This window comes from Chiloscyllium plagiosum, chromosome 33 (assembly GCF_004010195.1).
Source record: "Chiloscyllium plagiosum isolate BGI_BamShark_2017 chromosome 33, ASM401019v2, whole genome shotgun sequence".
Lineage (NCBI taxonomy): Eukaryota > Metazoa > Chordata > Chondrichthyes > Orectolobiformes > Hemiscylliidae > Chiloscyllium > Chiloscyllium plagiosum.
The window spans coordinates 30,112,108-30,184,196 of record NC_057742.1 but is presented as its reverse complement, the minus strand read 5'-3'; the positions used below and the strand labels follow the sequence as shown (position 1 = coordinate 30,184,196).

Sequence of the window (72,089 nt, the reverse complement as noted above, 5' to 3'; positions counted from 1 at the left end):
AAAGATGAAAACCAAGTTTGATCAGCAGTGTGCTGCTTGACAGCTTCTGGGCAAAAGTGATGAAGGGCTTTTGCCCGAAACGTCGATTTTCCTGCTCCTCGGATGCTGCCTGACCTGCTGTGCTTTTCCCGCACCAATCTGACCTAAACACTGCTTGACAGCTTATTACAAGGATATTATTCTGAATGTAGTCAAGGCCAACACACTTTAGATTCCTGATGCTCCTGATTGCTACAGGAAGGCGTTAGTCTTCAAATTCTAACCCTCTCCAAAAAAAAGGCTGAAACTCATCAATCAATGGTGGAAAACTAGCCTGAGGCATAACCACAATGCAGAAAAAACACAAATCATTTTTCATGACCACTGGATATACCCAAAGTACTTTACAGCCAGTGAAGTCCTTTTGAATAGTGGCCCTTTTTGTTTTGTAGGAAACACAGTATCCAATTTGCAGACAGCAAGATTCCCCCAGACAGCAATGGGACAATGAGCAAGTTTGTGGCATTAATCAAGGAATAACTATTTAGGCAGGACACTCCCTGTTCTTCTTCAAGATTATGCCATGTGATCTTTCACATACATCCAAACTGCCGATGGGGTCTAGGTTTATTGTCCCTGAAAAAAATATGTTCTTTCAGGAGTGGGTCCGAAGACCCAGATTCAAACCTGCTCCAGAAGTGTGTCATAACATGACTCAGCAGACTGATTAAAAATCATCTCGCATCTTCGTGTGTCAAAGCATGTCAGTATACCACAAGACATGCTTTGGAAGAACCAAGACTTGCACAAGTGATCTAAATTAACAATCCTATGGGTCAGAGATGAGGAGCTTAAAAAGAAGTCACAGATGGTATGATCTGAAGGAGATCACTAGTTAACAGGCGAAAACCTGTTCCCCTAAAAGTCAATACTATGCTGGACCAGTCTGATCAATGTTTACCACTATGTTACAATTGACATTTTTAAAGTTGCTTTTCCTAAACTTCCCTATTTCACTCCCTAATGGTCAAATGCTTTGGACTATTTTTCTATGTTAAAGATGAGATTAGATTAGATTAGATTAATTACAGTGTGGAAACAGGCCCTTCGGCCCAACAAGTCCACACCGACCCGCTGAAGCGTAACCCACCCAGATCCATTCGCCTATATTTACCCCTTCACCTAACACTACGGGTAATTTAGCATGGCCAATTCACCTAACCTGCACATCTTTGGATTGTGGGAGGAAACCGGAGCACCCGGAGGAAACCCACGCAGACACAGGGAGAATGTGCAAACTCCACACAGAGAGTCGCCTGAGGCAGGAATTGAACCCAGGTCTCAGGCGCTGTGAAACAGCAGTGCTAACCACTGCGCCACCGTGCCGCCCACAAAGGTGCATTGCAAGTTCAGTGGATAGGTTTCTAACAGACGATCTAAAGAATGGAGTCTGCATTATCACCAGGGATAGTCAACATAGCTTTGTGCACGGGAAATCCTGTCTCACTAACTCACTTAAAAAGTATCTCACTACAAAAACTCACTTGATTGAGTTTTTTGAAGAAGTGACAAAGAAAATTGATGAAGGCAGAATGGTAGACATTGTCTATATGGATGTCAGCAAAGTGTTTGACAAGGATCCGTATGGTAGACTGGTTAGTAAGGTCAGATCACATGGGATCTGGGGGAGCTAGCCAATCGGATATAAAACTGGCTTAAAGGTAGGAGACATGGGGGTGGTGGGAGACAGTTGTGTTTTTGGACTGGAGGCTGTGACCAGTGGTGTGCCACACGGATCAGTCCTGGTCCACTGCTTTCCGTCATTTATATAAATGATTTGGATGTGGATAAATGATGTATGATCCTGGCAACATCTTTGTAAACTTCTTCTGCACTGTCTCAAGTATAACAACATCCTTCCTAGAGAGGGGTGATCAGAATTAGTGGGCGGCACGGTGGCACAGTGGTTAGCACTGTTGCTTCACAGCGCCAGAGACCCGGGTTAATTGTACATAGTATTTTAAAAGTGGCCTCACCAATGTCCTGTACAGTCACAACACACATTAAATCACCTATACTCAATGTTCTGATAAATGAAGGCAAGCATGTCAAACACTTTCTTCACCATCTTGTCTACATGAGACTTTCGAGGAACTATGCACCTGCACCCCTAGGTGTCTTTGTTTGGCCAGACTCCTCAGGGCTCTGCCATTAAGTATATAAGTCCTGGTCTGGTTTGCCTTACTAAAATGCAATGCCTCACATTTATCTAAATTAAACTCCATCTGCCACTCCTTGGCCCTTTGGCCCAATTGATCAAAGTCCCATTGCATTCCGAGATAATTATTTTCCACTACATTACCTAGTTTGGTGTCACCTGCAAATATCTTCCTTCTCTGCCAGGATGTCATTTCCCTTCAAATCCATCCATGATCACCTGAGGAAAAAGTACATTGCAATTTAACAGAAAATTAGGGCAAGATTAGGAAATCATACCATCAACAAGGGATCCAAATCCACTTAAATTTGTTCACAACACTCTATTTCTAGTAACATATGGAAGGATTTATTTTCTCCTTCAGTTTTCACCTCCAGGCAGACAGCTGACATCTTCCCAGGCTATTATCATTTGCTGTTGTTTAAGGAACAACATGGTTTAAAAGTACTGCGAGCATAGAAACATATCCCTTTGTCTAACTAATCAAAACCGAAGTTTATGGACATCCATCTTCCGTTATGTCATTGCATCAACATGTCCTTTCATTCCTTTCTCTCCTTAATCACTAACTGAATTTCATCCTAACTGGAGCTATTGTTTATTTCTGAACTATTCCTTATGACAGCACATTTCAACCTCTTGTCGCTCTCTGGGCAAATGGCTGAGGAAATAATTCTTTGAAAGATAGTGTGGCTTTGTCACAATCTTACTTCACAGCAACGTAAGTCCCAGCCAGTGTGAACACTCATCAGTGCCTCATTGTGTGTGTATTTCATAAATATCTAAAAGCCTATAGCCACTATTAAAAATCAAAGGCAGAAAGGACATCACTTTGTAACCACTTGCTGCCATTTGTCAAGTAATAAACTGAAAACAGAGTGAAAGATCCTTGATGTAACTGCAATGATTCACATGCTGAGTAACTTCCAGCATTGAACATTACAATTTGAAGTACGCTACCTGCTGACAGGAATGGAGTAACATGAAAGGATCTTTTGCATATCTCATACACCCCCCAGCATACAACTCAGGGGTTAGAAATTAGATCTCATTGTGCTTGATTTCTTGGTGAATGGGATGGCCATGGATTATAACGTCTGAACTCTATAGAAACATTGGACATTTAGTTATCACTTGTTTTATTAAGACAGGGCATGTAGCTAGAGAAACCATAACAGATGTAAACTCAGAGCCTGTCTGGAGAGGGAAAGAGAGAGAGAGAAAGAGATTCGGGAATGTCACACCAGATGAAGTATCAAATAAATTTCAAAGCGACGGATTAAAAAGGGGGAAATGCACTGCAAACTGTACTGTCATCTCCTGGGTGATATCTCAGACAGTGAACATGATGGGAGAATAGTAGGCAGTCAAAAGGAGAAACATGCTTTATGCCTTGCCATTTCAAAAATACATTTGAAAATCCATCCATTAATCACGTCTGTGATGCTGGTAAAGCAAAACCCTGCTCTGTGTGCTGCATTAAAAGGAAATCAGACAAAAAGATTTCAACTAACCTGCAAAGCTAAGAATCCCAAAATTGACTGTCAATAATCAATATTCTGCAACTGATACTTCACAAACTGCCCAGAGAGACTGAACCATATATCTTTAAACATGTAGCAATTTTTGGACTCACCTCTCATGTCTAATCTGTGATTATGTGTGTTGTATATTTATTTTTTCTGATCTTTAGATGCGGGACCACACCAGGGTGAGTCTCCAAACCGCACCAGGCCAAGTCTCAGGACCACACCGGGCCTAGACTTCAGTCCACACTGCGCTGAGACTCCAGACCATACCAGACCACGTTTCTAGACCACACTGGATAGAGTCTCCAGACTACACCAAGCCGAAAGTCCAGACCACACAGGGCTTCAAAACTCAAGGCCACACCTTCAGTCTGCAGAGAGCCTCATCTCTCTGCTCCAGCCTCCAGCCTGGGACTCACCCCCTACCGCTACAGCCTCCAGTCTGGGACTCACCCTCTCCCGCTACAACCTCCAGTCTGGGACTCACCACCTCCCATGACAGCCTCCAGTCTGGGACTCAGCCTCTCCCACTACAGCCTCCAGTCTGGGACTCACTCCCTCACGCTACAGCCTACCCTCTGGGACTCACCCCCTCCCGCTACAGCCTTCAGTCGGGAACTCACCCTCTCCCGCTACAACCTCCAGCCTGGAACGCACCCACTCCCTGCCCCTGCTACAGTCTATAGTGCAGGACGCCCCACCCCATGAAGGAAGGGTATCCCATCTAAATGTATCCTGGCACAGCCATCCAGAGGGTGGGTGAATGAAGAAAGGGGAGCCAGGTCATCCCTCCTCAGCGGAGAGTTTGAAAAGTTGCAGGATCCTGTTTGGAACTGTCATAATTCAGGGTACCTTGCCCAGAATCTGGTCGCAGCTTTCAAAATAGAAGGTTGTGCAATGATAGCAGATTGCAAAATGTCCTGCACAATCTGCTGCTGCTGTATAGACCTGATTTTGTGGATTTCCCAGGTGCCTGCCTTAAATGGGCATGATGCCTGGATGCCTATCTGAAAAATGGCAAGTCTCTGTTTTGTTGTTGCCTGATGCACCTTAGTCAGTGGTCATTAACGGGATCATTGGAGGCTGCCATCAAAACAGTATTTTTTTTAAAGTGTAAACGTATGTGGAGTCTTGATACTAATTCTCCTGTTTATCTTTACCCTCCCTCCTTGACCTGCAGGCTACTGCCAGTGAGACCATGCATCCAAATTGGCCCCTGTCAAACTGCCCAGCTGACTGCATGCAAATATCTCACTGGCAATGTGAATTGGAAGGTCGGTCCTAGGTCTAGATCTGGCATGGGCAGTACGGTGGCTCAGTGGTTAGCACTGCTGCCTCACAGCACTAGGGACCTGGGTTTGATTCCAGCCTCGGATTACTGTCTGTGTGGAGTTTGTAAGTTCGCCCAGTGTCTGTGCGGGTTTGCTCTGGTTTCCTCCCACAGTCCAAAGACGGGCAGGGTAGGTGAAATGGCCATGCTAAATTGCCCATAGTGTTAAGGGATGTGTAGTTTAGGTGTACTAATCAGGGGTAAATGTACACTAATAGGTTCGGGGTTTGGGTCTAGGTGGGATACTCTCCGGAGGGTCGGTGTAGATTTGTTGGGCTAAATGGCCTATTTCCACACTGTAGGGATTCTATAAATCCGTTGAACTTTATGTCAGAGAGTCTGGCATCTTTGTGGCTGCTTTTGTGTTTGAGAATTGCAGTACAACAGAAAGTAAAAGTGGAAAACAAAATGAAGTGATCTAATTTGTACAGAAAAAGGTTCATTTCTCTAACTTTTAAAAAAACTCTTTCACTTTATAGGGGATTGTCTTGAGATTACTGTTGAAAGTGAATTAAATTAAGGATTACCTTTTCCATCAGTCCTCTAGAGCACTTGTTTTGGTTTCAAATCGATTTTCAAAAATAGGAAATGTGAGACACACAAACTAGCAGCTTGACTATTGTTGCATTGGCTACACATAAGGAGTGCCAGATGGATCTGAAGTGACAGTTATGAATTATACGTTCTAATTAGCTTTGAGTCAATCCAGCCAAATCAGTAGGCAGACATTTTTGGGCCAGCTAAGCCTGCTGTGTGACTATAGACACAAGTCTTTGTCTCTTGAAGCCTTGCAAAACTAGCTCCAGGTTATGCTTTGCTTTACTTTCAGGTTAAGTGGATTATAAAGAAAATCGTTTGATACCCAGCTGTGGGTTCAGACGCATGCACTCTGATATCTGAACTGAGCTTGTAATGAGGGGGAAGCCTTAAGGAAAATGTCCTTTATTCATACTTGAACAGATTTGTTACTTCAATATCTTTTCCCGCCTCTCTCTGTGCCAGCTGTGAGGTTGGGCAGCTGACCAAGATCTACATGAAGCTGCTCCATAGCCATCTGTACCCATGAAGGTACCCAGGAGAACCCTGTGGCATCATGCTTGCCTGTGGATGAGCCCTTTGACCTCCCATTCTATTGGGCTCTCACAAGCTACATTCTGGGCAGCACACATTGCCACACTGATCAAAATGTGTAGCGAGATAAATTAAAGTCTGAAATTGTTGAACATAACATTGAGGGCTTTCAAGTGCCTGACTGAAAGATAAAGTGCTCTCCCTTGAACTTATATTGAACTTTATCGGGACAGTGAAGAAACTGAACAGAGAGGCCACTATGAGAGTAAAGTGGAGAATCATACTGAGAGGTGGTCGGAAGCTTGCAGCTATGTATTTTGTATTGAATGTTCCACAAAGTGACTCATGTAGCATTTTCCAGACGGGTGTAAGATGTAGGAGCTTTCAGCCCAAAGGGCACGCTGCACCATTTGCAGGATGTCTCAAAGCACCTTACAGTCCATGAAGGTTTGTGAAATATAGGGACTAAATTGGCCACAGCAAAATCCCACCCACAACATGATGAAGAACAGATAGCCAGAATGTGGCTTGTGATGCATCATAATTGCTGGAGGATTAAATATTGGCCAGAACTTTGAAAATACCTCCCCAGCCCTTATTCGATATAGTGGTGTGGAACTTCTTGCATCCAAGTGTGAGAGAAGATAGGGCCTCAACGTCTGAAAAGTGGCATCTTAGTGCAGCACTATCTGCAGTCCCCAAGTCTTAAGTTTTTTTATGCTGTAGTCCTGGTGGGAGACTCGAGCCAAAAACAATCTGCTTTAGAGGTGAGATTTCTAACAACCAAGCTATTGTCAATCCTTCAGAGATGCTGTTGATCCACATTGAGTATATATATATTTTTTGATCCACTTCTTGTGTCTTCCTAGCTGCCTTACAAAGACATGGTAGTAACTGTTCCATGCGTTATCTTGACCTTGAATAGGCCCCAAACTGAGCTAACTTAAGTCAATTTGTCAATGGCAATGATTTTGTCCAGACCAGTAATCTTTTAATGCAAGTTTGCCGGAACAATTTATTTTCCTGTGGACTTCTGTTTACTCTAAACCAACAACAAATAAAAAAGTGAGACAAGTAATGATGAGTGGAATGCAACAGAGCATCTCAGACTTAGGTGAATAACAGAATGTGCAATTTTTCTGCTAAACAAATGAGAATTACAGGCTGAGATGGAAATGACAGGGTTATAAGAAGAAACAGAGAATTAGATTCAAATCTGGTACAGAGATAGAAATAAAGAGAAAGAAAATTTGGATTAATAAAGTCAGAAAGAAGAGACTTCAGAGAAAAGTAAGAAAGAAAAGCTGTATTTAAGAAAAATCTCCAACAGCAATTTGTTACCTGCAGGAATGAACAGGGTCAATTGCTTTTGGAAAAACACCACAGAGGCCAGTGACCATTGATGTAACATCCCAGTTGTTCACTAATGTCCTTTAGGGAAGGAAATTGGCCAACATGTGACTCCAGATTAACCATGAAATAACTCCACAAAGGCCAGTATCCTGTGACCAAATCACCCTTTATTTACACAGAGTCCTTGACAGCTCCCTCAGAGCCAGCTCTGAGTGAGCAAAACCTCTGACACTCTTCTTTATATCTGTCAGCCAGGGTTCCCCGATTGGACCAGATGAATGGCCCCAATCAGGGAACTCATATTCTATGAAGTCCACCTGGTTAACCTCATTACATTCACTATAGTTTCTATACTGCGCTTGAAAGAATGAGTGGCATTGTAGAAACACACATCTTTTCAGTGAAATATTTTTGCACTGTGAGTGTACCTCCCTACTGTTCAGCAGTGAGTGAAATCAGTAATTGATGAGCAAATTGGGCAATTTCATGAAATATAGAAGAGAGTTGAGCATGAATTGTTGTCTTGTTTTGTAAGATCAATGATGGCACTACACAAAGAAGGAAACAATTTCCTGCTGATTCACAATTTCCAGTGTACTGCTACCTCACTACCAGTTACTGGAAAGCTTACACATTGACATTAAATGAGTTGTTAGTCAAGAACAAATTGTGAATCAGCATCCATTTCTTTTTTCTGAAAATGCCATCCACTCCTTAAAATCAAATTTTTGTTTTGCCTCCCAAAGATGTGAATTATCCAAAAATCAAAATTATTCAAAAATCCAAAACCCAAATCTAATCTTTTACTTCACAGGTCTAGACTGTACTGTCATTTCTCAACTGCAGTGATACAGGGTGTATTACACCAGGAACACAATGATCTAGACTGTGCATCCATCCTTTGCTCTACTCAGTCGTTTGGGTGTCTCCACTGAGATCCTTGGCACATAGCTTAAACATGGCACCGTGCCCCTATCAATGGTAGGGAGAAAAAACAATCAGCAGGCCTTCATTTCAGCATTGCGTGCTGTGCAGTCAGTCTTTAATCGAATTATAACACAATAAAATCTGCACAGAACAGGAAGAGGTCACTTCATCCATCAGGCCAGCACTGCCTCTTTGAAAGATCTACTTAATTAGCCCCACATAAATGCACTTTCCCCATTGTCCGATTAATTCTTTCATTCCAAGTAAATATTCAATTCCATTTAAAAATTGGGATTGAATCTACTTCAACCATCCTTTCTCAAGCCACGCTTTTAGGCAGGTCATAATAATGTGCTCGGAAAAAAACAAATTCCTTTCATCTCCCTGAAGCCCTTTCACCAATTGCCTTCTTTATTGCTCTGCCCAGGACTAAAAGAAACTATAGAGAGTTGTGAACACAGCCCAGTCCATCATGCAAGCCAACCTTGCATCTACAATTCTCCCTATCTCGGGAAGTCAGCTAACATAATAATCAAAGACCCCTCCCAACCTGGTTATAATCTCTTCCAACCTCTTCTGTCAGGCAGAAGTTATGAAAGCTTAAACACGTGTCAACAGATTCAAGAACAGCTTCTTCCCCGCTGTTATGAGATTGCTGAATGGACATTTCAAATTTTAAATTTAATGTTGATCTCACTCTTTGTGATCTTCTTTGCATCTTTAACCCTCTTATCCTCGCTCTCTCCTATTACCCTAATGCACTTTGTATGGTATCATCTGCCTGTTCTGCACGCAAAACAAAATTTTTCACTGTACTTAGGTACATGTGACAATAATAAATCAAATCAAATAGTTTTGAAACTATAATTTTGCCAGTAAAGTTATTTTTGAAGCACACTTTAACTTAGAAAACATTAAAAAAAACTGCAAACCAATTTTTGGCTTTGGATTCTTGTGATAAAAGCCAAGGTTTCAATAGCCCATTAAGAATAATTTCACATCTCAGTTAAGATGGAAATAATAGTGGTTGCAACTATAAAACTTTTCCTCATTCCAAAAACAATATTTGTGGTGCATCTATACCACTTGAAGTGGATTATTTAGAACTTTTCTCCCATGGTGACAATTAATCATTACCATAAAGTGCAGCAAATTGGTTAAACTTTATCACCATGATTAAAACTCAGCTCTTACATTTTTCTTTATTTAATCTATTCGAACGCTTTTCTCATGTTAGCACAATTGAACTGTAAATGAGATTTTAAACAGCCATATGGAGCCATAGATAAGAGAATAAAGGATGCCAACTTCTATCCCTACACTTTACTGTCGACCATGGAACAACTATTATTAATAGACAAAAATATAAAAAAAAGAAACGAAAGAACTGGGGATGTTGGAAATCAGAAACAAAAACTGAAATTGCTGGAAAAGCTCGGCAGGTCTGGCAGCATCTGTAGAGAGAAACTAGTTACCATTTTGTGTCCAGTACCCTTTCTGTAGAACATTGGAAACACATGTTCTAAGGGAGGTTCACTGGACACAAAACATTAACTTTGATTTCTCTCCACAGATGCTGCTAGACCTGCTGAGCTTTTCCAACAATTTCTGTTTTTGTTGCTATTAATAGACTTTGTGCCGAACCTTACCAGAAATCAACAAGTTTTATGGCAGATTTCTGACCATGAGGCCTAGCAGGTTTTTGTGCACTATTTTCCCAAACTCACCTCATTAGCCATGAACTATATCCTTAGGTGCCATCATCATAGGGGAACCTCCCAATCATCATAGGGGACCGTCTCACCACTGCTGAGTGATACTAAGTTCCCTGCAGCCAATGCCTTCTATGTATCCCACTCGTGTACCCAGTTGAGCGTTGGCAATCTGGAGTTGCTTATGCCCGAAACATCGACTCTCTTGCTCCTCAGATGCTGCATGACCTGCTGTCCTTTTCTAGAGCTACACTTTTTGACTTAGTCATGTCCCATCTTATATCCCTGTCTGAGTCACTCTATTCTATCACCAAAGTCTGTTGTAGCACAGCACCTCATCACTCTTCAATGTAGGACTATCACATACAGGTAATCCTTCACATGGCTTTAACCATTCACTTTTATTCACAACAGTGAAAGCTAACTGAGAACAAACAGATAGAGGCTGCACTTAATTCTCAGAATAGTAATGGACTGCATGCCTTTTAAGCAATAATAATTATACATTCAATGAGTGATCGCTGAGTGCAGCTCTCATCTACTACAACTGGGCATCAATCAGCTCCTGTCTGACCTGTTGAACTTAATGTTGCTATACCCTATCATACAGAAAGTGATTATTTCCTGCTCGATATCTTGTCTTCCTCTTTCGAAAACTCCGGCTGCTCCCCCAGCAGTTCCGAGTCTACTGAAGGTGCTTTTGCCTGATCCGGTTGTGCACAGTGTGCTCGGATTATGCAGCACACCCTGTACTGCATGGCCCCACAGACCTGTCTGACCTCTTCCCCATCAGGTCTATCATTTGCTTCACGAAGACTCTGAACGAAGAATGGGCTACATTGTATTTACATATGGCCTCAGTCAGGGAGGTGTGTAGTGGAATTATGTTTGCCCAGAGTGTCATGGACCAGGCCAGACCCCTCAAAACATTTCAAAGAAGGTAGCCCAGACCCTAACGTTTTTAGTTGTTTTTTGCAGGTGCAAGGTGGATATTGAGGGAGTGAGGCAGCTTGTCAAATCACTCAGTTATAAACTAAACAGAATTTATTTACAGACAACAGAATGAAACACAAACCATAGAGGACAGGACATAGAATAACTTAACCTATCTGAAAACTCAACTACTTAATTACGATTTAATGATGCTGTTCCAATTTCCTGCAACATCCCCATAAATATATCACTTGACAAAAAAGGTAAATTTAAACCCAGGTTCTCACAGTAGAGACATTTGAGAGAGAGAGAAGATCAGCCAGGGATCATTTGCTGAAGCATAGGACCTCTTTTCACTGTAGCTGCTTCTCTCACCCCAGCAGTCTCTAACTGCTAAAACTAAACCAGGCTAGAATAATCACTGAGCTGGGAGAACTGGCCACTCCCCTTTCAGTGTACAACTGTTTTCAAAAAACCCTAAAGGCCTCCCCTGATTGTTGACTTAGGCAGACTCTATCAGCCATGTCAGCACCTTTGCCTTTTACAACCCCTTTTGAAAAACATCAAGGACAACATAACCTTGTTAAAGGAACAACATCACCACAAGAGTAGCTGTTCTCTTCCCAATAACCATCATTATAAGGCATTTGGCCCCTCAGATGTAACAGGCACCTAAAAGATTTCAAATATGTAAACATCAGCACAGTTCCTAGATTATCTGGCACAGACCTCTCAGGTGTGGTGCCAAAGTTGCAGGTGACTATATTAGTTCTGAAGGTGGTCTCTGGACTAAAACGTTAACTCTTTCCTCTCTCCACAGATGCTGCCACACCTACTGAGTTTCTCTAGCAATGTCTGTTTTTGTTATCACAGATGACTTAAACATTAATGGAATGGATCACTTTTCCATTGATGAATTCAGCTACATGACAATGTGATGCTCTCAACACAATAGTTATACAGTCTATAGAGCCCTGCACCTGGAGGAAGACAGCAATGTTGGCAAAGCTTACTGCTTGGCTGCAGCACTGACCCTGTCACAGGGAAATGAGGTAGAGCAGAAAGATCTGGCACAAATGATATTGTGATCAGCATTGATACATTTGTAGGTCAAGGATTGAGAGATCCTACATTGATCTTCTACAGATCCTCAGAAACCACAAACGTTCAATGCAGCTGTCACCTTGATGGGTACCAGGATAGAATGGTCACAGTCCTTCAGGTCACGGGTCCTAGCTTAACAGTTGACATGGTTCTGTGACAGTGTTCCACATTGGTCGCAGCAAGGCAATACAAAGTTACTGTCAGCCTTTAGGGTATGCAAAGGGGCCAAAGTGCCACAAGTTAAGGCAATGCAGGGGTGATGCTGTGAACTTCACAGAAGGCTCAAAGTGAGTGTGCACTAATAGAGGAAAAAGAGCAGCCCTGAGTTGTAGCCTGGTTCCAATTTATGTAACAGCACTTTGGGTCGACCTTCAGCATACAGACTTCAGCGGTTCAAGAAGGCAGCTCACCCTCACCTTCTCAAGGCCAATTAGAAATGGGCAATAAATGCTGTGATGCCCATGTCCCACAAATGAATAAAACAAAATTAGGCCTCTCACTGGCAAGAATCGCATCTCATCATTCAACACTTGGTTGGGAAATGGAACTTCTTGCCCTCAATATTGAGAAGCTCATGACTGGCTATCTCACCCAATTTTCTCAACTTTCTGACAATGACCCAATATCTTACACAGGCTACCCTCTGTATTACTGCGCCAGAGAAGAAGATAACAGCCACAGTCCTTTTCACTGAGGACTCATGCTGAAATCAACTTCTGCTCACAGATGTCCAGAATCTACCTCAGCACAGACACCTGGTGCCAGTAAAGAAAAGGGGGAAAAAAATGGAAGGAAGGAAGGGCAGTCATTGGTTCTTTGGGTCAGTGTTCATTGTTGAACAGAGGAAAAAAAACCTTAGACTTTCAGAAGATACAAAGCTGTTCACTAGTTGGACACAAATCCAGCCTGTACCAAACCAGCAACATATTTCATGGTACAAACACTGGAATTGCAGGTATGATTGGAGACTTGAATAGTTAGTAATGTTTCACAAAACCTCATACATTCCTACTTGATTCTTCCAACAGTGATTACATTTCAACTGTACTTAATTGCCTATAAAGTTCTTTCTCCACAATCCCTTCACTGTATGGCTAATACAGTGATGTTAAATATAGGGTGTGTGTGCTTAGGGTTGTGGTGACTGTACATTTTGGATCTTTCATTGGCTTTCGAGAGACTCCTAAATCACGAATGCCACAGCATGAAAGTGTCTGTATCTGAAGTGAGCAAACCATAACTCCATTAACTCCTGGCCTGACTAGTCAACTTGTTCTCTACTTATTAAATTGAGATACATATTTCAAGTGATAGTTATGCACATTTGTGTCATATCATTTTAACATTTAACAAGATCTCCAGTTTCTGTGCACATACTGCCAAAACTCAGATTGAATACAGATTAACATTTCATGGTAGGTTTTGGAAGTTCATGGAATTAGTGTAGCCCCCGTTATCATTCCTCAGCAGCAAAAATTCTGTTCTGAACTGGAATCTCCATTGATTATTACCAAATTATATGTCATTCTGTTAGTGATGTATCTCTTAGCACTATAGTTATGAAATGAAAACTGCAAAATATTCAAGTAGTTTAAAAAAAAAGACTTTTCTTTCTCATTTTCTCATCTCCAAGCCTCCTCAATTCAAGATGCTCATTTTTCTTGTTGGTCCTCAGCTCCACGGTAGTCACCGCAGCCTTTGACTGGGGTTGCTATGGGGTTATTTGTCTGTTAAACATCTCTCCCAACTCTCCATCAACTTCATTAAAGGAGTGATTGATAATAGGAGAAAGATCCAAGGTTGCTCATTTTACAATATTAACGTCAAAGTGACACCCAATGACCGTATATTAGTTGATTCAGTTTGCAGAATTCCATGACAGAAATTTCTATCAATAGTCCAAACGAATTTCTCACTGCAGTGTGCAGACATACCAACACCACTGTCTCATAAATCAAGAAATAATGTGCTTAAAATTGGTGCGTCCTGTTTCTTGAGTATGGGAGTCACAAAGTGCAACCTTCCTGAACTGGTTCTGTTGGTGATGGGCAGCAAGTAAATTTGTTGCTTGTAACTCATTGCTATGATTGCTGTGAATGGTTGAGAAGTTATTGAACTGTCATATTTACATAGAGCACTGTTGTGCTGAGATCACATGGTGTAGAGCGCATTCTCTCCCAAGGGCAGATCCTTCTTAAAGAGAATCTTCACTAAATATGGTTATGTTTGGATAAGATAAAGGTTCTAAAAGAGTTAGTATTGAAGCTGCATTGAGCTCCACCAATTGATATTAAAGTCTTTGAGTGCAGATGAAGGAGTTATTGCAAGATCCCAATAAAGATAAATGTGACAATTCTAATAGGCTTTATAATTATGCTTAACTAGTTAATATAACTTGTACCATTGTTATCATGTAATAAATAATCCTGTCCTTAATTAAAGTGTCTCTTCTTGTTAAGACTCAATAGTGGTTGATCATCTACTACTGCTAGTTATATAAACCTTTAGTTGCAGTACAGAAAGGAGGAATACTGGTGGTACACCCCTCTCTAACTACAAAGCACCAGTGACACTCCTATTCAAAAAGGGAGGGAGGTAAAAAGTGGGTATCTATAGGCCAATGAGCCCAACTTGTATTGTTGGTAAATTATTGGAATCAATTATTAACAAAGTAATTTGGAAAATCATATTCTATTCAAGCAAGTTAACATAGCTTTAGGAAAATTTAATCATGCCTGTCTAATTTATTAGAGTTTTCCAAGGAAGTTTCAACCAGAATGGATATAGGGGAACCAGTAGAAGCATTGTATTTGGACTTCCAGAGACAGGTTGGCAAGATATTCACAAAATGTTAAATCATAAGGTGTTGGAGGTAGTATATTGGCATAGATGAATAATTGGCTCATGAGCAGGAAACAGCGAGTGGTGATAAGGAGCTCTTGTTCACATTAGCAACCAATGGAGTTCCTCAGGGATCAGTGCTGGGACTTTTTTAAAAAATTACTCATGTGATGTGGGGATCTCTGGTGACACCAGTATTTATTGCCCTTACTTAATTGTCCAGAAGACAGTTAAGAGTTAACCACATTGTTGTGGTTCTGGAGTCACATGTAGGCCAGACCAGGTAAGGATGGCAGATTTCCTTCCCTAAAGGACAAAGAACAAGATGGGTTTTTCTGACAATCGACAATAGTTTCATGGTCATCAGTAGTTTCTTAATTCCAGACTTTTTTTTTAAAATTGGCTATTCCATCAACTGTCATGGTAGGAATATTAGCCGAGCCTCTGGATTAATAGTTTAGTGATAATTTCACCAGGCCATCACCTCACCTGACTACTACTGTTACAATATATATTAACAACTTGGAGGAAGGATGTGAATGGACTGTAGCCAAATTTGCAGATGACCTAAAAATAGGTAGAAAGGCAAGTTACAAGAGGGCTACAAATATTTACAACGGGACTTCAATAGGTTAAATAATTGGGCACAAAGAACAAGATGGGTTTTTCTGACAATCGACAATAGTTTCATGGTCATCAGTAGTTTCTTAATTCCAGACTTTTTTTTTTTTAAATTGGCTATTCTATCAACTGTCATGGTAGGAATATTAGCCGAGCCTCTGGATTAATAGTTTAGTGATAATTTCACCAGGCCATCACCTCACCTGACTGCAACTGTTACAATATATATTAACGACTTGGAGGAAGGATGCGAATGGACTGTAGCCAAATTTGCAGATGACATAAAATAGGTAGAAAGGCAAGTTGCAAGAGGGCTACAAATATTTACAGCGGGACTTCAATAGGTTAAATAATTGGGCAAAAAAATTGGCAAATGGAGTATAATGCAAAAAACATGAAAATGTGAAGTTGTTCATTTTGGCAGGGAGAACAAAGCAACAGAATATAGTTCAAATGGAGAAACACTTTAGCCACGGCAAGAACCTCATCCAAACAAACTGAATACAGAATCACTTAAACATTGGTCTCTCTCCTAGGTCTGTCAAACAAAGTAACAGGGGATAAGGGCAACAGTACCTCTTGAATACTATGGTGCATCATAGGACTGGTTGCACTGGAGACCATGGCATCCGAAGTTGCTGTGAACATTCAAGATTGTTTTATATCCCTTCTCAACTTCCAGCTTACCCGTATCCTGGTAGTGGTATGACGAGCACTTGCTGATGATGTGACCATGCACCTCTTGCATACCACTGCATTGCCCTTTCCTCACTCTGCTCCTTCTGATTTCAGATATCCATGAACTGTCACCTGCCCACCAAAAGCAGTCACAGAGATGAAGAAAAGAGACTATGAGCACAAGACTAATGAAGAGGTCTCATGACTTAATCTGACCCTCACAGGCATCAGCACTGATACTGACACTGCACCTTTAAGGTTTCGAGCCTAGAGTTGGGATCAGTGCATGATGAGCCATCCTGGCATAAGTAGAGAATTAGTATCGTTCATGTGCCGGCACACTAGATGGCAAGATCGGAGAGGTGTTCAGCTGCAGAGAGCTCAGAGGAGAACCTCGAGGAAGCAGCCTACAAGAGAGCATGAATGGGCTTGCACACATATGCTGGATAGATTGGCTGGCCTCCCAGGCAGTAGAGAAGCACATGGTGGCCTGATTCCACTTTGGCTACGAGTATGGTGGACACTTTCCCCTCTCTCCAGCCTCCTTAGATCCAGAGGCACTGACTTCCCCAATATATATTGCAGACTGTGTGTAGCCAGGTCACCCACTCCTCTAGCCCTCCCTATCCAACCCAGGAACTCATTGTAACATCTTTATTTTAACACACCCTGGAGTGCTTCTAACCATGTCACAATTGCAGAAGGTCTGAGGGGTTACCTTACCTGTAAATGGAGTGCTTGGTCCTTTAAGTAGCATTATGCAGCACCTAGCTTACACCATGCAGACCATCAGGCAGATTCATTCCCTGGACCTTCGTCACACATTCTCGATCAAATCAGCCAGTCAATCAATATGATACAATACAGCATAGAAACAGGCCCTTCGGCCCTCCTGCACCAATCCCTAATCCGTATTTATACCCGCTACTTATTGCCCATGTGTAGCTTTTTTATTAGATTACCCACAGTACGGAAACAGGCCATTTGGACCATCAAGTCCTCACCGACCCCCCGAAGAGTAACCCACCTAGACCCATTCCCCTACCCTATATTTACCCCAGATGAGTGTACCTAACTCTATGGGTAATTTAGCATGGCCAATTCTCCTAACCTGGACATTTTTGTATTGTGGAAGGAAACCAAAGCAATTGGAGGAAACCCACACAGACACAGGGAGAATGTGCAACTCCATACAAACAGTCGCCTGAGGCTGGAATTGAACCTGAGCCCCTGGCACTGTGAAGCAGCAGTGCTAACCATGGAGCCACCGTGCCACCCCATCCATCCCTCTGTTCGCCTCATGTTCATGTGTCTTTTCTTTTTATGTTTAAGGCATACCTTGTTGGACACATGATCTGTGATTCAGGATGTGAGATGTCAAAGGGAAAACACCCACCAAGGACCCAGTTCACAATTAAGAGCCTGGTGTGGCAGCCTTTTTGAAAGAACATGCTCCTGATGGTGTCAGAAATAAGTGGTATTGCATTGTGAAGTGCCGGCTGTGTAACTATGTTACAGAGTCAAACCCAGTCCCCAAAAGTAAAAAGATTTGGTCTAAAAGTCATCAGTTACTTTTTTCAAACTTACACAAATTGATTATTTAAAGATAACTTCATATTTAACCTCTAAAAGAGCAAAGTTATTTACAAAACAATATTACTGCTTCTGAAAAGAAACGTTTCAAAAGTCCTGTTACAATACACTGAGCTGTCCCTCAACAGCTGAGAGTTCTGTCTGCTAGTGCTTTGCAGACTTAGGGAAGGGAGCAGGTTTCTGGGATATCCTATTTTGAGTCACAGTTCTGCAGTTAAAAACATCCTGAAATTTGGTACAAACAGCTGACTTTATACAGAGTGGACAGCTTGTCCAGTCTCTCCTTGTCTATCTAAGTCTTCTTACAGTCTGTACTCACTGAAGTAACCTAGCTGATTTCAACCAGAATGTGACTGGGGAATATGGAGGGAGAGAAGTCAAAGTCTGGTGTGCTACCAACCATTGTAATATCAGAATCAATATTTTAAGAGAAAGACATGCATACTGAGAGTCGGCAAGAAAGACAGAGAAAGTGAGAGACAAACAGTGATACCAAGAGAGAGATAGCAAAAGACAGAAAGAGGGACATAGAACATTACAGTGCCCTCAATGATTCGCTGACCTGTGAAACCAATCTGAAGCCCATCTAACGTACACTATTCCATTCTCGTCCATATGTCTATCCAATGACAATATCAATGCCCTCAAATTTGGCGAGTCTACTACTGCTGCAGGTAGTGCGTTCCACACCCCTACTACTCTCTGAGTAAGGAAACTACCTCTGACATCCATCCTATATCTATCACCCCTCAATTTAAAGCTACATCCCCTCATGCTAGCCATCACCATCAGAGGAAAAAAGCTCTCACTGTCCAAACTATCTAACCCTCTGATTATCTGATAAGTCTCAATTAGGTCACCTCTCAGCCTTCTTCTCTCTAATGAAAACAGCCCTCATGTCCCTCAGCCGTTCCTCGAAGACTTTCCCTCTATACCAGGCAACATCCTGGTAAATCTTCTCTGAATCCATTCCAAAGCTTCCACATCCTTCCTATAATGTGGTGACCAGAACTGTATGCAATACTCCAAGTGCAGCCGCAGCAGAGTTTTGTACAGCTGCAGCATAACCACTTGGTTCCAAAACTCAATCCCTCTACCAATAAAAGCTAACACACCATATGCTTTTTAACAACCCTATCAAACTGGGTGGCAACTTTCAAGGATCTATGTACCTGGACACTGAGATCTGGGACAGAGACTGAGAGAGGCATACACATATACACAAGAGGAAACAAGACAATAAACAAGGAAGTGATGCAAAAATGAGTCAAAAAGTGTGGCGCTGGAAAAGCACAGCAGGTCAGGCAGCATCCGAGGTGCAGGAGAATTTTTGCCTGAAAAGTTGACATGGATAAAAAAAACTTTTCTGACCGACCCTTAACAGACACTGAAAAAGCCGTCTTAGTAAGAGGATTAAATTACAACTGCCAGGATGCGGACAAGAAAGATTTCTTTGCAGCATTAGAAACAACACTAAAAGCCAACCAACTCTCAGAAGAAACCCAACAATCCATCAGACAGGTAGTCGCACCAACATTAAGCAGAAAAAAAGATGGAAACACACTCAATACACAAGAAAGGAAAGCACTGGAAAGACTAAAAAGAGATAAAAACATTGTTATCCTACCTGCAGACAAAGGACGCTTGACAGTCATTCCAAATTGAAGGGACTACATTGAAAAGGCAAATGCCCTACTTACAGATACCAACACTTACCAACAGGTGGCGACAGACCCGACCCCACAACTAGAGAACCGTATCACAGCCCTACTCAAAAAAACTTCAGAAATCTGGGCAAGTAAATCAGACTGACTTCCAAAAAATGAAACCAGACGAATCCAACACACCACGCTTCTACGGATTACCTAAAATTCACAAACCAGGAGCTCCCCTCAGACCCATAGTCTCTCTCCCTGGAACATCAACTTACAGTTTGGCCAAGGAGCTACACAAAAGACTAAAGCACTTAGAAGACGACTCACGCCACTCCATCCACTCCACCCAAGAATTCTTGAAGACTAAAGACACAAAAGGTAGAAGAGGATGAAATAATGGTCTCCTTTGATGTAACAGGAGAAAGTGAGGACTGCAGATGCTGGAGATCAGAGCTGAAAATGTGTTGCTCGAAAAGAGCAGCAGGTCAGGCAGCATCAAAGGAGGGAGGAAGAGAGCTTCTTCAAGGGAGGCATCCGGGAGGAAGAGAACTTCTTCAAGGATGCTGCCTGACCTGCTGCGCTTTTCCAGCAACACATTTTCAGCTCTGCTCTCCTGCATCTGCAGTCCTCACTTTCTCCTAGAAGGATTCCTGAAGAAGGGCTCATGCCCGAAACGTCAATTCTCCTGCTCCTTGGATGCTGCCTGACCTGCTGTGCTTTTCCAGTAACACATTTTCAGCTCCTTTGGTGTAACAGCCCTGTTTACTTCAATCAACATCAACATGGCCAAGAAAACACTGACTACACTATTAGAAGACCCAAAGAGACACACACCAAACAGCACTAACTTTATCAACAAGGAGAATAGCATCAAGTTAGTGGAACTATACCTTACCACCCACTTCACCTTCAACAACAAAACCTACAGACAAACCAATGGAACACCCATGGAATCTCTGATATCAGGGTTCTTAGCAGAGGCAGTAATGCAGAGACTTGAGCAAATAGTTCTGCCAACCATCCAACCCAAACTCTGGGTCCGCTACCTGGATGACACCTTTGTCATCACGAAACGAAACAAGTTAGAGGAAACCTTCAATGCCATCAATAATACCCTTACTGGCATAAAATTCATAAAAAGGAGGGAAACAACAGCTGCCATTCCTAGATGTCACAGTAGAGCAAACAGCTAAAGGAGAATTGCAAACCTGCGTCTAAAGGAAAACAACACATATGGACCAAATATTGAACTACAGAAGCAATCACCCCAGCATCCACAAACAAAGCTGCATCAGAACATTATTTCAATGAGCCAACACACACTGCAACACAGAAGAATTACACAGAGCAGAGGAAAATCACCTATACAGTGTATTCAAAAAGAATGGGTACCCAATGAACACAGTCCACCGATTTCTCAGTGACAAACCCAAACAAGCAGACAAAACACGTCCAGAAACCCTAGCCAATCTCCCCTACATCAAAGATATCTCAGAAAGGACTGCCAGACTACTCAGACCCCTTGGCATCATGGTAGCTCACAAACCCATCAACACACTAAAACAGCAGCTAATGAACTTGAAAGACCCTATACAGACAATGAGCAAAACTAATGTCATTTACAAAATACCGTGCAAGAACTGTAACAAACACTACATTGAACAAACAGGCAGAAAACTAGCCACCAGGATACATGACCCCCTCTCACGAATATCCTTACATACAGATGAGGAAGGACACCTTTTCAACTGGGACAACACATCCATCCTAGGACAAGCCAAACAAAGACATGTGCGAGAATTCCTCGAAGCATGGCATTCCAACCGGAACTCTATCAATCAACACATTGAGTTAGACTCCATCTACCACCCACTGAGAAAAGGAACAGGAAGTGACTCCACCACAGGAAATAACATCACCACAGGAAATGACATCACAAACCCAAAGAAACCCAAACATATAAATAGAAAGCAGGAATTTTTAGCATTGCTTCACATGAGGTCCATCTGAGCTCCAAATCTTCTCAAAACTTGCTGGTGAAACATCCTGAGAGCCATCTTGTGAAATTGTCAGCAAAATTTAATTCAATGAGAAATCATATCTCTTATGTTTTATTTGCCAGGAGTCTGGGTGTGGTCCACTGTCAGATGTGCCACCTTTATCAAGAGATACTGAACCACAGACCTGTCTACCCCCTCAGGTTGATATGAAAGATCCTATTGCACCAATTACAAGAGCAGTTAAGCTCTATTATTTAGATTTCAATCATGATTATCAAAAACAGAAGATCTTGTAAATATCACATTGTCACTTCTGGGAATTTAATCAGCAAGTGTGCTGCCACATTCCTTACAATACCACAGCAGTGACATTTCAAAATCACTTAATTGACTCTAAGGAACTCTGGAGCATTCTGAGGTTATGAAAAGTATTCTATAAATGGTATTCTTCCTTTCACTTCACAGTTTCTCAAAGTTAAAAGTTATTCCATGGTGTCAGTTTAGATAATCACTGTAAAATTATATCCAATCTAATTCAATCCACATTTGATATCCATACACTTCCTCTGACTGATATATAGGCATAGAAAGAAAGAATGATACATGCAGGGATTATAGGGATATGGACTGTGTAGAATTTTAGTTTAGAAAGTCATCATGTGTCAGTAATATCTTGATGAAGCCAAGGGCCTGTTCCTGTGCTGTATTGTTCTTGTTTGTCTTGAGGTACCCTGACCAAGTGTAACGTCTATAGCAATATGTTAGTCAAGGATTAAAAGGAATCTTCTCAATCTTTTACTTTACAGTTTTATAATCTCTTACATTAATTTCGAGTGACTCAGTGTTTAATAGTTAATTATTATGCTAGTGTGTTGACTAAGAATCATTAATTTACTGTTAATGAGCTCTATACGTCTGCAGTGAATCTTGTACTCACTGCACCGATATAACAGCTTCACGATATTCAATACATGTCAATGGTGAAGCAGACAGCAAATGCTGTTTTCTTGATGTAAGTGAAGATGTAGAATTTAGTCAACAACTTTGAACATTGGCATTTAACTACATACCTGCTCCTCACCTGAAGTTACAGGTAAGTAGTAGCAAGTGCTCCTACCCTCATTGTTACTTTGACAGTTAATCTGGTCCAATAATAAAGGTCGTGATAGATATAAACTGAGGTAATGAAACAGTTCATTGCACAGATTTGATCTTGTATTATTTGGTAAAAGGAAGATCTCACTGAGAAAATAGCAGGCTTTATCAAGTTGAGGAAACATTTTAGATATTTCCTTTGTTTCTTCAGAAGTTCTGGAATAAAGGACAAAATGGGCTAAAAAAAACCTATGGTACATTGAACAGTGAGTTTAATTCCAAGCATATTTTGAAAAAAAAACATTTACATCCAAAAATCAGGAAGGATTCCAATTCACTTTTAAGCTAAGACTTGGTGAGACTGTCAGAACGGGAGAAAGGAGGGAAAGGAAACTGAGACTCCACTAATTGTCAAGAACATGCTGGAATCCCCTATTAAGGAAGTTGTAACAGCATACTTAGAAAATTGCAGAATGATTCAGCATTATTTTATGAAAGGGAAATTAGTTTAACAAATGTATTGGAGTTTTTAGAGGATGTAACGGAGTAGAATAGGTAAAGGTGAATGAGAATCCTTGTATATGCACAAGCTGCCACACATTGCATACATAATGAAAGACTCATTGGGCTGAATCTTACAGTTTTTTTTGATTAAATCCAAGTTGCACCCAGTTTTCTGGGTGCAGTTCTGCTGTGAGGCCTAGCAAGGTTCTTCACGATATCTTTACTGATCTCACCTCATTAACTACCCATCCTACCCCTATGGCACCACTCATGCCTGATTCTGCTCCCATCTTGCCTCACACTATTCCCAGAACAACCTGCCTGCTCAGTGGATATACCCGGATTCACCAGCATCCCTGGCACCTAAAATACATTTGAGATAGAAACAGGAGACCACTTGTTATTTTTGAGCATGGTTAGTGTTTGTAACTCCCTGAAGGTTGGGTCATTGAATTTATTCAGTGCTGAAGTGCACATATTTTTGCTAAAGGTTGATGGAGGAAGCACAAATGTGAACCTTGCATTGAGGCTGCAATCAGATCAGTTACAGACATTTTGATTGATGGAGCAGGATTGATGGGCCAAATGGTCTGCTCCAAATTTTTAGTGTTTTATAATTAGGGACCTGAGATAAAAGGCCAGTCCTATGATGAAAGAATGAATTTATTCTGGGCTCTTCTCCTGAGTTATAGCCAAGTGAATACATTCTGGGCTACACTCCTGAGGTTTAGCTGAAGGAGAGGTCATCTAATTGATAAACGCCCAATTTTGAAGAGGTTTCACAAGATACAATCTGAAAGGTTGTTTTCCCAGGTCAGGGAATCTAGAAAATGAGCATGATGTCAACAGAAAGTGTTGATCTTTTAGGAATTAGATGAAGAGAAATTTCTTTTTAAAAATATTTTCTAATGAATGTATTCAGAGATATAATTGTATCCCTCAGGAGCAGGTGGGGCTTGAACATAGGTTTTCTTCACTTTAGAAGCCTGTGAATTTTTGTAATTGTCTACCATATAGCATTGTGAATGCTTCATCGTTGATGGCATCTATAGCTTTTTGATCTCTTAAGGAATCAAGGATATGAAAATGGACAAGAAAGTCAAGTTGAGTTAGAATAACAACCATGATTTCATTGTTAAAAATCACACAGCACCAGGTTATAGTCCAACAGGTTTAATTGGAAACACACTAGCTTTCGGAGCGCCGCTCCTTCATCACGTGGTTGTCCCGATAGGATCACAACCACCTGATGAAGGAGCATCGCTCCGAAAGCTAGTGTGTTTCCAATTAAACCTGTTGGACTATAACGTGATGTTGTGAGATTTTTAACTTTGTACACCCCAGTCCAACACCGGCATCTCCAAACCATGATTTCATTGAACGGCAGAAAGGGCTCAAGGGGTTGAATTGTCTACGTCTGCTCCTATTTCTTTAGACAGGGAACAGCTCTGTGTTATGTACCTCTGTGCTATGTACCTCTGTGTTTATTTGGAACTGGAATAACAGACTCCAAATCACTTTTCCTTTGGACATTTAGAGCAAGAAGAAAAAGAATATTGTCAGAATTCATTTTTATTTTGAGTTCAATTTAAACCCAGCCCAAAATGGTTAACTATTGATTTCTCCACTGCGGCAGTGTTCTCTATTGATATTGTCCTGTGTCTTTATCACAACTGAGCAGGAGGGATTCTCATACTCAAATGTGATCCACTCACCTCATTAATGTATGATCAACATCAATTTTATGCCTATATTTGGGCCAAAAATAAGTTTACAAATTGTGTTCAATAAATTATATCCAATGTTACAATCCAGACCCCAGGTGAGGTTCCCCACCATAGTAAGGTTCCAGACAGATCCCCAAATTGTGTAGTCCCGATAAGGTGGGATCAACTAACTCTCTTCCCCTATTCACCCAGCCCCTCAGTTATTCACAAGGTCAGTTTGGGCCGTGATGGCTTTGTTCCAGATCAAATAAGTTAATGCTTTACAAGGATCCAATTTAATTAGGCTTTCTTGAATTAACAAAGACTGAGTTTATGAGCTGTTATGATTGGACCCCAGGTGAGGTCCCTCAATTCATTACAGTTCCAAACATGATACTTCCAAACTGTCCCGAGTGAGGAGGGAACAACTGCCTCCCCTTCTATATTCTCCTGTCTCCTCAGCTGATGTTTGAAGATAAGATTCATCTATCTGTTGTTATTTTTGTTGTCACCAAAGGTCACAGGTATGATCTGTTTGACGTTTTTGGACCTTTTAGGTGATCCATGCCATCAGTCCCATACCTGCAGCTGATGTCTCTGTAACAATCCACTTTTATAAAACAAATTTTAGAATTAAAGGATAAAAAATGCCCACAGTACTTTGTGGTTCTGTCCCGAGGTCATGACATGTTACTAAATACAAACTATTTAATGACATAACAACTCACTGGCAGATTGGAAAAATTGAGTCCATGGAAGATAAAAATTAAAAGGTATTCAATCTCAATGGGTCTTTCAAAAAGGATAGATAATGTGACATTAATAGGTGAACAGTTGGTTTTGAGTTTCGTGACTTTTGCAGTTCGCTGAAATCCTTTTGTCCTGTTTCCCTTTGATGACTGAGGACTGGCTCTACTGAGTTAAAGTCTTTTTGTTATCCTGTTAACTTTTGATTGACTTAAAGCTCAGTGGCATCTCACACTCAGAGTGAGAGACTCCTTTTACCTGAAATGCTACTGGGTGGCTCTTCAATTATGATCTTCACAGCACTTTCTTCAACAAGCACACACACACACACATACCAGGGTTGCAATCTGCTTTTAACCTTTTCTTTGTTTATTCTTAGAAATGTACAAAACCAAAAAAAAAGTCTGGAAGAGGTGGTTTTCTGCTGAGAGGGGGAAGACAGTCAGCCAACTCATTGTTTGGTCCTATTACATCTCTCTCAATGTTTGAAATTTCCCTGACACTTCCGAGGTATTCCCTGGATTCCACACTTGTCTTTGCCAGACAGCACTGAATTTATATCTATAGCCATTTTCTTTGTCTGTAGCAGTCCTCCTAAAAAAAAGACAATTTGGAACTAAAAGTTAAAACATCCATTGTACTTCAGGGTTCTGATCTGTTGTCATGACAGCAGTAGGTTAGTAGAATATGGGTAATGGTGTAAATAAATCAGATAGGTTAAACGAGAAACGTCTTCCTTCTGAACATTATATTGACAGTTTGCTAATTGTAATATCCCTTAGAAGCTAGTCAAATATGAAGATTTTATAGATTTCTGATATTAATGTTTTTAGCACGAAGTGAATTTTATTTTCTCGAGTCAAAACCGCATCACATTGCTGTTTCGAAGCATATGTAAATTTAACATATTGGCTATTTGAAAAAATGTCCTATGTGGTTTTGATTTTTAATAGCTTCATGAAGGCAAAGAATAGGAAAACATCTCTTTAAAGCTGGGATGTAAAGTAGCATTAATGAAAGTGACCATGTCTAACAAAGGCCCACCAGTTAGCTGCAGCTTGACCCTGTTGAATGGAAGGTCAGTTGACTGTCGGAGCAGCACAGCCATACACATTCAGAGCACTGCTTAACATTAACAACAAGGAGCCCACACTGTTCCTTTCTCGAAGGGGAGGATTTCCATTCATTTACATACTAATGAGGCCGAATTCCAATATGTGCATTATCTCTGTTCAAATTTTAAAAGTCTCTTGCAATTTTTAATGAATGCATTATCTCTTGACAGTTCCTACCGCAGGATTAAAATTCTTTCTCGTATTGGTCCTGGAGCTGCCTGAATGAGAGTGGTTTGAACAACAAAAGGTGGCCACAATTCAACAATCCTCTGCCTCAATACATACTGTACCTGTCATGGGACAGAGCAAAACTGCACCAACCTCAAAGCTGAGTGGATTAAATAGAGATAGTGAAGCAGAAATGTAACATAAGGCAGAAGCAATTTTAATTTAAAAAATGGTTGTTGCTTTGAATGGATATTACCTGAGCTTCCTTGAGCTTTTAGAATTTACTTCTCATCAATTAGGCGTATTTTGAAGTTTGCATCCAGACTGCATGTATTTGGTACATCAGACTCCATGCACTATATCATTTCTGTGCTATGACAGTACACAATTGCTCACTCACTCACACTGTTACATACATATACACGCATGCTAAAAGAGGCAAAAAGAAAAATGCTTACTATCATATGAGCAACAATGTATGGGAAAAGAATCCCTTGGATTATCCACTCGGTCGCACATGGAAAATATAACGGTTATGTGAATTCTTGAAATATACCAACTGTTGTAATGTAGGAAATATAGCAGCTAATTTTCAAACAGCAAGACTCCACAGACAGCAATGTTTAACCTATCATAGTAATGTTGATTGAAAGATAAATATTGGTCAAAATAACAAGGGGGCCTTCCTGTTGTTCTTTGAAATAACACTGTAGGATTTCTCATGTCTATGTCAAATGGCATGGGGGCTTTGCGTTAACATCTCATTTAAAAAATGGCTGTTCCAACAGTGCTGCATTCTGTCAGCCCTACACTGAAGTCCCTACACTGAAGTCCCAGCCTAAATGATCTGCTCAATTCTCTAAAGTGGGCCTTGAACTCGTGACCTCCTGATTCATGAGGCTTAAAATGATACTACAGAGCCAAAACTAAGATCTTTCATCCTTACCAAATCTGGCCTACATGTGATTTCAGTCCAACATTAGTGTGATTGCTTCCTAACTGCAATCAAGCTACTACAGTGATTGATTTCAATTGTTCAGTACCGGGGTCTTCTAGCCCAAAGCCCTCTCCAAGATTATGTGTTGCAGACTGACACATTTGTGGGTCCAGAACTTTGTGCTGAGGGGCTGTCACAAAGATTAAATACAGTTGGACCACAAGCCCACCATGAGGGACTGGGAACCAAGTAAAATCCAGCTATATGTAAATATAAAATTCAAGTGTCTACATATAAATATAACCTGCAAAAGCAACATAATGAAACATCTCATGTACTGAATTTAAAGACCCTGATCCATATTGCCACTTCATGCAATGCCAAATTTGAACAGCTATGTGAAGAATTTTAAGAATTGAGATTTTGTTTTAAAAAACACTGTGCAAACTTGCTATAGCAGTTGTCAGTGCCATAGCACCACACTGGGGAAATAATTTCTTGATTGTGAAGCTTTGAGATGTTCTGAGGATCAAATGTCACAGAAATTCAGAGCCTGTCTTTTGTATATATAGATAACTATGACCATAATTAAACACTGCTGATTATCAGGCAGTCATGCATAGTCACAAATCTCTTCCTACATTTCTGGAGCCTACGCCAGGATGAGATTAATTGTGTTTGGTGTCAAAAAAGGTCAGCTGCCTATAATTATGGCCTAATCCTGAAATGCTGTACCAGGTGTAGCAGCAGATTGGCAATGGTGAAGATATTTTTAAAAAGGAAAATTTTAAAAGAACCAATTATTCAGAATAGCCTAATTAGGCCCTATTTAAGATGCTGGTAGCTCAGTGTTTCTGGGATGGGACTCCTGATAATAGAAACCCAAGTTAAGCTGCCACAAATCTTTAATAGAATATTTCTAGCTATACATATGTGTCCACACTCTTAAAACCATTTTTTCTGTAGCACGATTAGCATGTTCCTGTAATAAAACAAATAGCTTGGAAAGAAATTGTAGACGGGCATATATTTAGACAGCTATACTGACTGCATCAAAATTATTTATCAGATTAAGCCGTTCAGCCCTAAAAAAAGCTTTGACTGGGCAACTAATAATGTCAGCTGTTGGTTGGATATCACCCTTCAGCTCAAAAGTATTTTGCCAGCAAAAATGTTGAAAGAGAAGCTAGTAACATCATTGAAGGCAACAGAGCATTCAGGAGCTGAGAGAACAGGGAACAAAGTATATCTTTAATCAAATGAATTTAAGGACTGGGAATAAACAGTGGTCGGACTGAGAATTGGACTGGTCTCCAGGGCAATAAGGGTCTGGAACAAATGTTAGTCTCATCAGCAATATTAACATCTCATGAATTAATTTTTTTACAAAATGCCAAATCAGGTACTTAAAGTGAAATAAAGTGAGGGAACGGAAGTTTAAGTAATGAAAGCCGAAAACAAGGGGCTAGAAAGGTAAGCAAGCCACTCTTTAAATTTGAAATGTAACAAGTTATCAAAAGATCCCTCCAAAATTCAAATCTCACAAGGATGAGCCTTCTCAATCCGTGCATTGTTAGAAAAACATTTACTGTAGTAATCATTAGCATTCAATATGTGCAAAAGGTTTAGTTTGTAAACACTGTTCAAACACAGCAACCTCACACATTCAGTGGCTGCCAATAGTAAGGCAAACATAAAGTGCTCTATCACAAAGCTAATAGTGGAGTCCCACAACTCATGCAGCATAAATATCTACATTTAAATACTGCTTTGTGCCTGAAATTGTTGCAACATTTCAGCATAAATAATGGTGAATGTGTTCACCTCATTGTTGTTTTGACTGCAAGTCTTGGCCCTTTGTTAAACTCTACAGCCTATGGGATCTTCTGAAACATTGTTCTGTTTGCAGAGAAGGAAATATTGATGTCGGCTAGTTACATCATGAGATAGCATGGATGATGAATCCATCTGTATGATATGACAAATATTATCCAAATGTTAAATTAGACAGGCAAACTGTGTGTATGAGGAAGATTGTTACAAAAGTGCTTCATAGTTCATAGTTAAGAGTCATAGAGTCATGCAGCATGGAACAGACCCTTCTACCCAATCAGTCTATGCTGATCATAATCCAAAAGTAAACTGGTCCTACCTGTCAGCGCTTGGCCAATATCCCTCCAAACCTTTCCTTTTCATGTACTTACCTAAATGTCTTTTAAACACTATAATTGTACCCTGATCTACCACTTCCTCTAGACGTTCATTCCACACATGAATCACTCTCTATGTAAAAACGTTGCCCCTCATGTCTTTTATAAATCTTTAAAATGTGCCCCCTAGTCTTGAAATCCCCTACCCTAGGGAAAAGACACCTGCAGTTCACCTTAGCTATACCTTTCATGATTTTATAAACTTCAATAAGCTCACCCCTCAACCTCCTACGCTCCAGTGAAAAAAGCTCCAACCTATCCAGTCTTTCCTTTATAACCCAAACTCCTGGTAACATCCTGGTAAATCTTTTTTGAACCTTTTCCAGCTTAATAATGTCCTTCCTACACAGGTCAACCAGAACTGGAACTCGTACTCCAGAAACGGCCTCATCAATGTCCTGTACAACCTCAACATGGTGTCGCATCTCCTATACTCAGAGTCTGTGCGATGAAGGCAAACAAGCTAAATGTCTTCTTAACTACCTTGTCTACATGTGACATAAACTTCAAAGAATCATATGCCTGAACCTCTAGGTCTGTCTATTGTACAATACTTTTAATTGTATGAGTCTTGACCTTATTTGTTTCAGCATCTTGCATTTATCCAAGTTAAACTCCATCTGCAATTCCTCAGCCCATTGACCCAATTGATTAAAATGTCTTTGTAATCTTCGATAACCTTCTCCATTGTCCACAATACCACCGATTTTGGTGTCATTTGCAAATTTACTAAACATCCCTCCCATATTCTCATCCAAATCATTTATATAAATGGCAAACAAAAGTAGAACCAGCACTGATCCCTGTGGAACACCACTGGTCACAGGTCTCCAGTCTGAAAAACAACCCTTCACCGCCACTCTCTGTCTTCTGCCATTAAGCCAATTTTATGTCCAATTGACAAGCTCATCTTGAATCCCATGTGACCTAGCCTTACTAGTTTGTCTACTATGTGAAACCTTGTCAAAGGCTTTACTAAAGTCCAAATAAACAGTGTCTACTGCTCTACCCTCATCTATCTTCTTGGTTACTTCCTCAAAAAACTCAATCAAGTTTGGTGAGACATGATTTCCCTCACATAAAGCCGTGTTGACCATCCAGAATCATTCTTTGCCTCTCCAAATGCATGTAAATCCTATTTTTCAGAATCATCTTCAACAACTTACCCACCCTGATGTCAGATCTATAGTCCCCAGGTTCCTTCTTGCATCCCTTCTTAAACAAAGCCATTCTCCAGTCATCTGGCACCTCACCCGTGGTTATAGATGATACAGGTATTTTTGCAAGAGACCTTGCAAATTCCTCCATAACATTCCACAACATTTTGATATACACTGGATCCGGGTTCTAGAGATTTATCCGCCTTTATATTTTTCTAAGACCTCCAGCACACCCTCTTTTGTAATGTGAACTGTTTTCAAAACATCAATATTTATTTACCTAAGTTCTCTAGCCTCCATTTCTGATGCAAAATATTAATTTAATATCTCTCCCGTCTCCTGAGGTTCAACACAACGATGATCTCTTTGATGTGTAAGGGACCCAACTCTCTCTCTAGTTACTCTCTTGCCCTTAATGTACTTGTAAAATCTTTTAGGAATAAAGTTTTGAAGGATTGCAGAAAGATGGATTTATTTCAAGTTCTGTGGAAGCACTTGGAGTGAAAGATCACTGAAAGATGACTGTCAATATGGGAGTTTCTTTTCACAAGGGTTTCGAGAAATCACAAGAGTGTAGCTAATTGCTTGCTTTGCTGTAGGCTGTGGGGCTGTTTGAACAATGGCTGTTTGGATGGAGTGCGCTGTGGTATCTGGTCAATAGCTAGAGAACAAGAGCCTGTGGGATGGGCCTGACCATCTGATCTCTCCCATTTCTGAATTGAAAACCCTGTTGAGTTCAGAATGAGTTCTATTTGCTCTTCTGACGGAGTGATTGGAGGAACTTTTCAACATTGTAATACCTGAGAAAGCTGCACTGAAGAATTCCACACACAACGCCCATGTGTGATTAGTGTCTTGGCCACACACCTTTGGAATATGCTACACATTGTCCTATTGGCTTCAAGAATAACTCATTGACCAAAGTGTTTTCAGAAAGCCAATTTATGTGGAAGATAACCTGTTTTAGTTTTGTGAGTGCATTGATTATGTGTGTTAGCAATATGTAGACGAATAAGCATTTACACTTCTCTATTACTGACTGCACATATTAACCAATTAATGCATCTTAAGTGGGATCATACAATCCTTACAGTGCAGAAAGAGACCATTTGGCCCATCAAGTTGGGACCAACCTGCTGAAGAGTATCACTGCACAGGGGTTTTAACCATGGCTAACCCATCTAACTTGCACATCCCTGGAAACTACAGGGAAATTTAGCATGGCTAATCCATCTAACCTGCACACCTTTAGACTGTGGGAGGAAAGTGGAGCACCTGGCAGAAACCCACACAGATATGGGGAGAATGTGCAAATTCCACACAGTCGCCCAAGGGTGGAATCGAACCCAGGTCCCGTGAGTCAGCAGTGCTAAACACTGAGCCACTGTGCCACACTTGAAATGTATCTTTGATTTTTGATAATTGTGTTCATGAAGAAATTTGCATTTAAAATCTGACATCGATAATGTATTAATTGGCCATTATAGGAACCAGGAAAAACATGTTGATTTTATTTTGCGACCCATGGAGTAATGGGACTAGAGAGACCGTGCACTCCTCCAAACTTGGTCAAAATACAATGCCTTTGCAGGAAATCAGGCTCATCTGAGATTGCTGGGATCACATGTAGTGTCTGTTTTAATAATGTAAGAGTGATGGAGAAGAGAACATTACTGCCAAGGCACATGTTTAGTGAAGCTATAATAACTGCATTGTTGACTTCTAGGTTTTGGGTCCTGGAAGGAGGATATGTATCTGTTCTCCAAAGGTGAAAAAGTACAGGTAATTATCTTTGCCTGTAGACCATTGATTTTGTTGTTGTTTTTGTGTGGTATCTTCCTGCAGGCCCACTGGCTATAATGCAAAGGAAGAAGCTGTCTGCTATTTTAATAGATTGCAGGACACAATGAAATGTTGATTTGATTTATATTAGTTTACGTTTTTTAACACAAAGATTTGCTGAATTAAAATTGTTGACTTTAAACCTAAACCTAGAAATTACGATTGATGATTTTAAAGGGTTAAACCCCTCAGCTCACAAAACAGGTGAAATAGATATAACTCCAACTGCAATTTCTGGACAATGAGAGAAATTTCCTTAGAACGCTGCAAGAAAATTTGGTTGAGCTGATGAATTAGTTCCTTATCTCCCATCTCAAGATCCTGCAATATTATTTGGACTGGTTATCTCCAGTGTGCTGGTCAATATTCATCTGGTCATTCGATAATGCACATGGCTTTCAGTGTTTATCTTTCAATCAACAATAAAATTATATTGCCATTTGTTGCAGCTTGCTATGAGCAGAAGAGCTGCCATAGTCTCACTTTGAAATGATTAGTTCACTTCAAATGTACATAATTGATTGTAGAGCACTTTGGAATGTTTGGAAGTCAGGAAAAGTGCAATTTTTAAAAATCCACTTTTGTTAGGTTCTGAGATAAAAGCAGCCAGCGAGGTCATTCCTAAACACCGGGCATGTGTTCTTTCACATGAATGCTCTCTTCTTTCTCTTTCCTATTTCTGTTTCTCTTTTCTGTTCCGGACCAGAAAGAAGTGATAGAGGCGAGAGCATTTGCGATGGAATAATCAGCAGTGTCTCTTCTCAGTGACAACATGCGTCTCAAGGGCTTTGAGGTACGGGCTGGGGGAAGATGAACAATCGTGTTAATGTGAAGCTGCCATATCAGTCTGACATGCTCAGAGGGGAACCAGCTATCCAGAATGAAAATGAATTTGTTTGCACAGCGTGTGAAGAATAGGCTCATTCACACAGGTTACCTGGTTATGATTGAGCTGCTCTTTGCCATCTGTTCGCTGTGGTTTATTTATATTTCCCTTTAGATTATAAATGATAAGTGGACAAAATTCAAGTTACTTCCACTCTGCGCATAGCAATCTTGATAACTGTACACAGATTCCAATGAGCTAACAATGCTCTTTCAACAGCATTTTGCGGATTTAAAAAGTAAAAAGCAAAGTGGTTTCATTGATCACATTACATGATTCTGCTTCCATCCTTTCTGGTCCCTCTTTGGAATTTGCTTTTGAAATTAAACTGTGTCCCTCCACTCTGCCCTTCAGTCCCATAAGCACTTCCATTACTTTCCACCCAGGTTGTGCCCCTGCCCCCATCACTAAACATGGCAGCATTTCAAGATAGTACCTGGACCGATGGATGCAATGTAAGAACGATGCCAACTTCATATTGCCTGTTAATTACATGTGCGCAGCGACCAGCCAGCATTCTTGGCCATCTGACTGGGTGGCCAATGTTCTGAATGGCTAGCAGCAGTTAAAGCTAGGCTACACCTTTTTGTAAGTTAGGCAATTTAAGGGGGAAGTGAATTGTAGCTAGACCATGTGCTCATGGACCTGGTGGAGCTCTTTCTGACCTGGGAAGGCAGAAGAATGGCACCGCATGGGAGAAACTGGGCTCCAGGTTTTTCAGATGTGCACTGGAGACCTCCATGTGGGGGAACTGCAAGTGATGAGACTTACCATGTAATCAGAGGGCCATAATACCCTGCAGACACAGGCTGAGAAGGTAGTGGGTGCAGATTGTTGAGTTCAACAATCAGCATCAAGCAGCAAGAATAGGATTGCAGTGCAGCACTGATACGTGTGATCAAAATCAGTATAAATATCTTCAATTGGCATATTTTACCAACAGTCCCACTAGCTTTAGATGCTGCACTATTTATCACACCCCTGTCACTCACCTTAATCAGAACTCCAATTTATCATTCACATTTCACACTGCACCCTCCGAAACATACCATCATTGCAAGTTAAGGTTAGCGTAGGGGTAGAGGTCAAGTTAGAGTTAGAGTCAGGGTTAGGAGTAAGCTTAGGGATAGGGTTAGGGTTGGGGTAATGTTAGGAGTAGGGTTAGGGTTAGGGATAAGATTAGGGATAGGAGTAGTTTTAGGGGTAAGGTCAGAGGTAGGGTTAGGGTTACGGTTAGGGTTAGGGTTAGGATAGGGTTAGGGTTGGGTTTGTGTGGGGATAGGATTGGCATTAATGTTAGTTCCTGGTGTAGTATTGTGCTGTTACTCTCTGGTTGAGCCTGTCTTATAAGAGATAATTTTGTATGTTACTTCAAGTGCAACTAGTTTTTTTTTAATATGGAAGGAATCTGTTTCATTTCCATTTTTCCATTGAGCTCATCTTCTGCTAATGATTTTCTGTCAGTATCGTTCCTCACACTAGACTAGACTAATACCAGCAAGAACAATTAGTGGCAGGGTACTTGCTAAAGTTGCCCATGCCACATGCTAGCGAGCTGAGGAATAGGGAGAGAGAGGAGTTGAACACATGGCTACAGGTATGGTGCAGGAGGGAGAGTTTTGGTTTTGTGGATAATTGGGGCTCTTTTTGGGGGAGGGGGGACCTCTACAAACAGGATGGTCTTCACCTAAACCAGAGGAGTACAAATACCCTGGGAGGGTAACTTGCTAATGCTCTTTGGGTGGGTTTAAACTAATTCAGCAGAGGGATGGGAACCAAAATTGTTGTTCGAGTATACGTGAGGTTGAGAGTAGTGAAGTTAGAACTAAGATGTCAAGATTGGAAGAATACACTGACAAACAAGAAGTTGGTTTGAAGTGTGTCTACTTCAGCACCAGGTGCATCCAGAATAAAGTGGATGAACTTGCAGCATGGGTTGGTACCTGGGATTTCGATGCTGTGACCATTTCGGAGACATGGGTAGAGCAGGGACAAGAATGGTTATTGCAGGTTCTGGGATTCAAATGTTTCAGTAAGAACACATAAAATGTTAAAAAGGAGGTTGGGGGTGTGGGGTGCGAGGTGTGGCACTGTTAGTGAAGGGGCGCTGTGAGGCAGCAGTGCTAACCACTGTGCCACCGTGCCGCCCATTTCGGAGACATGGGTAGAGCAGGGACAAGAATGGTTATTGCAGGTTCTGGGATTCAGATGTTTCAGTAAGAACACATAAAATGTTAAAAAGGAGGTTGGGGGTGTGGGGTGCGAGGTGTGGCACTGTTAGTGAAGGGCAGTATTACAGTCGCAGAAAGGACGTTTGAGGGCTCGTCTACTGAGGCAGTATGGGCTGAAGTTAGAAACAGGAAAGGAGAGGTTACCCTGTTGGGAGTTTTCTCGAGGCCTCCAAATAGTTCCAGAGATGAGGAGGATAGGATAGCAAAGATGATCCTCGATAGGAGCAAGAGTGACAGGGTAATTGTTTTGGAGGACTTTAACTTTCCAAATATTGACTGGGAATACTATAGTTCAACTACTTTAGATGGATCAGTTTTTGTCCAACGTGTACAGGAGGGTCTCCAGATACAGTATGTAGACAGGCTAACAAGAGGTGAAGCCTCATTAGAATTGGTACCCGGTCAGGTGTTAGATTTGGAGGAAGGTGAGCACTTGGGTGATAGTGACCACAATTCAGTTATGTTTACTTTAGCGATGGAAAGGGATAGGTATATACTGCAGGGCAAAAGTTATAGCTGGGGAAAGCCAATTATGATGCGATTAGGCAAGATTTAGGATATGTAGGATGGGGAGGGAAACTGCAGGGGATGGGCACAACTGAAATGTGGAGCTTATTCAAGGACCACCTACTGGGCGTCCGTGATAGGTATGCACCAGTCAGGCAGAGAGGAAGTTGTCGAACACAGAAGCCATGGTTTACTAAGGAAATTGAATCTCTTGTCAAGAGGAAGAAGAAGGCTTATGTTAGGATGAGATGTGAAGGCTCAGTTAGGGCGCTTGAGAGTTACAAGTTAGCCAGGAAAGACCTAAAGAGAGAGCTAAGGAGGGGACATGAGAAGTCATTAGCAGAGAGGATCAAGGAAAACCCTAAGGCTTTCTACAGGTGTATCAGGAATAAAAGAATGATGAGAATAAGATTAGGGCCAATCAAACACAGTAATAGGAAGTTATACGTGGAGTCAGAGGAGATAGGGGAAGTGCTAAGTGAATACTTTTTGTCAGTATTCACGCTAGAAAAATACAATGTGGTCAAGGAGAATACTGAGATACAGACTACTAGACTAGATGGGATTGAGGGGCATAAGGAAGAGGTGTTAGCAATTCAGGAAAGTAAAAAAAAAAAAATAAGTCCCCTGGGCTGGATGGGATTTATCCTCGTATTCTCTGGGAAGCCAGTGAGGAGATTGTCAAGCTTTTGGCTTTGATCTTAATGTTGTCATTGTCTACAGGAATAGTGCCAGAAGACTGGAGGATAGCAAATGTTGTTCCCTTGTTCAAGAAGGGGAGTAAAGACAACCCTGCAAATTATAGAACAGTAAGCTTTACTTCAGTTGTTGGTGAAGTGTTGGAAAGGTTATAAGAAATAGAATTTATAATCATCTAGAAAGGAATAAGTTGATTAGGGATAGTCAACATGGTTTTGTGAAGGGTAAGTCGTGCCTCACAAACCTTATTGAGTTCTTTGAGAATGTGACCAAACAGGTGAATGAGGGTAAAGCAGTTGATGTGGTGTATATGGATTTCAGTAAGGCGTTTGATAAGGTTCCCCACAATAGGCTATTGCACAAAATATGGAGGCATGGGATTGAGGGTGATTTAGCAGTTTGGATCAGAAATTGGCTAGCTGAAAGAAGAGAGAGGGTGGTGATTGATGAGAAATGTTCATCCTGGAATTCACTTACTTGTGGAGTTCTGCACAGATCTGTTTTGGGTCCACTGTTGTTTGTCATTTATATAAATGACCTGGATGAGGGCATAGAAGGATGGGTTAGTAAATTTGCGGATAACACTAAGGTCGGTAGAGTTGTGGATAGTAATGAAGGATGTTGCAGGTTACAGAAGGACGTTGATAAGCTGCAGAGCTGGGCTGAGTGGCAAATGGAGTTTAATGCAGAAAAGTGTGAGTTGATTCACTTTGGAAGGAATCACAGGAATATAGAGTACTGGGCTAATGGTAAGATTCTTGGTAGTGTAGATGAGCAGAGAGATCTCGGTGTCTAAGTATATAGATCCTTAAAAGTTGTCACCCAGGTTGATAGGATTGTTAAGAACACATACGGTGTGTTAGCTTTTATTGGTGGACGAATTGAGTTTCGGAACCATGAGATCATGCTGCAGCTGTACAAAACATTGGTGCAGCCACATTTGGAGTATTGCGTACAGTTCTGGTCACCGATTTGTAAGAAAGATGTGAAAGTTTTGGAAAGGGTTTAGAGGAGTTTTACTAGGATGTTGCCTGGTATGGAGTAAAGGACTTATGAGGACAGGCTGAGGGACTTGAGGCTGTTACCTTTAGAGACAAGGTTGAGAGGTGACTTAATTGAGGTAAAAACAATGACTGCAGATGCTGGAAACCAGATTCTGGATTAGTGGTGCTGGAAGAGCACAGCAGTTCAGGCAGCATCCAAGGAGCTTCGAAATCGACGTTTCAGGCAAAAGCCCTTTTTGCCCGAAACGTCGATTTCGAAGCTCCTTGAATGCTGCCTGAACTGCTGTGCTCTTCCAGCACCACTAATCCAGAAGCTGACTTAATTGAGACATACAAGATAATCAGAGGGTTAGATAGGTTGGATAGTGAAAGCCTTTTTCCTCAGATGATGATGGCGAGCATGAGGGGACATAGCTTTAAAGTGAGGGGTGATGGATATCGGACAGATGTCAGAGGTAGTTTCTTTACTCAGAGAGTAGTAGGGGGTGTGGAACACACTGCCTGCAACAGTAGTAGACTTACCAATTTTTAGAGTTATATAGATCTACAACATGGAAACAGACCCTTCGGTCTAACTCGTCCGTGCCGACCAGATATCCCAACCCAGTCTAGTCCCACCTGCCAGCACCTGACTCATATCCCTCCAAACCCTTCCTATTCATATACCCATCCAGATGCCTTTTAAATGTTGCAATTGTACCAGCCTCCACAACTTCCTCTAGCAGTTCATTCCATACATGTATCACCCTCTGTGTGAAAAAATTGCCCCGTAGGTCTCTTTTATATCTTTCCCCTTTCACCCTAGACCTATGCCCTCTACCTCTGGATTCCCCAACCAATTGAAAAGACTTTGTCTATTTATCCTATCCATGCCCCTTATAGTTTTATAAACCTCTATAAGTCACTCCTCAGCCTCCGATGCTTCCAGCCTGTTCAGCCTCTCCCTATAGCTCAATTCCTCCACTGGCAACATCCTTGTAAATCTTTTCTGAGCCCTTTCAAGTTTCACAACATCTTTCCAATAGGAAGGAGACCAGAATTGCACGCAATATTCCAACAGTGGTCTAAACAATGTCCTGTACAGCCGCAACATGATCTCACAACTCCTGTACTCAATACTCTGACCAATAAAGGAAAGCAAGAAGAGAGTGATGTTGAAATAACACACTCACTAGCTTTCATACAAATACCAGCACAGATACTGGCACTGCATTCAAATTAGAGGATAATACAGGGGCAGGATCTACACATACTGAGATAGTAGGCATCAGTGTTTAGCAGTTGGGCAGAGAGTTCAATAACATAGGAGCCAGTTTACCAGACAGTGAGAATATGCTGACTAACAGAATTGCTACAGCACTGAAACAGGCCAGTTGTATCTGCATTGCATCACTGAATGAACAATTCCCCTCCAGCCTTCTCCCACTAATACATGCTTCTTTTTCAAGTAATAATCCAAGTCCTTCTTGAATACTTCAACTGAATCTGCCTCCACTATTGGGTCTCAATCACATTCCAGGTCAAAGGTTTAAAATTCATTTGCTTTAAAAGGGGACACAATGACATAATTCTGGAACAAAGCTCAGCAATCAATCCTAAAGAAAGCTTGATAGCTTGCTCCTGTTCAGCTCCAACTGGCAGGATTTCAGCAGGAAGGCTGAAGTGAAGTGACATTGTGTGGCACAGAGGATTCAGAAGATTACCTTGACCATGCTAAATGTACAGAGGAAGGCCAGTAAGTAAGCATTGCAGTGTGCCTGGCACATTGGGAAGACGAGGGACCTGTCGTCAATGTCAAGGAGCACAAAGGAATCCAGTAGGTAATTATTGGAAACCATCCATTTCAGCGTACCTTTATCTGTGAATCACAAACATAGACAAGTGCAGTCACATCGGTTACATTCTCTGTCAGATAATGCCAATAGTACTGGGATTATTTTGTGCAAACCATAATTTTAGATTAGATTACTTACAGTGTGGAAACAGGCCCTTCGGCCCAACAAGTCCACACTGACCCGCAACCCACCCAGACCCATTCCCCTACATCTAACACTGCGGGCAATTTAGCATGGCCAATTCACCTAACCTGCACATTTTTGGACTGTGGGAGGAAACCAGAGCACCCGGAGGAAACCCACGCAGACACGGGGAGAATGTGCAAACTCCACACAGTCGGTTGCCTGAGGTGGGAAATGAACCCAGATCTCTGGCGCTGTGAGGCAGCAGTACTAACCACTGTGCTACCCTGCAGCCCACTGATTTCTATGGACTGAATGAAACCAAGAGTTCACACAGAATTACTAAAACAAACGATCAGGAGGTATGTGTGCGTGTTTGTATTTGTTTGTGTGTGTATGTACTTGTGCTCGCATGTGTGTGTCTTTGTCCATGTGTGCAAGTGTGTATGTGTACACACTTGTGTTGGTGTTTGGTTGGCCCTGTACCTCCTACATCAATTTAGAACTTTAACTTTTAGATCCAGTCTATTCTTTTCCATCACTATTTTAAAACAAATAGAATTATGGCACTATGGCAGTCCCAGTCTGTGTTTGGAAAGTTAAAATCCCCGACCATAACTACCCTATTATTCTTACAGATAGCTGAGATCTCCTTACTAGTTTGTTTCTCAATTTCCTTCTGACTATTAGGGGGTCTATAATACAATCCCAATAAGGTGATCATCCCTTTCTTATTTCTCAGTTCCACCCAAATAACTTCCCTGGATGTATTTCCAGGGGTATCCTCCCTCAGCACAGTTGCAATGCCTTCCCTTATCAAAAATGCCACTCCCCCTCCTCTCTTGCCTCCCTTTCTATCGTTCCTGTAGCAGTTGTATCCAGGAACATTAAGCTGCCAGTCCTGCCCATCCCTGAGTCATATTTCTGTAATTGCTATGATATCCCAGTCCCATGTTCCTAACCATGCCCTGAGTTCGTTTACCTTCCTTGTTAGGCCCCTTGCATTGAAGTAAATGCAGTTTAATTTATTAGTCCTACCTTGTCCCTACTTGTCCTGACTGTTTGACTTGCTTCTGTTCTCAACTGTACCAGTCTCAATGAGATTGGCAAATAAGATAGTTTTGTGCTGTAGATTTTCTCAAGGATTTTCATTGGTCTGTGCAAGAACGGACATAACACAGATTTTGGAGAAAATATTACGTTCTCCCTTCTAATTTGCAGCTGCATTCACATTAATCATCACGCATATCATTGATGACTGATTCATGTGCAGTTCTTTGAATTTATTTCTTCACTGCTTCAAAAATGAAGGGACACGGTGAATTATTAATTCTTTATCATTGATGCCTTGTGCCTCTTGCTTGTGGATAAGACTCTACTCTGAGATTGGCATTCGATTTTTGGTGCCCATGAGTGGGTGAAGTGCAGGAAGTGCAGTTGGTGACTGGGTAAAAACTAAGTGTGTTAGTCAGGGGTGGTCCCTCAGCTTGCCAAGTTGCTATCTCTACAATATGCTAACTCAAGAATCAGGAAACAGCACATAACCTTTAAATATAATTCTGTGGACCACCAATGTTGAAGGCTTATTGGGTTCTCCTGACATTATTGTTTGTATTCCTATCAGATATGTTTGGTTTGAAACACTCCAGGAATTCTAATGAGGTCACCATAAATAAAGCAAAGGGCATCTTGGGACCAGAATTTCTATCTATTGTCCTTGAAAATTTGCATTCTGTTCTCTCTTTGCAACCTTCCTTGAGTTCTAAACTATAGCCAATGCTGGAGTGTTAAGTCATTGTTTTAAATGAAGTGAGTGCCACATTGTTACAGAGTGAAGAAAATTGTCATTGTCACAAGAATCAATGAGAAGAAAAATCTTGATAATTTTGGTGGTAATGTGTAAGAAACATTCAATCAGAATTTGACCTGTTTCCACAACCTTACTTAATCTGAATATTCAGCCGAAGTTTTGGCTAATCAGACTGAACATTCCATCCCACAGTACCCAAGCAGTTTGCACAGTCCAGAAATATCCATCCCCAAATGCTTAGAGATGTCAGAATTATTTATCAATTGCGCAGTTGTCTAGACTGAAGAGATAGGAGGATTAAGCCACGGAGTTAAGAAACCCAATAGTGAAACTCATTTAAATTGGAAAAAAACCCTCTCTAATCTCTTCAGGCAAGGACATCAAACAGCCATATTTAAAGTGATTGCTAGCTAATGCCCAGTTAATGTTGACCCACGCAGGAAGACTGCAAAATGACACTGGTAAGCTCTGTAATGTTTCGTTAAAACTTCATCGATGAATATCACTATTACTCTGGGACATTTCTCATATTGAATTTAGAAAATAGCATATTCTAGGGTCTTTTCTGAACTATTTTTGTTTGGCTGATGCAATAACGTAGAATTTAATCAAGAACTATTATTAAACCTATTTTGAAAGTAGTGCAGGGCAATTATCCCAAATCCTTCAACTTCACTGGTGGCAAATTGTCTCAGATGCCTAACACAACAGGATTCAGTAATGCATCTAAGTTTCTTTCACATTCTGTGCACCCTACGAAAAGTGTCACTATATTTGAAATTTAATCATTTCCAGCAAAAATAGTTGATAGAAAGCAGCATTAATATTGTTAGACTAAATCATAATTCTTGTATTGGTTTGTGGACGTTCCCATTCATTGGTGGTTGTCCATCGATTTGAAGGTGATCACAGAGTCGCATGGGTCTTCATGTGACTGAACTGGTTAATTCTTGACCCATAGAGCCATGGATCCATTGGGCAGGATCTGGAAATACAGGACTGGCTTCCTTTTCTTTCTTTTATACTACTATTCTGTGGCATCAATAAGGCATTGTACAAAGTGGGAAGCAGCTTGGTGAACAGGCTAATGCCATTTAGAACCAACTGGTATCAAACTTATTCCAATCATCAATGCTGCAATACCTGAAGGGAACAGTAGAGTGTAATTCTGTCAAGTGAAAGGTGGGTAAATGTACCATGATTAACCTTGACCAGTTTGCAGTAACTCTTTTTAACTCAGGTGCACTGCACAATGAGATAGATAAGGGGCCAAGAGTCAGCAGAAAGTCCAACACAATTTTATTGAACATTTTATCAAAGAAAAACAATATTTATCAGACTCTACTATTGTACTTTAATTAAACCCTATCAATCTCTTCATAGGACTCTTCAGTAAAGAATCTTAAATCTCTTAGTAAAGAGTATCAAATCTACACCAGCTTCCAAGAATTTGCTACACCTTATTGACAGGTCCTTACCATTGTATTTGAACTATTTGCCTGGAAGGACTGGTAGTACCTTTCAATAAACCTGGGACAGGCTGTTCCTCGGTCTTTGAGGGTTGACTGATATATCGAGAGTCAAGATTAGAGTGATGCTGGAAAAGCACAGCAGGTCAGGCAGCATCCGCGGAGTAGGAAAATCGATGCTTTGGGCAAAAGCCCTTCATCTAGAATAATCAGATCTGATGAAGGGCTTTTGCCCGAAACATCAATTTTCCTGCTCCTCGGATGCTGCCTGACCTGCTGTGCTTTTCCAGCATCACTCTAATCTTGAATCTAATCTCCAGCATCTGCAATACCCAGCTCCGCCTGATCTATCGAAATGTCTAGCCATTGATGTGGGCTTCCCTTCTCATCTAGGGATGGACTTGATCTTCAGGTCCATGATTAACCTTGACTATGATTAACCTTTGATCTTCAGATTGCCTTACCATGGTGGTCTTTGTGGAGACGTGATTGAAGAAGGAGCAAAAAGCAGAGAGAGGTGAGGTTCCAGGTTGCTCCTTTTATCCCACTCTTTGCGCCCTTCCAGATGTAAAAAATTTGTCCTTCATATCTTTTTTAAATTTTCCTCCTCTCACATTAAAAATATACCTCCTAGTCTCAAACTCCTCCATCTCAGGTAAAACACAATTACCATTAACCTTATCTATAGACCTCATTATTTTATAAACATCTATAAGGTGGCCTCTCAACCTCTTACGCTCCAGTGGAAAAGAAACAGCCTATCCAGCCGTTCTGTATAACTCAAACATTCTATACCCAGCAACATCCTGGTAAATCTCTTCTGAACCCACTCTAGCTTAATAATATCCTTCCTATAACTTGGCAACCAGAACTGAACATGAAACAATGCACTGAGCGGAGGATGGGGGTTTGCAATGATGCCATTCTGAGATTGTCTACCTGCAGGATTCTTACATGAAAAAATATTTGAATTAGATTGAAGTCTTACTGCTTTCAGTCAAGGAGGAAATGGTGTGGAGGCAAACACAGGTGTGAGCCAAACTAAATCATCTTGCAATGGCAATGAACAAGGGTTGTGCTAATGAACATCAAAAGGGCAAAGGGTGATTTGTTTTTAAAATTCTATGATTTGTAGAAGGCAATAAAATAGTTATATTGTGAAACTGGACTTGAAAATAGAGCATTGTGATTAAAATGAATTTACGGTTGACAAATCCTTATGTGAGAACGGGAATTGCAGTAAAACTTTGGGCCGTAGGGCACAAGAAAGCTATCTTGAGTTATGCAGTGGAGCACGAAACCCGTGACTGTAATTATGGTCCCTTAATCATCTCCAGAATTCCCAAAACCATTTCAGTGAGGGAAAATACAAACGGCTAATCAATCACACAACACTTCCAAGGGATTTCCCAAGGCTTCCCCTCAAGCAATAGAACAGCCAATGTTTTATTAAACAGCATTGTTGCTGCCTTGTAGACCCTAAGTACATCTCTAATGGCACTCTGCAGTAAGACAGCACAGCTATCACAACCTACCATCAAGGACATGGTGATCACTTGCCTGCCAGTCACAACCCAGAGTGGATTATTTGCAGATAACAAGAGTGACCCAAATACCCAAGGTTTGGTTCAAATTTAGATTGAGCTGCAGGTGTAAATAAATGTAAATTTATGGATCTTGATTGACAAACATTGTGCAGAATATTTCTGGGAAGGAAATATTCACAAACTACAATTTGCATGGAAACCTTTGAACATAACATAATCACTTAAATATTGATTAATAGAATAGAACACTCAATTTTCCAATTGTCGTCAATTGCTGTTTGGAAGTTTTAACTGGAATCAGTGTGGCTTTTTTTTCTGAAAAGTGCAATGTATTCTTATAAGATTTAAAAAATATTTGAGTACTATATAATTTGAGATTGTCAAAGGATCATCCATCATTGACCAGATTTAACTGACTAGGACCCAGACTCAAAATTTGCAGGTGACAGGAAACACGGTGAACTCTAAGGCAAATAGTGACAGCTCATAGTCTGGAGGGTGAAATGGTGTACAACGTAGCAGACACAATTTGAGGCAAAGAATTTTGAGCTGATACATTTTGGTCAGAAGAACAAGGGAAAGCAACAATAAAGTAAAGGATATTATTCAAATGGGGAGAGATCTTGTGGGTAGAGTCCCTACTTCTACATCAGGAGAACTGGGTTCAAGTTTCAGCTGCTCCACTGGTCTATAATAACATCTCTGAGCATTTTCGTTCGGAGTATTGCCACTTCTATGGGATGCCAGAGCAGAGGAACCTTGGGATATACTTGGATGGAAATGTTATTTTAAAATGTAATTGGGTTTGAGAGTGTAGTGATTAGAACCAGGTAGATCTTATTGACTACGAGATCCTTGATTGTAGTTGTTAACCTTGGCCAATAAGGGAGCCCTGGCTGACAGATATAAACAGGGCATTCAGAATCTCCTCACCTTCACAGACTGACACTGAGCTGGCTGGCCACAGCAGTGTACTGTGCACATATAAATAAAGGTTGACTAGGTGATGGGATCTCAGTCTCTGTGCAATTATTTCACTGGGCTTTCTAAATAGAGGATTGAGAACAAAAACAATGTTATGGTGGAACTTCTTCAAATTCTGGCTCAACTTCAAGTGTACTGTTCTGGACACCATATATCAGGAAAGATGTTGAAGGCATTGGAGACGGTGCAGAAAAAATGGAAGGGAATGGTTTTGAGGGTGAGAGATTTTAGTTACAAGGCAACTTTAACAAAGTTGAGGTTGGACTCTTTAGTGTAAGAAGGTTGGCAGGAGATTTGAGAGAGATGTCCAGATCCTTGAGCAGTCCAGATAGGGTTGATAGAAAAAAAATACTGTTCCCTCGGGCAGAAGGGTGAAGAACCAGTGGACACTAACTTAAGATGATTGACGAAACAACCAGAGGTGATATGAGGGAAATCTTTATGACACAACAAGTGGTTATGATCTGGAAATCATTCTCTGAGAGTGTAGGGGAGGCAGATAGAATTGTGGCTTTCAAAATAGAACATAGATAATTATCTGAAGAAAAAAGTTTGCAGTACTAGTGTGAGAAAGTGATCTTATGGCACCAGCTGAGTGAACCTTGCAGAGATCAGTTATGGACTCAATTAGCCAGTGAAAACTCCTATGATGTAACAATTCTATGTTTCTACCTTACCGTATTAAGGACATGCTTGGTCTAATTCATAGACATACAAAGCTCAAAAACTGCTGTTCTTTGATTTTCTTTGTCAACAAATTGTTTTTGCATCTGTTTTCCACCCTTCAGACAGGCAAGAGGCAACAATATGTCAGGAGACCGTGCACCACAGCCTGAAGATATTTCTCCACCATCACCCCGCTGCATTGTGTGGAGTATATTAACCCTATCCTTAAAAGAATGAACTGCAGTTCCCTACAAGGAAGAATAAGTACTGCTGCGTGTAGTGTGAAATGGAAACACATTGACCAGGGGGAGATCACATTTCAATTGAGGTTTGTTCACTTGAGCTAACCTCAATGGGGGAAATAGGTTTGATCTTTGTCTAGGAGGAGAAAGTGAGGACTGCAGATGCTGGAGATCAGAGCTGAAAATGTGTTGCTGGAAAAGCGCAGCAGGTCAGGCAGCATCCAAGGAACAGGAGAATCGACGTTTCGGGCATAAGCCCTGTCTAGCTGTGTCACAGCAACAGGAATTATATTTTGAAATCAAGATTTTGGATTCAATTGCCATTCCAGAGACTTAAAATGCAACGTCTGGGCTCGCATTTAAAGTCTCAGTAATATAGACTGTTGGTGACAGGAGCCCCATCTGTTGACTCTTTAGGGAAGGTCCACTGAATTAAGTATCTCTCAGCTATTTAACTGCAGAGCAGTGAATCCTAGACCCAAGGGGCAGAAGACTTAGAGCAGCCAGCCAATTAGAAATTCCCAGTCCTTTTGAACAATAGTGCCATTGGGAGGCTGTGGCTGCTGCTGGTATTACACTGCCTGATCCAGACCATGGTGAGTGATGACAGGAGGGGAGTTGTGTGGATGGATAATGGAGGGGGAGGACTATCAGCTGCTAGAGCAAGGAGCCAGCTCCCAACGTCTCACACACACACCCTTTTCATGATGCAGTGTTCCTTGATCAGATGCTGAGTGTCTTTGAATGAGTTACCCTTGCTCCCTAAGAGTCCAAAAGGTCATTTGTGAGTTCCATGTGCCCATCACTGGGTTAATATCAGTAGCAATGGGATGAGGCCGTTAATTGGGAATGTGGTGAAATGGGGAGGCTTTCCAGTCATTGTCTTATTGGGATAGAGGTAGGAGAACAGCAAAACCCAACACTAAATTCTGTCCGCTCGCTTGAGAAGGCTGCAATAAACTTGTACCAATCAATGTGTAACGTTGTGGTGATATGTGTTGTCACTTTGGCCTATGCTGGGTTTTGGGATATAATCTGATTCTGGGGATGAGGCCTACACACAAGAGAAAGAGGATATGATCAGGGTTCCTCCTCAAGTATGGGCTAGTAAAATATACCCACGAGTGGCCTGTGATGCTTCCCAACAGTTGAATTGACAGTTGACATACAGTTTCAAAGGCAGACACAACATCAGCTGATCCCCAGAGAAAATCTAACATCTTTCAGGGGAAGTATGCAGAACTGGTAGGGATGTTATCCATCCTAAAAACGTCAAGACTGAGAAAAGACCATTTAATCTATCAGAAGCACCGACATTGCTGGTTACTGCAAATATCAGCTTGGAGGATGCTGTGACTCATGATGGCCTTGGACTGAAAGAATTAATGCAATCCATTGATGGTTGGTGCTCTATGTTTCTGGATCTCTGCTTCAAAATGTGCTCTGGAAACTATCATGCAATTTTAGTCAAAAATTAATAGCAGTTAAGTGTTGAGTTCTCGAGCAGTAAAACTGTCACAATTAACCCATGCTACAAAGATGTGATGACTTGCAGACTCATTATGATGAGCACATAAGTGCTATTTCTCCACTGATTCTGAGCATGCAGATAAACGTACAATCAGCAAGTATACAGATCCATCACAACCTGCAATGAAATGGTCCCAATTGTATGTAGCTTATCTTGAGACTTAGTTCAAGTATACAGGTCACATTTCTGTTTCTGATCTGTCAATCCTCTGTGTACTTCAGTCTCATGCCCATTTTATTTTACTTTGTTAGACTCTCATTTTGAAATGTCACAACTCATTGTCTTCACTTCACTGTGGTGTGATTGTCAACTTGACTGGATGTACTCCTGGAGTTTTGATCACATGACCTTGTCCATACAATGGCCCAGCCCGACCCGTGCCACATTGGTCATTCAACACATAAATTTGCACAGAGCAAGGCCTTTCTGTCACAACTGGAAAACAGACCGAGGCTTCCCAATCCAATTGACTCTGGGTCAAATCGCCTTTCCCTTCCCGTCACTGATGTTTTTATAATTACCAGACAAAGTGTTTGATGATTTATTTTTTGATGGTTCCTCATATGCTATTTTTCCAGACTGCTCCCAGAAATATCCTGGCGATTAATCTTCACTTCCTGGAGACAACAGCTCTATGCTCAGAGGATTGGCAGCCATTTCCTAAGGGATTTTGGTGTGCATTTCGAGGCTCCTGGACTGATTTAAATCTAAACAACTGTCTTCACTTATTAGAGACAGAGGGTCCTTCTGAACCTGATCCAGATAGTTTTGCTTTTCAACAGCTCTTTTACTAAGTATATTCAGATGAGAAGTGCGTACAATTTTATCCTGCAGAATCACACATCCAGTGTCTCTCTATTGTAATATTTCCCATTGCCTTTACCAGAGAAGGGGTGAGGTATATAAAGATCTCTAAAGATTACATGATGAAGGCAAGTTGCACACACCAGGCTTGCAGTCCTTTGAATGATAAAGATTAAAGTGTGATCGAAATGAGTTTTTAAGAGATGCCCAGAGGGTGTGATGTTGTAGAATCTATTTCTTCTGACAGACAGAATCCAAAGGAAAGGGGTCAGAGCCTTGGCCAGGTTTCTCAGAATGCTCCCAGGAAGTACTTCGTCAACAAAGATCAGCTTATATTTTTGGCTCCGTGTCTTACAGTGTTTCACATCATGAGGTCTACTGAGGTTTCTTGCCGCAGTTTACCATCTCACCTCATTTACTACCCACACTGCTCCTCGGGCACCCCTCTGGCCTGATTTTAGCCCCATTTCACAACTATTTTAAAAACTCATTCATATGGATGAGGGCATTGCTGGCCACGCCAGCATTTATTGCCTATCCCTAGTTGTCCAGAGGGCAGTTAAGAGGCAATCACATTGAATTCCATCTAGACCAAGTAAGGATGGCAGCTTCCTTCCCTAAAGAGCATTAGTGAACCAGATGAGTTTTCCCTCAACAATGGTGGTCATCAGACTCTCATTTCCAGAATTTTATTGGATTCAAATTCCACCATTTGCCTCAGTAGGATTCAAACCTAGATTTCAGTTCCAGCAATCATACCACTGGGCCATCACCTCCCCTCATTCTTGAAAGGAATTCCTGAAATGGCGTTCCCAAAGAAACTCAATACTGCTAGGATATTCTGAATTGATTGACACTGATGCCATCTTTAAAAGCTCATTGTTCTCCTGGACAAAGACTGTCATTCCAGAGCTGCCCTGCTTACTGCTGGCATTTACCCTGGACATGGCAGATAGGGGGAGATGGGCACACCACTTTGTGGGCAGGAAGCTGGAGTTCCTGCTGGGTGGAGTGGAGCTGAGGCACGACACCCTCTTCCCCCAGGACCAACAGTGGAGGCTGCACCACAGCCCATGCCAGCCTGGTCTGAGATTCCCATCCAGGGTCAGTGCAATCTAGAGAAATACCCAGCATTGTCCTTTTCCACTCTGCCATAATAAACATCACTCTCTTCTCTTCAATACCTTACACTCTCTACCTCTGCAACTGCACCCACACCCCAACCAGGCTCATGATCTACCACTCTCACTATTGCCTGCCCTCATGTAGTGAGTCAGCCCACACCTGACTCCACAAGCAGTGCATGCCCTCTGCTCTGACTTGTTCAGGACATGCTCCCTCCTGTCATGAGCTGTACCATCCACTTTCATCTCCTGCCTTACCTGTCCCTATCCCTTTCTCTCTCTCAGTTCAGAAGGAAAACAATCCATAATAACTCAGAAAGCGCTAAGATGGATGCTGTTATTTGGCCCATGACCTCTAATATGGAGAGGAGCCTGACTCTGACAATCCCAAGTGGCTGACTGACAGTACCTAAGCTTCTGGACTGGTACTGGAGGCTGCCCTTGACTTACTATACCAGGAACCTCTAACTGGAGACCAGCTTCCTTGACATGACTCAACACGATTGACAACCAAGACTGACTTCCTGGCTTTGTGTCCATGGTGAATCGCACAGCCATGCAGCATTAGTATGAGTTTGCCCGAGAGGATAAAGTGCAAAAAGGCAAGGCAGGGCAAGTGAACAGCCTATACGCTGTTCAAATATTTCACACTGTGAACTGGATATATGTATCATAGAATCCCTACAGTGTGGAAACAGGCCATTTGGCCCAACAAGTCCACACTGACCCTCTGAAAAGTAACCCATCCAGACCCATTCCCCTACCCTATTATTCTACATTTACCCCTGATTAATGCACCTAACCCACACATTTGCATACACTATGGGCAATTTAGCATGGCCAATCCACCTAACCTATGTTTTCCAATATCAAACTGTCCATTCTGACACTGCTATACAGTCTAAGCACAAATTCTGTCAGACTCTTTTTGTAAGATCTTCCCAGCTTCCAGTGATATTCTTTATCTCTCTCCCTGTCTCTCTCTCTCCCTCTCTCTCTTTACCCTTGGTGTTATCTGAAAATATAACTACCCTCAGAGGAAGTGCAAATTCAGATCAATACCAGGAGTAGGAAGGCTTTGAACACAATGTCTTGGAGCACCTTATTAAGTAGATAGTCGATTATTTTAAAAGGGCCGTACTTTGAAAATACTCCTTAATCCTTGCCAACTTGCTAGTTGCTAATGCACACACGTATCATATCCTTAATAACCCACTGACTTTACATTGTAAAAGAGATTTCATGCAATAATTGATCAAAGTCATTGCTGAATCTTAGCAGGAGAGGCAGTGGTGTACTTATAATATCGCTGGATTGGTAATCCAAAGGGGCCGAGGCTAGTATTCTGGGAATATGTGCTCAAGTCTCATTGAAATTTGAATTCAATGAAAAAATATGGAGATAAAAGCTCAGCTAATGGCGATCAGCGAGATCAAACCCCATCTGGTTCACTGGTGTCCCATAGTGAAGGAAATTGACTAATATGTGACTCCAATCCAGTATCCCATCAGCAGGTCACCCTTTATTTACACATGGAGAGTCCTCGACACTGATTCAGCTCCCTCAGAGCCGCTCTCAGAGTGAATAGGATGTCTGACACTCCTGTTCTTATCTGTCAGCCAGGGCTCCCTGATTGGCTTTTTAGTTAACAGCCCCAATCAGGGAACTTATATTCCATGAGGTTCATCCAACTGACCTCATTACAGACACTGCAAACAGTGCTGTAGAGAATGCTTAACTGCCCTTTGATGTAGCTAGCAAGAGACTCAGTTAGGAATAGAACTTGCCTGTGATGCCCAGACCTCTTGCAAGAATATTTTTTTTTAAGATTGCCTTCACAGAGGTATTGGTCTGGAGTATCTGTGGGCTTTGGGAACAACTACGGAGAATGCAGCAGAAACTCAGCAGCATCTGTGGAGAGCAAGCAGAGTTAATGTTTTCGGAACTGGAAGGTGTTGGAAGATAGGAGGAGTAAGAAGACAGACAGTGTAGAGATGCAATCTCATCAGGAATCTCCTCAAGAATCGATTTTACCAATAGTGCAATGCTCACGCTCTCTCTCTCTCTGTGGAAGGGGCTAAAGTGAAAGTAAAGGATTTGCATCATAAGACTTACATATTAAGATGTGCAGGATTGCTCCTTACTTTTGCTTGTGGTGGTGGCCAAGCTGGTCTTCTTTGTATTCTTCAAACAACACGTTATGATTTGTCTCTGGGGCACATGGTACTGTAAACGAGACATAGTGAAAGGCCACTGCACCAAAAGACCCTCCTTTCTCACCAAGTTCCTCCCTCGTTATCAAGTTCCTCCCTCCTCACCAAGATACTCGGTCCTCACCAAGATCCTCCCTAGGTGAGACATGCAATCTCGATGGTTTCCACTAAGAGGTTGTTCATTTTGCTCATGGGATAAATATCAACCCAATGGATATTCAGCTTTTAGCTGATTAAAGACAAAAATAACTGCAGAATTTGGAATGCAGAATAGACAAGCAGGAGGCTGGAAGAACACAGCAAGTCAGGCAGCATCAGAAGGTGGAGAAGTCGACATTTTAGGTGTACCCTTTTTCAGCTTAACCCTTAAAATGTCGACTTCTTCACCTGCTGATGCTGCTTTAGCTGATTAAAGGCATTAAATACCTTTTATCGTCAGTGAGAGCAGGCGCTTGTGAGCATAGCTGAATTTGGGTTTCGTAACAAGAAAACTCTCAATGTTACAGCAAGGGTATTGGTGACCTTTCAAGCTTGAATTGAAACAGTCTATGTTAGAAGAAAGAAATGATATTGCTGTATGCTTTGTAGCCTAAAAAGAGAAAATAGTGATCTGTAACCTCAATAAATGTTCTTCTAGATGAATATGGATGGTGGAGCAGAGCAGAAGAGTTGTTCAAAATAATCAAAGTATACACTTAAGGTAAGGACAGTCTGGGTAACAGATGCAGGCCTTCAGTTACTTCAGACAAGTCTAGCACAATCAGAGCTGTGTCAACTCCTGAACCTTTAACCCCATGCCCTTTACTATGTAATAATAGTCATTCAGCTGTGTTGCCAAGTCATTACCTGATTTACCGCCCTGAGAACTGCTGAAATGTTTGTTGTCCTTTTTGCACTGATGTTTCCGGTTTGGCCTGTGCCTAAAGTAGAACATCTGCCATCTGCTTCTTTCACCAGCAGCTTCCTTCTCTGCACTGCACTGATTTTACTGGCTCCACTCAGCCTTGGCTTGGGAGAGTCAACTTTATGCTGTTTGACAAACGGTATTTAAAATAATCACTGCAAATTCTGTTTTGTGGTTTTGCTCTGTCCTGAGGAGTTAATTCCTATAGAAGACGCTATTGGTCATACACCCTAGCACGGTAAGATAATAAAAATGTATGTTCCTGTTTATTTGTATTGCATAACCCATTCAAGTTTACAGTTATATAAGGAAGCAATCTGCACAAACCCAACTTGCCTGTTGTCATAATCCGGCATTTCTGAATTTGAACAGCTGGGCTTTTTTTTTGTGTGACAGGTGGAGGCAAGAGCTGATTTTAATGAGGAATGAATACTTTATTCTTTATTGCCTGTATCCAACAATTCTGGACGGATAGTGTAAGAGTATTCAGTGAAGCAGATTATATTTGCCAGACAAATGGGCATCGCTGGAAATTTGAGACAAGAAACTCTATTCCATTTGGGCTATGAGTCAGTGCTTTATGATCTGTCACTGTGTTGTGAGCTTTTGCCTCCAGCAAGGTATTTATACCTGAGGGAGCAATATTTAAGTTAGATCCGGTAATGTAAAAACTAGATGTGGGTACTGACAAAATCAATAGATATGTACTACAGCACCTAGTATATATTAAAGTCACAGGCACTTCAGTTAATATTAAGCTACTCAAGTACAAACAGTCACATTCTTCCACCAGCCTCTTATTGTGCAAATGGCCCAAGTGAAGATGGAGTCTTTTTACCTTCAGACCACATGCTATTACACAGTGATGATATTATGACCAATTCACTTCAAGGGAGTGGCAGTGAGATATAACCCAACACTCTAAGGGTTAGCATTTAAATGCAATGTTTTGGGGTATAACCTATTTCCATCGGATTTCTGTCCCTCTTGTCAACACTGAATGTGGGTGGCACCGGCTTTGCCAGTATTTATTGGCTAATATTATGTAATGTGGGCCACCTTCTTGAACTGCCATGGTCTATGTCATGTAGGAACACCCACAGTGGTTACTGTAGGTGAAACAGGTAATTAAGAAGGCAAATAGAATATTGTTCTCCATTGCTAAAGGGATTGAATTTAAAAGCGGGAGGTTATGTGCACCTGTATCGCGTGCTGGTGAGGCCACACCTGGAGTACTGTATGAAGTATTGGTCTCTTTACTTGAGAAAGGATGTACTGGCACTAGCGGGGTACAGAGGAGGCTCACTAGGTTGATTTCGGAATTGAGGGGGTTGGCTTATGAGATTGAGTAGACTGGGACTATACTCATTGGAATTTAGAAGAATGAGGGGGGATCATATAGGATAGAACATAGAATAGTACAGCACAGTACAGGCCCTTCGGCCATCGATGTTGTGCCAGCCTTTTATCCTACTCTAAGATCAGACTAACCTACATTCCCTTCATTGTACTAGCTTCCATGTGCCTATCCAAGACTCGCTTAAAAGTCCCTAATGTATCTGACTCTACCACCACGGCTGGCAGTGCATTCCATGCACCCAGCACTCTCTGTGTAAAGAACCAACCTCTGACATCTCCCCTAAACGATCTTGTAGAAACATATAAATTTATGAAGGGAATAGATAATGTTGAAGCAGGGCAGTGGTTTCCAGGGGTCATAGCTTCAAAATAAGGGGGAGCAGATTTAGGACTGAGTTGAGGAGGAACTTTTTCACCCAAAGGGTTGTTAATCAGTGGAATTCCCTGCCCAGCGAAGCAGTTGAGGCTACCTCATTGAATGTTTTTAAGTCAATGTCAGATAAATGTTTGAACAGTAGAGGAATTAAGGGTTATGGGTGAGTAGGCGGGTGAGTGGAGCTGAGTCCATGAAAAGAGCAGCCATGATCTTATTGAATGGTGGAGTAGGCTAGAGGGACCAGATGGCCTACTCCTGCTTCTATTTCTTATGTTCTTATGCACAAGAAGAAATATCATGATTTTGACATAGTGGCAATGAAGAAGCAGTGATATATTTCCTAGTCGAGTCAGGGTGTTTAGTGGCTTGGAGGGGAACTTGCAAATGATGAAGTATCCATGCATCTGCTGTTCTTGTACTTCTAGGAGTTGGAATTGGAAAATTGGAAGTTACGAGTTTAAAGGATGTTATCAAAGGAGCTTTGATAGGTTTCTGCAGCACATCTTGTAGGTTGTACACATTGCTGCTACTGTGCACTGGTGGTGGAGGAAGTGAATGTTTAAATTCTGATGGGCTTGAAGGAAGTGCCTGTCTGGTTCCATACAGCCCTCCTTTATTATATTACCTATGGAATGGGACTCTGCTGGGCTCCTCTGGCTGTGGAGCTGGGCTCCTCTGGCTGTGGAGATGGTCGGGGCATCCATGCGGTGGGAATAATGTTGTGCAAGAATTGTAAATGGGTCCCACAATGTTGTGAACACACATGCTAAATTCGTGTGTCAAGAGGCAGCACATTGTTGATGCAGCAGACAATAGGACAATATGTGAACATTCCTCACTGAGTTCCAATGACTACATGCCTTCCAGTTTGGCAAAAGATTCAGCTGCCATGCAGTGGTAGCATTCCTAACTTGGAGTGGGAAGGCTGTGGGTTTAAATCCTACAAGTGCTGTGATGTTAGAGCTGATCTCATGGAGCTATATAGCACAGAAATAAAATCTTTGGTCCTACCAGTCCATGCCACCATAATCGCAAACTAAGTTAGTCCCACCTGCCTGTGCTCGGCCCATAACGCACCAAGCTTTTCTTACTCAAGTACTTATCTAAATGTAAACATTGTAAACTATACCCATATCCACCACTTCCCCTGTTAGTTCATTCCACATACAAACCACTCTCTAAAGAAAATTGGCCCTTCTGTCTTTTTTAAGTTTTTCTCTTCTCACTGTAAAAGAGAAATCCCCCACCCTAGTAAACAGACACCCACCATTCACCTTATCTCTACCCACCGTGATTTTATAAACCTCTAGGAGGTCAACTTGAACATTCTACACTCCAGTGAAAAAAAGACCAAACATAACCAGCCTCTCCTTATAACTCAAACCCTTCATTTCCAGCAACATCCTGGTGAACTTTTTCTGAACCCTGTCCAGCTTAAAAATGTCCTCCCTATAACAAGGTGACCAGAACTGGACACAGTGCTCCAGTGTCATTTGAATAAGATGTAAAGTCAAGGCTCTCTCAAGTAGAAATAAAGAAGGAAATCTCGTGGTCCTACATGAAGTGAGGAGAACTTCTCCCAGAAACCCAGTCAAAATTTATCCATAAAACTGATAATTTTGTCAATTATTTCATGCTTATTTGTGGGATCCAACTGCAAGGAAGTTGGTTGCTGTGTTTGCAAATATTATAACGGTGATTACACTTGAAAAGTAGTTTCATTTATGTAATCCATTGGCATTGTGAAAGGTACTATACCAATGTAAGTTTTTCTTTATCGGACATCAAGTGCAGAGCAGGAACCATTTTATTTATTTATTATTAAATAGAAACAGAAATTTTGAAAATCTTCATCAGGGTGAGAGAAACCAAATTAATGTTTCAGATCAATGACCTTTTGTCAGAACTTGAACTGCAGTTGTTAATGATGTGAATGCAATCATGTTATTCAAATGACCCATCCCCGAGTTTTGGCACAGGATCAGCATGGGTGGAAGTCTCAACCTGTCACACTTGGGGAAAAAAAAGTATTACTTACAAGGTTTCTACCCTCAGAACTTTGTACTGCTTTGCTGCTAAACATGCAGTTAGTCATTATGTCATTAAGTAGGAAGCTGCTATAAAGCAAGATTACAGCTTTAGGGAATTATTCCCAGAAGACGACACAAATTCAGAAATCCTTCAATCGGTCTGGTTCAGAATATGTTGCAAAATGTGCTAAAAACCTTCATGAGAATGCTTGCCGGTTATGGCATTACATGATGGTGACTCCAGTTTCCATAACATTTTTAGCTATTCCATCATTGTCTATCATTTCTGACTGATTGTGACTTGTCACAGTTACAGTGTGGTAAATGCTCCTTGTTGTCATAAACCTGAGTGTTGTCATAAAGCATGAGAGGAGCTTTATGGTACAGATTTGATAACGATTGCTCAACGTTCCCATATTGCAGTATCTGGCTCAGATGTAGGAGCATGCACTGAGTTCCATTGAACCACATTGCAGGGGGAAATGAGATTTCAATGTGGGTCGCAAAGGAAAGCTCACTATTCCTTTTGCTTCTGCGACTGTGTTCCTCTTCACAGCAGCCACATCGAGGATTGTGGGACCACCTAGACTCTAAAACTCTGCTGATGATCCTCTATAATTGGCATACGAGAAGTGCATACTCTCTCAGTGGGAAGCCACATTTGAAGAGAGCGCGAGCTGGGGATGTTCTGTATTCATATTTTAGTTAGTTCCTAATGAGGTCTGAATTCTTGCCAACACCACCAGCTTGCTATTAGCTGTGCTGCGATTAGCTGATGGGATATATAGTTCTACATCAAACAATAATTTTGTAACTAATCAGAAGTTTAAAGTAATAGGTCCAACTTTGATTGCACTAATAAAAAGGCAACATTTTTTAAAGGAAACTAATTGCCGCAGAGTTCATTGTGTAGAGTTGTTTTGTCTATTAATCACAGGCCTACTTGAAAGACCTATTGAAATCTTGTCTGTAACAGGAAAGCATATATTGTTAATCTTCAATCCAAAGGGCATAAAATTGTTGAGGAAGATAGCACCAGAAGATATTTGCCTATTACATAAACACAATATGGGGCGCTATGATAAAAATATCACTCATATAGATTTGACTGGCATGCACTTTGACAGAAATGTCACCACACACCCGGCTAATCTGCAGAGTTATCCATGAACAGCAAATTGGAATTGTTCGGCTTACTGTCCTTACAGCAGTGAAGGTTTAAGTGGAGATTTAAACAGAGGTGTGCAATCAGGTATTTTAAAAGGTTAAATGGGGAGGAATTTTCCTCTGCTTTATTTAAAGTAGTTAGCAAAAGAAACAGAACAGACTTGAAAAATGAAAACAAGGGAACACTACTAATTTTTAATCTTTCAGTTTGCAGCATGGGAATGATGGACAGTGAAAAAAACAAAAGAACTGTGGATGCTATAAATCAGAAACAAAAATAGAAATTGCTGGAAAAGCTCAGCAGGTCTGGCAGCATCTGTGGAAAGAAATTGGGATGAACATTTCAGATCAAGTGACCCTTGCTCAGAACTCATGAATGGTGTAGCTTTCTTCTGCTCTTGAAGATTAAATGATTTTATACAGCCTTCAATAAAATTATTTCATAAGAACAAAATATTATGTGAAAAATAGTGGTTGCATTATGGTGTTTACATTTGCTTTTCTATTTCATGCGTAATCATTTCTTATTCCTTTCTTTCCATCCATTTTCATACATGGTGAACCATTCTATTTTAACCAAATTAAACAACTGTTTTTTTTAATTGATCATGATTTAACCAGATATTGAGATTTTCAATGGAGCGTAACTCTATTATCAACTCCCAGCCAGACACTGGTCAAATATTTGTTTTCATAGAAAGTGCCATTAGAGATCTGATACAAGGAGCAACATTTGAATGCTTTCATTTTGAGTGATTATAATGTCACTTTGTGTTGTCTCAATCTTGATATCGGATTCTATAGTTTTCAGTGTTTGTTTTAAACGTACACAAAGGTTTTGGTGGCTGTGGCTGTGGCCTCATTAGAATGAAGAGTGTTCACAGTGGGAAGTGGAAACTTTGCAATTCAGTTCCGTAGTATCAGTTCCGAGCACACTGAGGCCAAATCAAGAACATTTCGATGAAGATTAAACTTCCGCACAGCCACAGGAGAGAGGGCTGTGACATTTTCCATTTCCCACATTAATAGCACTGTGAAACTTGTCACAGTTTACTGCAGTGCATTACCAAAAACATTGTTTAATGAATCAGATTTTGTGAGGTTAAAAATCACACAACACCAGGTTATAGTCCAACAGGTTTAATTGGAAGCACTAGTTTTCAGAGCGCTGCTCCTTCATCAGGTGGTTGATGACCACCTGATGAAGGAGCGTTGCTCCGAAAGCTAGTGCTTCCAATTAAACCTGTTGGACTATAACCTGGTGTTGTGTGATTTTTAACTTTGTACACCCCAGTCCAACACCGGCATCTCCAGATTTTGTGAGCATTAAGTAGTTTATTGATGCGGTTGATGGATTTTATTTCTCATCCTGCTGATCCAGACTGATTCTGAGAAGATTTAAACAGGAGCTGTTTAATTTGAATGCCTTCAATTGATTGTATTAACAGTGGCACACTCCATCCAGATATATATAATCATTGTGAGGAGAAATAAGGCCTGATCAATAAGGCCTGATCAATAAGGCCTGGAGTCTCTTCCTTTAACACAATCACGAAGTTGAACATGAAAATGCAGCCAATGTTGTGATTGTTGATGTTCATGTCCCGTTAAGCCCATGTACACTCTGTATCTTATGAGAATACACCCAAATTTAAAATGTGGAAAAATGAATATCAATCAACATAAACAACTATATCCAAGATTCTGTCAGACATTTGTCAATATATTTTATCTTTGACTTTAAAAGTAAAAGTTTTAACCCATTTCATCATTTGTTCAAATATTTGCAATGGTGGGTGAGGGTACTATGTTAATTTTTAAATATTGCGAGTAAGAGACGTGAATTTGAAGGTCCTCATCTTGCACTCATCAGGAGTAACATGCAAGAAGCAAACTTGGAAAAGAAACACCACAAAGTCAGAGAGTCATAGAGATGGGCAGCCCAGTTTGCGCATGAGATGATGGTGTCGATTGGTCGGACCATGGTTTGAAATTGCAGCATCAACTGTTAACTGTTAATATTCATTTGCTGGAAAAAAACATGGACAAGGCAAGTCAACTCTGATTGGATGGTGTGTTGCTATGGAGAATACAGTGGAGTTTGCTGTCTTTGCTCAAAGCAAAAGTTGCAATATATCGGTTAATTCCTTTCACTTACAAAGAAGAGGGTCCTGTGTGGTAATATATGTGCAATTCTGACACATTCCCTCCCTAGCAGCATTGAGAATCAAAATACTACACATGGACTACTGTAGTTCAGGGACGCAGCTCACCACCATTTTCTCAAGGTCAGCTAGGGACAACAAATAAATACCAGTCAGCCAGTAACACCCACATCCCAACAGTGAGTCTGAAAAACATCCACAAAAGACATAACTGAGGTGTGGTGAATCAGGTTTTCTCAAGTTTAATGCTTACATAATTAATATTCAGGTTCTTACGTTACCGAATGTACCAAACAAAGTTAGACATTGAGAAAACTGGATGTGGAAATCAAAGCAGCTACCTGGAAAATTCAGCTCACTGCTTGCTTTAAAGATATCCATGGTTGTGTAGGAGCAAACAGCAGTCGCAACTTCACACACCCCTCATCTTCAGGCATTGCTATCCAGCATTTGTCATGACCTCATGACCATCACGCACCTCTCTGACTGCTACACAGCACAGGTTGGCATTGCAGAGTACACCAGCAACAAATATTTAGAAAGCTGTATCAGGGAAGACATTGCATGCACGGAAAGGGGCCCAGCTTTTGGATTCCGTTAGGCTGCATCTCAGGGCTACTTGCTTGCTAGCTTAACCTCACTCACTTAGCTCACAGCATCCATGCCTTCCCTTGCATTGCTGTGCCAATTAGCACAGTCACATAACCGTGACTGGAGTCAGCTTGCTCAGCAGCCCTCAGTCAAGAGGACAAACACCTTGCTGTGTGCTACATCAATCTCACATCTGAAAGCAAGTAGCCTTGTCTCAAAGCCGCAGTAGCTCTCACTGAAATCCATCCTAAACTCAGTTGGAATCTCCTTCTCAACCATTCCCCTTGCCTGAGGTATGGTGACCCTCAGGTTAAGCCACCCCAGTTGTCTCTTTCTCTCTCTCTCTCTCTCTCTCGCACACTTACTAATGAGATAAGATCATGACAATTTTACTTTTTCACCTGGATTGAACAGATTGCCTTACGTGGAAAGGCTAAACAGGCTTGGCCTGTATCTCGAGAGTTTAGAAGAGTCAGAGGTGACTGAATTGAAACAGATAAGATCTTGAAGGGACTTGACTGGGTGAGTGTTGAAAGGATGGTTCCTCTTGTGGGAGAATTGAAAACTAGGGATTATATTTTTAAAATAAGGGGGAACCGATTTAAAACAGAGATGACAAAGCATTATTTTCACTCAGTGGTTTGTAAGTCTTAGGAATTCCCATGATGGCCCAATGGTTAGCACTGCTGCCTCACAGTGCCAGGGACCTGGGTTTGATTCAAACCTCAGGTGATTGTCTGTGTGGAGTTTGCACATTCTCCCTGTGCCTGTGTGGGTTTCCTCCCACAATCCAAAGGTATGCAGGTAGGTGAATTGGCTGTGCTAAATTGCCGTAGTGTTCAGGGATTTGTAGGCTGGGGACTTTAGTCAGGGGGAAATGCAGGGATCTGGGTAGGTTTCTCTTCAGAGGGTTGGTGTGGACTGGCTGGACAAAAGGGCCTGTTCCCACACTGTAGGGATTCTATGATTAAACAGCAGTGGATACAGATTCTTTTTAAGGCAGAAGTAGATAGATTCTTGATCACCAAGGGATGAAAGATTATCAGGGATCTGCAGGAATGTGGAGTTAAGATTACAATCAGATCATCTATAATCTTATTGAATGGGGGAGGAGGTATGAAGGATGGAATGGCCTACCCCTGTTCTTAGTTCTTCTGTTCAAACATGTTTGGCATCTAAATCTTTTTCAAAAATTATGCTTGTAATTCCAATGTGAGAAAAATTGAATCCAAAATTTCTCAGAAGGTAAGTTATTTTCCAAGGAGGATGCCAAGCAGAGATATAAATTTGTTCACCTGACAAAGAAGTTATACTCCAGTAATATTGTACTCAGTTTTAATTGTTAATGATATTGTGGTGATGAGCAAAAACAATGAGGAGCACAACCAAAATCAACACTCACTGATGGCAACTGCTCAATGGGAAGCATTGATCTTCAACACCAAGAGAAATGTAGGTCAGGTAAACATTTTTGGCTCTGTCTGATCGGGTTATGGGATCCATCTCAACCCAGGTAAAGTCAAAAATGTACAACACTTCCCAACTCCCCAAGGAAAAGAAGACCTGTAGACTTTGTAAAGCAGCGAGCAGCCATTTTAATCAGCCTGTTGTAATATGTTATGACACACATCTGGTGCAGGTGGCACCTGAACCTGGATCTCTTCACCCAGAGATTGTGACACCACCTCTGTATCACAAGGGCCCATGGTTTCAATTTCCTACAATACAAAACTCTTTTTAAATAAAGCATCGTTGCTAAGAGAGCTCTTAAGAAAAGAACATACCATATATGGATGTTGGCATTAATTAAACAGGCATTGTCACGTGTACCATCTTCGAAGTCAATGCATCTCAGGAATGGACACTGGACACAGCTCAGGAGAGAGTCACTCAATTTGAGAATACTCAAGGCATTTCCAAGAAAGTTTTGAAACCAAACATTGATGTGACCTCAAACCTAATACCTTTCAAATGTATATGGTTAAGAGCCACACCCTTCCACACAGTTATCTATGAAAACCATCAGGCTGCATACATTTCAGAGAGTGAGCAATGAAAGATCAGTTCCATTGATAGCCAAGTACATAATAAGGAGGAATCAATGACTTAGCACAAGCAGAATAAAGAGAAAAGATAGAACATAGAACATAGAACCGTATAGCACAGTACAGAGCCTTCGGCCCTCGATGCTGTGCTGACCTTTCATCCTACTCTAAGATCCAACTAACCTACATAATCTTCATTTTACTCTCATTCATGCCCCTATCCAAGAGTCACTTAAGTGAGTACCGCTCGCAGTGCATTCCATGCACCCACCACTCTGTGTAAAGAACCAACCCCTGACATCTCCCCTAAACCTTCCTCCACCACCTTAAAATTATGCCCCCTTGTGATAGCCATTTCTGCCCTGGGAAAAGGTCTCTGGCTATCCACTGTATCTATGCCTCAACATCCTGTACACCTCTGTCAAGTCACCTCTCACCCTTCTTCACTCCAATGAGAAAAGCCCTAGTTCCTTCAAACTTTCTTCATAAGACATTCCCTCCAGTCCAGGCAGCATCCTGGTGAATCTCCTCTGCACCTTCTCTAAAGCTTCCACATCCTTCCTATAATGAGACACCCAGAACTGAACACAACATTCCAAGTGTGGTCTAACCAGGGCTTTATAGAGCTGCAGCATAACCTCGCGGCTCTTAAACTCAATCCCCCTGCTAATGAAAGCCAACACACCACATGCCTTGTTAACAACCCTATCAATTTGGGTGGCAATTTTGAGGTCTACGGATGTGGACCACAAGATCCTCTGTTCCTCCACGCTGCCAAGAATCCTGCCTTTAATCCTGCATTCTGCATTCAAATTTGACCTTCCGAAATGAATCACTTCACACTTTTCCAAGTTGAACTCCATCTGCCACTTAACACTCAGTTCTGCATCCTGTCAATGTCCTGTTGCAACCTACAACAGCCCTCCACACTATCCACTCAAATTCGTGTCATTGGTAAACTTACTAACCCAGCCTTCCACTTTCCCATCCAAGTCATTTATAAAAATCACAAAGAGCAGGGGTCCCAGAACAGATCCCTGCGGAACACCACTGGTCTCTGAGCTCCAGGCTAAATACTTCCCATCTACCACCATTCTCTGTCTTCTATGGATCAGCCAATCCAGACAGCCAAGTTTCCATGCCTCCTTACTTTCTAAATGAGCCCCCCATGGGGAACCTGATCAAAAGCCTTGCTAAAATCCATGTACACCACATTCACTGCTCTACCTTCATCAATGTGTTTTGTTACATCCTCAAATAATTCACAAAGACTTGTGAGGCATGACCTATCCTTCACAAAGCCATGTTGACTATCTCCAGTCAAACGATGGTTTTCCAAATAATCATAAATCCTGTCTCTCAGAATCCTGTCCAATACTTTGCCCACCACAGATGTAAGACTGACTGGTTTGTAATTCTTAGGATTATCCCTATTTCCTTTCTTGAAAAAGGATATAACATTTTGCCACCCTCCAATAATCTGGTCCTGCTCCAACCATAATTTCGCAGAGGAGATTAGGAGTACCTAAACGGATAGGCAGTGGTGACTGTTGAAATTATGTTTCAATGGGGATCAGTCAAGTATTTAAAAGTAAACAATAAATAATAAAAATCCAGGAGATAGATTTCAGTGCATAACTCTGCATTAAACGATCCAGTCCAGCAAGATGAGTAAATAGCCTGTTCTTTTCTTTGTTTACTATGTATCTTTCAACGCTCGGTGTAGAGCGTACCTGCTGCTAAAACAACTGATTGAGAAATAAAAACAGCATGTCTTCATTCCCAGCCTTACTTCATTCATGAAAGGTCTTCCAAGCTCTGAGTCAAATCATTCTCTAATTGAGTGATAGATGGCTGTGTGCAAGCTCACTGGTCCAAGATGTCTCGCAGCAGATGCATAGCCTCAAGCTGTCTTAAAGATAGGATCTTAGTTAGAGAGGGAGGTTCTGGGTTTGACCTTTCCCACCCTTCCTGCCTGTGCCTTATCACAGTTCTGAGCTATTTCTTTCTGGGTCACAAGGTCTTAAGCAGAAAGAGGTTCTATTCCTGATCCAAAAGAACAAATGGTACAGAACAGTGGGTATCAATCTGAGGATTTTTTTTTAAACAGGTAACGCACAGCATTCCTTTTTCAGTCTGACTGACGCCTTAAAGAGAACTGCAATTTTCTCACTGAGAGCAAAATGCTTTGCACAAATACATATGGCTTTGTAATTGGTACAGGGGTCCTTCATGTTTTCATACAAAATTCCTTTGCGTATTATTTTAATATTGTCATTAATCCTTTAACGTCCCTGTTAAAACAGTGGATGATGAAATTTCATATTAACAACCCTTTGTACATAACCTGACTTCAAGGCCAATTGAGGATCCTCAAAATTTCCTGGGAAATCTGTTTCATGCTTACTCATGAATTAATCCATTGCTTTACTGGTAGAGAGAGGAAATGTATTTAATGGTGCAATCTGAGGGTAAAATCAATGATATCATGCTTTAAGCAGAACGACACAGAGTGTGAGTTAGAGAATCTCCAACCTGTGCTGTCTATGAGCGTGGTTCCCTGCTGTTAACCCTGGCATCACTCCAGTTACTCTATTATTGTGCAGTTGACAATTGCTTTTCTTTTCAACTGTTCTTATAATAGTTTTCTTCCCCCCCCGCCATCCTTTACCGCAATCTATACACCACAAATGCAACAATTATAGTTTATATCTATAATATTCTCCGTCAGATAGTAGAATTAATACTGGGAACATTTTGTGCACAGCAACATTTCTGTGGACTAAATGAAATTCAGAGTTCACACACAACACACTTTCAATTAACTGGAATAATCTGTCATGCACCTTCCCTAAACCTAAGTACATTATAGCCAAGAAACTATGTGTGGGTATTGTCACTACGGAAATATGCCTGTCAATTTGCATACAGTAAGTTGTCACAAACAGCGCTGAAATAACTATGAAATTGCCTTTGTTTCAGGTGCTGTCAGACAGATTTAGATTAGCTGAGGCACTGGGCAAATGCTGGCTGCTATCCAGTCTCAAGACTAATGGTAAGCCACCCTTGTATGATTTGGATTGGTAACACATCCTAGTGACCAGGTGTGACTAATATTATGATGCAGCAATAGTGGTACCTAGTGCCTATACAGTCGTACAAGTGAATGAGAGAGTGACTTGTATCTGTATAGTCACGTCCCAGGGAAGAATTCAATACCTCAAGGCGAGGAAAGAAGTAAACTATGCAAAGTAGTTGCGTTTTAAAGCTGTTTAAAGCAACATTACCAATGTTAACATGTTTATTAGCAAATTAATAGTAACTTAGCATTTATGCTGGCTAATGTAATGCCTGTAAACAGGAACATAGAGCTCAAGGAGGGGCTTTTCCAAGGTGTTGGATAATGGAACCTTAATTAGGAGGAGACGTGCATGATACAGCAACTGTAATAATTTATCATCTCAAAATGCTTAATAAAACAAAATCTGAACATCAACAGCTTAACATTTTCTGCTATAATTCTCTTTTATTAATTCTTGCTCACCTGCTCAGTCCTATATGAGTCTCCTGTTGGCTTGATATTGCTGAGCTTAGCTTCATGTAGCTTCCCTCACTATCAGATCTCTGCTTTGTGAAATTTCTGACAGGGGTATTTGTTCACTAACACTGATGAACTTTGAATTTTGAAGACACCCTTAATTAGCGCATGATGAGTAGTAAAGCAGTCTGATAAATGAAAAGCAAGTGCACCACAGTCACCCATCTACGTCAGACATCGCAACTACACATAAGGCCCAGGTTGAGTCCATTACTCTGTGTTGAATTAGCTTACCTTCAATGGGTTGGAATCTGGATTGAAGCATCCCTGGTTTGTGGGTAATAAAAACGCTGAGGCAAGCTTCTTTTTCCTGAACACTAGTGATGTTTACTGGAATTCTCATGTTATGTGGCTGTCGTTTGAAGACAGAATTAGGCTTGACTGTTATAGAGGCCATAGAGATTTACAGTGTGGAAACAGACCCTGCAGCCCAGCTGGTCCATACCCCCCAGTTTTCACAATTAATTTAGTCCCATTTGCCTACATTTGGTCCATATCCCTCCATAGCTGTCCCATCCATGTATCTGTCCAAATGTGTCTTAAATGACAAAATTGCATTTGCCTCAATCATTATCTCTGATAGCCCATTCCAGACACTCACCACTCTCTGTGTGAAAGAATTGCCCCACTGGACCCTTTTTTGTCTCTCCTCTCTCACATTATACTATCTAGCTTTAGACTCTCCTGCCATGGGGAAAAGCTGTTGGCTACCTATGTTATGTATGCCTCTCATGATTTTATTAACCTCTATAATGTGAGCCCCTCAGTCTCCTACGTTCCAGTAAAAGAAGTCCCAGCCTATCCAGCCTCTCCTTTTAACTCAAACCCTCCACTCCAGGTAGCATCCTAGTAAATCTTCTCTGCACTCTTTCTGGTGTAATAATATCATTTCTGTGGTCAGACAACCAGATCTGCATGCAATACTCCAAATGTGGCCTTATCAACATCTTGTACAGCTGCAACAAGACTTCCCAACTCCTATACTCAATACTCTGACCAATGAAAGCAAGCATGCTGAAAGCCTTCTTTACCACCCCACCGACCTGTGACTCCACCTTCAAGGAGCTATGAATCTGTACCCCTGGATCTCTTTGTTCAATAACACTAGCCAGGGCCATACCATTGACTGTGTAAGTCCTGCCTTAGTTTGACCTACCAAAATGCTGTGTTTTGGTCAATCATTTCAAGAACTCAAAGGAATGTTCTTTTAAGTGCTTATTTTTTGTACTTTTTAAACATGCATATGCGTGCACACGTGTTTGAGATCATGTTTTATTAATTTTCTCAGGGTCAGTAAGTAATAAAATTCCTCTTTCCTTCACTGAAGGAAACCTTATAATTGGCCCTTTATATCTAAGTGGCACTGCATTTTAATTAAAGTGTGATATAGCTGTATGCTAAAAAGAATTAAAACTTTTTGTCATGGCTGGCTGAGGAGATTAAGAAGAGGGAAGCTGATCCATCCCTCCTCACCTCGTGGTACCACATGTCAGCATTTACTCACCACCTGTACACACAGTTGGCCACTGGACAAGGTGTCAGGCAATGTCCCTGGTCATGTATCCCACCTTCAGGGACAATAGTAATGCAAGAATGAAAGAAGTGGGACATAGCAAGTATAGATGAAAATATGAGTCCGATCTGATTTTATGTTTTGCCTTTTGGAAAGTACAGCACCTTTTGATGTAACCCTGACCTTGTGGGACAATTGCTAATGATCCTGCTGAAATAATTTACCTGTGTGAACATTTGTAATGTGTTCTAGAGGAATGAACTACAATGCAACAGCATTAATTCATGCACAGCTGCAGCGTGAATAAATGGAATGTAATTTCAGTTGTGGTGAACTACAGCCCAGAGTCATGTTATAACCGAACACAACTCCTTCTCTTTTTATTAGGTGGTGTAAGAACAGAATGTAATTGTAATAAGGACAAATGTTTCAACATTAAACCTGGAGGTTGTTGAGAACATAAAATTCTCATGAATGTTTTTAATGGGATGGAAACCAGTAAACCTCAGGGCTTTCCTATGGCTTTGTGCATGTGCTTTGTAAAGCCTGGTTGATTAATTAACTTTATAGTTGAGCAACAGTACGCATACAAGCAACCACCTTGTCTGGGAGAAACTCCACAGACTCCGAAATACAGATTGAAATGTTACACTTTCGTGTTCAATTCAGCGGTACAGGTTGCAGTGTGGAACTTGTTTATGCACTAAATGATCTGCACTCTGCTTCAACTCACTGACAATCACTTGAATCAACAAAGCTCCAATTTCCTCAACGTCGCTGAACCATTTCTCAACCAGATGGCATACATCTCAAATCTCGTTTCGCCTGGTGACATTTTCAGACACCTATTTTAGGAGCACTGAATATGTACATTTCTTTCTTCTTGTCAGAGAGAAGCAGGCCCAGCAAGCTTGCAGCTTTTGCCAGGCTTATGTGTTTCTCCACGACACTAGGTGCTTTGTTGGTGCCATATGTAATTCTGAGGTGTACCACAACTCCTTCAATACCCATTGGTGTGTAAATGCATTCCATCTATCACAGAAACCCCACAATGAGGAAACAGGCCATTTGGCCTATTGACTTCACACTGCTTCTTCAAAGAACATCCCACCCAGGCTCACTTTTCTACCCTATTGCTGTAACCCTGCATTTCCCATGGATAATCCACCCAGCCTGCATATCCCTGGATTCTATGGGTAATTTAACATCGCCAATCCACCTAACCTGCATATCATTGGACTATGGGAGGAAACCCATGGGGAGAAGGTGCAAACTTTATTCAGACAGTCGCCCAAGGCTTGGATCGAATCTGGATACCTGGCTCTGTGAGGAAACAGTGCTAACCACTGAACCATCATGAGCCCAATATCCTAGCAGCAATCTTGATGTCTTCATTCTACAGCAGTATGCTGTACCATCCACATTTGGAATGCCACATGGTTACTGGAGGAATCATTCACACTCACATGCTTCAGGAAGCTGGTGTACAACCCATGTACATGTGTATATGGGATGGCATGGTGTCTCAGTGGTTAGCATTGCTGCCTCACAGTACCAGGGACCCGGGTTCGATTCCAGCTTCGGGCAACTGTCTGTGTGGAGTTTGCACATTCTTCCCGTGTCTGCATGTGTTCCCTCCGGTTTCCTCCCGCAATCCAAAGATGTGCAGGTTAGGTGAATTGGCCATGCTAAGTTGTCCATAATGTTCAGGGATGTGTAGGTTAGGTGCATTAGTCAGGGGTAAATGTAGAGTAATAGGGTAGCAGAATGGGTCTGGGTAGGTTACTTTTTGGAGGGTCGGTGCAGACTTGTTGGGCCGAAGTGTCTGTTTCCCACACTGTAGGGAGTCTATGATTCTATATAATGAAAAACATGTCTTTGAACAGAGCATTGAAGAGCGTGTACATATGCTTCTGCTGCTGAGGTGTAGTGATTGTAACAAAGGTCAGTCAACTAGATCTCGTAGGGAGGCACGCTGGCTCAGTGGTTAGCAATGCTGCCTCACAGCACCAGGAACAGGTTTGATTGCAGCCTGGAGAGACTGTCTGTGTGCAGTTTGCACATTCCTCCAGCCTTTGTCTGCATGGCGTACGACTGAGTGCTCCAGTTTCCTTCCCACAGTCTGAAGATGTGCTGGTTAGGTGGTTAGGAAATGCAAGATTTCAGGTGTAGGGTGGAGGCGGGTTTTATGGGTGAGATGTTCTTGGGAGCGACAGTGTGGATTCAATGGGCTGAATGGCCTGCTTCGACACTGTAGGTGATTCTATGAATATGAGTTCACTGATTGGGGTTGTTAATTAGGTCCAATCAGGGAGCCCTGACTGACGTGTAAAATGACTGTGTGTCAGGAATACACAGTGCCTGACTCTGTATGAGTCAGTACCATAGTCAAGGTCTGTCCAATTGTAAATGAAGGATGACTTGGTGACTGCATACCGGCCTCTGTAGAGTTACTTCAGTAGGTATATTAGTTCACGAGTCACAAAATGTCATCACATTGGTGCAGCAAGTCATTAAGGAGGCTATTAGAATGCAGACTTTTATTGCAAGTGGCTTGGAATGTAATTGTTGGAAAAAAAATTGTTGCTACTTTACAAGGCATTAGTGAGATCATTCCTAGAGTACTGTGCAGTTTTGGTCCCCTTAGTTAGGGAAGACCATGCTTGCATTGGAGGCATTTCAGGGCAGATTTACTTGGCTGATTCCTGAGGTGAAGGTATTGCCTTGTGAGAAAAGGTTGGACAGATTGAGCCTATACTTAATGGATGAGAGGAAATCCTATTGAAATAAATAAGGGGAAAAACAACGAAAGAACTGCTGGATATCACAAACAAAAACAGAAATTGGTAGAAAAACTCAGCATGTCTGGGCAGCATCTGTGGAGAGAAATCTGAGTTAACATTTCAAGCGCAGTGACCCTTCTTCAGATTCTAACAGGGCTTGGCAGGGCATCTGTTGAAATGTTTCCCCGATTGGGAACCAGAGCAGCACAATTTAAAAATATGGGATGTCCCATTTGGAAAGCGTAGATATATAAAGCAGGAATAAGGAAGAATTTCTCCTGAAGGTCATTAGTCTTTGGGAATTTCTCCCCCAGAAAGCAGTGGAGCCTGGATGGTTGACTATATTCAAGGCTGAATTAAACCAAGTATTGATTGACTCTGGCTTTAAGGGCTCGGGCTACAGGCGTTACGCTTGCGAAGGATCAGATATGAATTCTGGACTGGTGGAGTTGGTTCAAAGGGACTATTAGTCTATTCCGGCCCCTCTTTGGTACATTCTTTGCCTGTGTTGCAATTGAAATTGTGATCTCAGCCATCAGACGCTATATCTGTGTAGAGTCTAAATGGGTGATAATGGAGTTGGCCATCACTTTCAGACTGGAACGTACAGGCTCCAAGCTGTGCACCAAATTGCATTGAACCTTTCATGTTTTTTTACAGTGGCTGGAGATGTTCTGGCAGGCCAATCTATGCACCAAGTATTACATGTTTATTAGCCTGTGAGTTTGAGATCAAAATGTGGTGCATTTCCTTATTGTCAGTGTCTTCCTGTTACCCACACCTCCTTTTCTTCCTCCACTACCTTCCAACTCACAGGTCCTGGGCACTTTAAAGATGGAAGGCATATGGGAAGGA

General features: G+C 41.3%; 1 long non-coding RNA gene across 1 annotated transcript; it reads right to left on the bottom strand.

Moving 5' to 3' along the window:
* Positions 1-26,014: 26,014 nt before the first annotated feature.
* On the bottom strand, positions 26,015-53,638 carry LOC122539678. The gene is made up of 3 exons (XR_006309147.1): positions 53,550-53,638; positions 52,606-52,716; positions 26,015-26,190 (listed from the first exon to the last, which is right to left on the bottom strand). It is a non-coding gene; the product is annotated as an uncharacterized LOC122539678 (long non-coding RNA).
* Positions 53,639-72,089: the final 18,451 nt, after the last annotated feature.